The sequence below is a fragment of the Lathyrus oleraceus genome, chromosome 2 (assembly GCF_024323335.1).
Source record: "Lathyrus oleraceus cultivar Zhongwan6 chromosome 2, CAAS_Psat_ZW6_1.0, whole genome shotgun sequence".
NCBI classification, from domain to species: Eukaryota; Viridiplantae; Streptophyta; class Magnoliopsida; order Fabales; family Fabaceae; genus Lathyrus; species Lathyrus oleraceus.
Window position 1 is genome coordinate 336168230 of NC_066580.1, and position 72089 is coordinate 336240318.

A 72089-nucleotide genomic window follows, 5' to 3' on the forward strand; every position below is an offset into this window, starting at 1 on the left:
CTCCTAAAACAAGAATGGATATCAGAGGCCACTCAATGGACTTATACTAATCTCCTTAACAAAGAAAAAGAAAGAAAGTGGATACCGGATGCCAATCTGTCTGGACTTATACCAATCTCCAACAAAGGAAGCAAACACTTGGATGTCAGATGCCAATTTATCTGGGCTTATTCTAACCTCCAACATATGATCATAGGAGTACAAATGCCAAATTACACGGACTTACAATTGTATCCTCACATACAATCAAACAAAGCAACTTATGATCACAGGAAAGCAAATGCCAACTTACAGGGGCTTATAATTGCATCCTCACATACAACCAAACAAATGCATCAAGCAAAGAGATGAGTGGCCAATGAAATGGTCTTACAACTCACTTCCATATCATAGAAACAATGGTCAAAGGAATGGTCTTACAATTGTTCTCAATAGGGAAATCAACAATGATATGATGTCACAAAGACAAATGAGATGATCATGCAATAATGAGCAATTAATGATGATAAATGCATAAAGCATGCAAGCAAACATGTGCATGTGAAGATAAGCAATCAATCAATGAAATCATTCAGCACACACTATAACCAAACAATGAGGCTCATACAAAAGGGTTAGGCATTGAAGCCAACTGGAATAGGGTCAATGGTGCTCTTAACCTTGCCATTGAAGGGCTAAGGTGAAGCAGATGAAAAGATATGAGGGGTGTTCCTCATTGCTCTTATCCCTGGTCAGGGAGAGCATTTGAATATCAGAAGGTGTGGGAGTTCAGAAAGTAGGAACTCTCTCCACAGATAAGACTCTATAGATCTTGGGGTTTGTATCTCAATGCTACAACCATGTAATGGGAGCAAGGAGAAGACTCACAGAATAGTAGGAGATAGGTTGCATATCTCTTGGATTCTACCAATTGCCTTATTTGAAGGACTTTTCCTGCTTGGGACAAATGTAAACACACACAAGCATTGCCTCTTAAGGAGGACTTCAGACAGTTGCCTGGCCAAATAACAGGCCAGGTCTTCCAGACTACATGAAGAAAAGGGATTATACCTCAATGCAAATTGCTATATAGCAAAGCAAAGCAAGTTCTTAAGAACTAAGCAACTAAAGGTACCTGAAATAGTCAAACAGAATCAGTACACAGCTCAGAGTTTAAATCAAAAGGAGATAAGATCAACAATCAACACAATTGATTAAAAGGTGCAATGCACAAGACTCAAAGCTTGTGAACAAAAACAACCTACAAAATCAACAAATTAGTCATGATAAACAATCAAGCTTAATCAAATTTGTATGATCTCCTTGAAGCAATGTTGCTTAACCTGAAAACATGAACTCAAACATAAGCAACAGGACCACTAGGACAAGCCTAGGGTCAAAAAGGAATGAGAAAGTCAAAACAGCAAGTGATATCTAATCAAAATCAAGTTTAAACAATCAAGAAGCAAACTCAATTGGTTTCATGTTCATATCATTCACCATCATGATTTCATAAGCAAAAGAAGTCAAAGCATGGCAAATGAAAGCTCATAGGAGTCAACAGCAAGACTTAACTCAAAACCAATCATAAACAATTCCAAAAATCATCAAATAAATCATGATCAAACATAATCCATAACATGACATGCATATAAAATTTCAGCTCATTTGGATCATGGGAAGATAGTCAATGAAAATCAGAAAGTCAAAAACAATTTCAAACATGCTCAAAGAAGTCAAACAAACATGTATCAACTTCAAAAAATCATAAATCAGTGATAACATATGAGAAATGAATGGGATCAACACCATGGAAAATCTAAAGATGTCCACTAATCACATGTCAAATTTCAAGTTCATTCAATAAAGTATGAGAATTTCACAAATGAAATGGGAACATGTATCATAAAAAGTCAACATATGACCAAACAGGGGAGAAAAATCTCAAACAATTAGGAAATACCACAAACAATTCCAAGAAAAATCACATGTAAATTAGACATACAAGAGTACATTCATGCAAAAATTCAAAGCAATTTGAGTTCAAGAAGCATGGTATTGAAAATCATGAAGTTGCACATCAATGGTGTGACACAAATTGTCACACCCCAATTCAAAAAATCATAACTCACAAACCATAGATGATAAATTCATAAACTCTACACCAAAATCACCATTAATGTGTCTAGTTTAAGCACAAATAATTTCAAGGCCAATGGATAATGCATCATCATTTCACAAATGTTTTGGCAAAAGGTACAAAAAATGGTCACATGTCACAAACCCTAGCATCATTTAAAATCCACTCATCAAAAAAATCAGGAAAAATCATGATTAAATACTAGAGATCCAGATGAACACAATGCAAAAATTCTCATGAAATTTGGATTAAAAATGAAGATGCTATGATTTTTGCAAAATGATGCATCAAAATGAAATAAAAAAAATAAAACAACATGGATTAATAAGACCAAATGGCACGACCGGTGGCAATTTTGTAATAACCTAGCAATATTAGTGAAACGCTGCGTATGATACATGAGAAGGAAATGTTGTGATTGGCCAGGCTAATGTAACAGTGACAAGCGCATGCAAAACACGTGAATACACAATGCAAACAGAATTCTGGGCATCATGAAACTAGGGTTTTATGAACAGTGCATCTTCATCTTCCTCATAAATCGCGAAAAAAATTTGTGCCCAGAAATGAATAACAAACACATCAATCGAAACATCTAAGAACACACATCAACATTCTACCATCAAAATTCATGAACTCGAGCTATCACATGAGAAAATAGTAAAAACAAGTTTGAACATGAAACTTTAAAGCCAGATTACTCACTCAATATGCAACCATTTTGCACGATTCAAGGTTTAAAAGAATCAGCATGCAAGGATCTTCACAAAGCATAGCATAATTTAGCAAATAGAGTGATGCGAATTCTTACTTGATTTTGAAGAAACTGATGAAACAGTGAGGATTTGGTGATGAAAGCTCAAAACAGATGTCCAGTCAAGCTTGAAATGATGGATGAGTGAAGAAGTTTAGCTCAAGAATGCTTGGTTTTGCTCAAATCAAGATCTGCCATGAGAGAGTCCTTGGATGAAACAGTCGTGTGCTTTGGTTACAGTTGGTTTTTGAGGTTTCCAATGAGCTTCACAAGGATGATATATCATATAGCAGCCAAGGCAAGGTCGTGTGCCTTGCAATTTTTCAAGAAAGGTTCCAAATGCAAAAATGTGAAATTGAGAGAACAAGAGTTTTTTTGTTTGTGTAATGAGGCTGCTAGGGTTGGTTTCAGAAAGAATATGAGGTATTTGTATGCTGTTTAGTGGAGCTAAGCAAGATTAAGCAAAGTGGTAATTGGAATCTTGAAAATGACATGTTTTGCTAATTTGACCATTTTTACTTAAGTGGTGAGGTGCAAGAGCCATGGCTGCGAAATTGGGCCTAAAACACATCCCAAATATCATATCTGAACTATTCCAATTGGCCAAAATTGTTAGAAATGCTTAATTTAAAAACTCATTTTTTCACTACACTTGAAATTAATTCATGTAAGTTCAAAAATACCATTTTGATTGGTGATGTTTTGATGAATGATGATGACATTTTTGGAAAGAGGGGATCAAATGTGACTTGTTGCAAAAAACCCCACCCAATTTGGCCAAATGGTTTGAGAGATATGACCTTTTGAAGTTCAAAAATTTGTGAGAATGATTTGATCATAACTTTCCAACCATACATGGGAATTGAGTGTTCTTGGACTTTTTGAAAATGGAAGAACAAGATCTTCAACTTTCATGTTGGGCAAAAATTCATTTGAAGCTTGTATCATGATGTAAGTTTAGGATCAAGAAGTTTCCATTTTTGGCAAATTCCAATTACAAGTCAAGTTTCTATTTTTGGAAATTTCTTGTTTGACTTCAAATTCTTCCATGACGATGTTTGACATGATATACGAGGCTTATGTGGACATGAATGAGCTCCCTCAAACCAATTCCCACCATCAAATCACTGATTAAATCCACAGTTGACCAAAGGTTGACTTTCTAGGGTTTTGCTTGACTGAACCACCTTCTGATGAATTCCAAACCCTAATCATTTGAGATCTTGATTCCAAATGATATCACAACATATATGAACTCTTGATTATTGATCATGGTGCCCAAATTCTGCAAGAATGGCCACCATCCACTATTTAATGGCTGATTTGACTGATTGACTGATGATTGCTTCATCTGCAAGTAACATGGTTAGATGACAATATTTTTGTACTTTTGGCTAGTAGACATATGAAAGGCAATGATATACAAATGCAAAACATGCTTGGTGATCAAGAACCACACTCACAAGGCAAACCACCCACTAGGAGAGAAGCTAGGGCATGCAATGATCCTTGAGGCCATGATATGATATGATATGGGCCATGAGGGATCTTAGGGCCAAAATTGGGGTCTTACAGATGCCCCTATTTAAGGTCATTCTAGCCGGAGAAGTGAAGTTTAGAAATCTTCATCTCGACGCGGTAGAATGGGCTTAAATAACAGTAATGAGACAAATTTTGGTCCCTAAGAGACCTCATGATGCAAATGTATGCATGCAAAAGACACAAACTCTATGGGGAATACGGTTCACACAGAAGAAAAGACGATCCGTCGGAGTAATACACTCACCAGGAACAGAGACTCTAACAAGACTCTAGTTGGGGATAGTAAAAAAAAAAGAAATGCGTGAACAAGACACGACTCTGATTAGGGAATGAAATCTGACTGGAGACCTCACTGGGGACAAGAATTCCAAAGGAAAATAAATTCATTGGAAAGACACAAGCTGACTCCTGAGGAGAAGCAACAGGAAACTTCAATGAGGAAGTACCAAAGAAATGAGATGTTACCGGTATAAGGGTAACAAGCTCAGGAAGAATGAATATCTAAGACCGGTATAAGGGTGAGAGATATCAATCAACCAACATCTGAGAAAGACCTGAAAAAGGTACATAAACTCAGGAAAATCTGACTCCACAAGGGACCGAGGTCATAATAGGGAGCAGAAAGGAAGGAACACCAGGGATACCGAGGTATATAATAGGTGACCGACCGAAACGTGAATTGGTATATATGCCAAAACACTCATCATCCGAAAGGAGGGCTTGAAAAAGCAAATCGACTTACAGGATGGACATTCGAATCCACAACGGGAAAGACGAATCTTACTCAAACTGGGGACACAAACCCAAAGAGTGCATGAGATACAATATCCATTACCGGCAGACCGTGGATAAGAATACTCGCATGAGATATATTATCTATTACCGTCAGAACGTAGATAATAAACTCGCATGGTAAGAAACACTAGAGATACCGGTTACTGGGTATATAATAGGTGATCTACCGAAAACGTGAATTGGTATATATGCCAAAACACTCATCATTCGAAACACGAACTGGTTAAAGGATGGATATTCGATTCTACAAAGAATACGAATCTTGCTCAGCTGGGGAAAATCAATCAAAGGACTCCAACTAAAGAGCGCATGAGACATATTACTCATTACCGGCAGACCGTGAATAATATACTCGAAAGGAAAAGACACCAGAGATACCGAAGTATATAATAGGTGACTAACCAAAAAGAGAGACAATCGATACCAAGCATCCGGGTAAACGAAAGACAACTCAGAGGGATAAATTGCAAGCATCCGGCAATTATCCGACAACAAAGAAATATTCGATTCCACAAAGGGAAATAACGAATCTTACTCAACAAAGAAAATACAAAAGGCTTCGACTGAAGAGTGCATGAGATATATTATTCATTACCGGCAGACCGTGAATAATATACTCGCATGGAAGATTATCCACAACCGGTTACTGGGTTAATAAAGGATAAATCAACCGAAAAGAAAGGCATCGGGATACCAAACTAGGTATATAAAGATGACCAATCAAAAGGAGCAACAGACATTACCAACAAGAGGGTAAATGAAAGGCAATCTGCGGAGGATTCACTGGTGAAAATCAATGATCCAGGGATGAATTGCATAAACAGCAATTATCCACAACAACAGGCTGGGGATTTAATGATGACAATCAACTATCCGGGGAACGCAATCACTGACAAAAGGTGACAGGACCCACTGGGGATAAAATTGCTAGCATACGACAATTATCCACAAAAGATTTGCTGGGGATATAAGTGCTTATCTGAGAAACTTATCCGAGCAAAGGAAACTCAACATCAAGAACTAGATGGAGAGAACCACAAATTTAGGGTTTACATCTACCGAATACGGGGTAGAAAACCAACAAATCCGCGTGGGGATAGAACAAATCACAAATCCGCACGGGAAACCAAAATAGGGTTTATAACAAACCACAAACTGCTGGAGAGCAGGAAAGTAGGATTTATAACTACCGACTGAAGTAGAAAACCAACGAGTTTGGCTGGGGAATAAAAGGTGTATAACCACAAATTCTGCCAAGAAGCCAGGAAAAATAGGATTTATAACTACCGGTATGAGGGTAGAGGCCCGAAAAAATCCGCTGGGGAACAACCCACTGGGAAGCACAAGACTTTTGACAAATAGCCAATTCGGGAGTAATCCGAAAAGACAGACTGAATCAAGACACGTCCTAATGAGGATATAACTCAAATAGGAAAATCCATCCCAATATATGTGTTGGGAGGAAACGGAAGAAACCATCATCCACGAGGACATATCTCAGTGGGGAACTGCAGAAAGAAAGACAGACACATCTTCTGCTTATGGGGCTGACTCTATATGGAGAGATTTTAAACACCCAACATCTGCTTGGGGAGATCTGTAAAGAGATCTATATCACCCGAAAGAAGGGAATAACCAACAAAGGATACATGGCAAGAAATGCAGCATGAATATCTGAATGTTTATGAGTATGCATGAATATGCGTGATTTATGTTTGATGAATGCTGACAAAACAGACAATTCTAACACAAACAGGTCCAGGAATCAAACGCCCGGTATTATACTTCCAGGGGAAAAACCAACTGGAGAGCCAATCTGCGGAGATCTACATGCTGTAAAGCAAAGATCTGCGGGTACTGCTGCAGAAGCAGAGGGTCAGAGATATCAGGAAACAACCCAATCAAGGGTACAGAAAGTCACAACGGGCAGAAGCAGCCACCAAGACAAATCTGTCGGGGAACAAGAGAAAATCCAAGATATCTGCAGGGGATCCCAGTGTCAACTGAGAAACAAAAGGTGCATTGCACAAGCACGAACTGTTGTAGAAGCAAATCCACACAACTCCGCTGGGGAACAACCCACTGGGGGAGAATGATATCATCCAAATAGAATCTAACTGCATAAGCAACTCTACTGGGGAAAACTGTCGGCTACTCTCTTGGGGAACAACCTACTGAGGGAAGACAGATCAAACAAGTAGATTCTGTAACAAACCAACTCTACTTGGGGAGAATCCACATAGCAAACTGATCACAACAGGTAGATTCTGCAATATAAGCCACTCTACTGGGGATCACAAACAATCAGGAAATCAATCCGTTCACTGGAGGCCAAAGCCATCATCCGACCATATTCGGGATTGAAAGGAGTATTCAACAGGCGAAACTGCCACAACAAACACTCTGCAGACTAAGCTGAGGAAAAGATGGATGTAATACGGGGATGTCAACCCAAATCAAACAATGAGTAGGAAAATAAATCCTGCTCTGCTGAAGAGAAAAACTCTGATGGAGAGATAGCGACAATTCCGCAGACGACTTCGCCGGGGAAAAGGTAAAGTACCGGGTCTCAAACCACTGACTTACCAAGTCTTCAAAAAGAAAGCGATCGTGCTGAGGAAACAGACAACTACGCTGACAACTGCACTGGGAAGAGTGACAACAACTCTGCTCGCGAATCCGATGGGGATATCAATAACAGCTCTACTCGCGACTGTGTTGAGGAGACAAATAAAGTCTGGGAATATCAACCCACTGGAGAAAGTAACGGGGCACCAAGATGACAAACCATCAACCGCCGAAACTTCCACAAGAAAAGCATCCATGCTGGGGAAGATTGTTGCTGGAGAAAACGAAATCTTCAACAACACTCTGCTTGCGACTATACTGGGGAACAACCCCAACAATCAAATCTGTTTGAGGAACAACCTCAACGAAGATCTGAAGAAAGAAGATACAACCAAACCAGGAATACGAACAAATGTCTTACTTGTTCGAGATCATGCCACCCTCGGGAGAGCACTGAGAAATTCTTGAGTATCCTTTTCATCTTGTGAATGTTCACTTTATTTAAAACAACAATTTTGAAAAATTTGATTTGTTTAAAACAATGACATTTTATCAATTTAAAACATGCAAAACATTTGTTTAATTGAAACAAATAAGAGTGCAAATAATTGGATAAAAAGTTCAAATTGATTTGATAGAATGGTAGCCTGCAAATGGCAAGACTCCATAGATCTGTACAAATTTGAAATCAGTGATATATATTGGAAGAGGGCTACATTGAACATAATGATCCTTTCTCTACCAATTTGAATCTCGATGTATCCGAAGCTTCAGTTGACGACGAATCGAGAATCTTCTGACGAAATGATGATTGGTGAAACAGAAAGTCTTGTCAGGATGCAGTTACTTGCCGAATCCCTAATTTTTGCCTAGATTGCCCCAGGGTGAGGTACTCAATCTAGCGGGATGCAAATATATTCTTTTTTTCAAGTCTCTAATTTTTGCCTGGATTACCCTTGCGAGTTCTCCACCGAGACGCTCATTTTTGCCTAAGCCGCCCTTTCGGGTTTTCAACTTAGCGAGCAATTCTGTTTTTTTCATTTTTTCATTTGCATATACTTTTTTAGGCAAAGTATCTCTTGACTGCATCTGAATTCACAGGACGAGTGAAATCCTCCCCATCCATTGTTTTAAGCATCAAAGCACCGCCTGAAAAGGCTCTCTTAACAACATATGGACCCTCGTAGTTTGGAGTCCACTTGCCCCTGGAATCGGGCGCGAAAGACATAACTTTCTTGAGCACGAGGTCACCTTCTCGGAACACACGAGGCTTGACCTTCTTATCGAATGCTTTCTTCATTCTCTGCTGATATAACTGACCATGACACATGGCAGTCAATCTCTTCTCTTCGATCAAATCCAGTTGGTCATAACGACTCTGAATCCATTCAGCATCAGTCAACTTGGCTTCCATCAAGACTCGCATTGATGGGATCTCCACCTCTACTGGGAGAACGGCTTCCATGCCATAAACAAGAGAAAAAGGGGTTGCCCCTGTTGAAGTGCGTACAGACGTACGATATCCATGCAAAGCAAATGGCAGCATCTCATGCCAATCATTGTAGGTAACAATCATCTTCTGGATAATCCTCTTGATATTCTTATTAGCAGCTTCAACAGCCCCATTCATCTTAGGTCTGTAGGGAGAGGAATTATGGTGTGCAATCTTGAATTCAGCGCACAACTCATCCATCATCTTGTTATTCAGATTGGATCCATTATCAGTAATGATCCTCTCTGGCACACCATAACGGCAAATCAGCTGGTTCTTGATAAACTTCACAACCACCTGCCTGGTTACATTCGCGTACGAAGCGGCTTCAACCCATTTGGTGAAGTAATCAATTGCTACGAGAATAAACCGATGTCCCCACATATAGAAAGGCCATGATGATGAAATCACATTCAGGAGTGTCGGAGGAATATGAATCTTATCCGCATAAATTTGACACTTGTGACATTTCTTCACATACTTGCAACAGTCAGACTCCATTGTCAGCCAATAGTAGCCTGCTCTCAGCATTTTCTTAGCCATGGCATGTCCATTGGAATGAGTACCAAATGAACCCTCATGGACCTCAGTCATCAACAGGTTTGCTTCGTGTCTATCCACGCATCTGAGCAAAACCATATCGAAATTTCTTTTATACAGCACTTCACCACTGAGGTAGAAACTGCCTGACAACCTTCTCAAAGTTTTCCTATCTTTCACAGATGCCCCGGGCGGGTAGACCTGGTTCTGGAGGAAATTCTTGATATCAAAATACCAAGGCTTGTCATCTTTCACTTCTTCGATTGCAAATATGTGAGCGGGTCTGTCCAAGCGCATCACAGTAATATTGGGAACATCATTCCACCATCTGACTACTATCATGGAAGCAAGCGTAGCAAGGGCATCTGCCATTCGATTGTCCTCTCGAGGAATATGATAAAATTCAACTTCTGTGAAGAATGTTGAAATTCTCCTTGCATAATCTCTATACGGAATGAGACCAGGCTGATTCGTCTCCCATTCGCCCTTGATCTGATTGACAACCAAGGCCGAATCACCATAGACATCAAGATATTTGATTCTCAAGTCAATGCATTCTTCAAGTCCCATAATACAGGCTTCATACTCCGCCATATTATTCGTGCATTTGAAAGTTAGCCTTGCTGTAAACGGAATGTGCGAACCTTGAGGAGTAATGATCACTGCCCCAATTCCATTTCCATATTGATTAACAGCGCCATCAAACACCATCGTCCATCTGGAACCAGGTTCCGGACCTTCATCAAGTGTAGGCTCATCGCAATCTTTCATCTTCAAATACAGAATTTCCTCGTCAGGGAAGTCATACTGAACAGCCTGATGATCTTCAATCGGCTGGTGCGCTAAATGGTCAGCCAAGATACTACCTTTGATAGCTTTTTGAGCTCGATACTCGATATCATACTCAGACAACAACATCTGCCAACGGGAAATCCTCCCAGTTAAAGCAGGCTTCTCAAAGATATACTTAATCGGATCCATTCTGGATATCAACCAAGTTGTATGATTTATCATGTACTGGCGCAAACGCTTAGCAGCCCAAGCCAAAGCACATCAAGTCTTCTCAAGAGTAGAGTACCGAGACTCACAATCAGTAAACTTCTTACTGAGGTAGTAGATAGCAAACTCCTTCTTCCCTGATTCATCTTGTTGACCGAGTACATAACCCATCGAGTCTTCAAGAACTGTCAAATACATAATCAGAGGTCTTCCTTCCACAGGCGGAGACAAAATCGGAGGTTCAGACAGATAATCTTTGATACTGTCGAAAGCTTTCTGGAAATCCTCGGTCCAATCATGAGACTGATCTTTCCACAGGAGCTTGAATATCGGCGCACATGTGGCAGTCATGTGGGATATAAACTTGGAAATGTAGTTCAAGCGGCCAAGAAAACCTCGGACTTGCTTCTCAGTTTTGGGTGCAGGCATCTCTTGTATTGCTTTGACCTTTGCAGGATCAACCTCAATACCTCTTTCACTTACCACAAAACCCAACAATTTGCCGGAACGGACTCCAAATGTACATTTGTTCGGATTCAGGCGAAGTTTGAACTTCCTCAGACGCTGAAAAAGCTTCAACAAATGCTCAACGTGTTCAACTTCCGTTCGGGACTTAGCAATCATATCATCAACATAGACTTCTATCTCCTTGTGCATCATGTCATGAAACAAGGTAGTCATAGCTCGTTGATACGTGGCTCCGGCGTTCTTCAAACCGAAGGGCATCACTCGATAACAGAATGTTCCCCAAGGTGTGATGAATGTTGTCTTCTCCATATCCTCTGGTGCCATCTTAATTTGATTATATCCGGAAAATCCGTCCATAAAGGAAAAGACTTTGAATTTGGCTGTATTGTCTACCAACATGTCAATGTGTGGTAGAGGAAAATCGTCTTTCGGACTAGCTTTATTCAAATCTCTATAGTCAACGCACATACGGACTTTTCCGTCCTTCTTAGGAACAGGCACAATATTGGCCACCCATTGAGGATATGTAGAAGTCACCAGAAACCCCGCATCAATTTGCTTCTGAACTTCCTCTTTGATCTTCACTGCCATATCTGGATGAGTTCTTCTGAGCTTCTGCTTCACAGGCACGCACTCAGGCTTCAAAGGCAGGAAATGTTGCACAATATCTGTATCCAAACCCGGCATGTCTTCATAGGACCAGGCAAAGATATCTGAATATTCTCGTAGCAAGCTGATCAAATCTTTCTTGACAGACCCTTCAAGGAGTGCCCCAATCTTCACCAGGCGCACACAATCCTCAGACCCCAAGTTGACTGTTTCCAAGTCTTCGAGATGCGGCTGAATGATCTTCTCTTCGTGCTCAAGGAGACGGGTGATCTCATCAGGAATCCCTTCAACATCATCTTCCTCTGCCTCAAATACAGGGAATTCAAAATTGGGAGATGGCGTTGGATCATTATGTTCAATGGGTTTTAGGATCAACCTGCATAATGATTTTGGTTAGGGAAAAACTTCAGAATTTAATCAAGCAAATCATTATGCAGATGAAAAATGTTTGCTTTTATTTTTGTTTTTATGGTTTTTTGTGATCACTGATTTCATAACGAAAAGCAAAAAGTGAAAACAAAGGAAAAACAAATGTTTAACAATGTGAAAATTGAATGAAAACATCATTGTATATATGCTTTGCCAACAATGTCATCACTTCTCCTTTTGGCATGGGAGAAGGGTTTTAAACAAAGTGAACAATTTACTCTGATCTATGGATAACTGTAGGAACATCCACAGCGACCCAATTGTGGCAGACACCACCAGGAATAACAAAATTGTTCACATCTTCTGCATCTTCTTCAATGATAGCAGCAGCTTCCTCTTCTTCAGGTTGATCAGCATGGATGAATCCTCCACTTGTGAACAAACCTTGCTCATTGCATGCCCCAGACCAATAGCCAATGCCAGCCCGGGATCTGTTATCTTCAAGTTCAATCACCTTCCCTAATCCAGCAACTGCACCATATTCAATGGCCAGCTTCGCATCACGGTAGGAAGTGAATGAAGGAGACTTCCTCTCGATTGGTTCATCAATAGATAAAGCTTGGAATGGAGTTCCAACTTCATCCTCAGCGTCAATGTACGAGAAAGAAGACAAATGGCTAACCAGGAGAGCCTTTTCTCCCCCTACCACGACCAGTTTCTTGTTTTTGACAAATTTCAGCTTCTGGTGTAGGGTAGATGTCACGGCGCCAGCCTCGTGAATCCATGGTCTGCCTAAGAGACAGCTATACGATGGGTGGATATCCATTACTTGAAAAGTAACTTGGAAATCACTTGGTCCAATTTTGATTGGGAGATCAACTTCTCCAATCACGGTCTTGCGCGACCCATCGAATGCTTTCACAACAACCCCACTCTGCCTCATAGGAGGACCTTGATATGACAGACGAGAGAGTGTGGATTTTGGCAATACATTTAAAGAAGATCCAGTGTCCACCAGCACATTGGACATTGCATCAGATTTGCAATTCATGGAGATATGTAAAGCCATGTTGTGGTCTCTTCCCTCCTCGGGGAGATCAGCGTCACAAAAGCTCAAAGTGTTGCAAGCGATAATGTTTGCAACTATACTATCAAACTGCTCAAGGGTGACGTCATGATCAACGTACGCCAGGTCCAAAACTTTCTGCAGAGACTCCCTATGGGGTTTTGAATTCAGCAGCAGAGAAAGAATAGAAATCTTGGAGGGTGTGTGTAGAAGCTGGTCTACCATGTTGTACTCACTCTTTCTGATGAGCCTCAGCATCTCATCAGATTCTTCATCAACAATGCCACTTGGGCCAACTGAAGAAACAGGAGTCTTTTGTACGGAGGAGGATGGTTTGGCAACATCAAGTGCCTGATCCTGAACTTTGGCAGCTGTCCCCACAGGACGTTCAACAGATTCAGAAACAGCAGGGGCTTAAGCAGGTGCAGAAAATACACGACCACTTCGGGTCAACCCACTGACATCAGCTACATTGGTCACGGAAGTGGAAGGCAAAGGCACTTCGACCCTATCCTGGACAGCAACAGGATTGTACCGGAATGGCACAGCTCGATCAGATGAATAGGGCACAGGGCCGGCAAGTTTAATGATCAAAGACGCGGAAGCCTTCGGTTTGTTGCTATTGTAGCGGATAACAACGGGCTCAGGCAACTTGAACACTGGTGATATGACATTCACTTCAGGCTCAGCTTCATTAACATTGCGATTCTGCAGAATCTCAATGGTACCCTCATTCAACAACTTCTGGAGTTCTCTGCGTACTTGATCGCAACCCAAGCGGTTAACCGAACAGACGCGACACTTGTCGTGGTTATGCTCCAAGTAGCTGTACTGGCATAGCATCCGATGTAATTCAACCAACGACTGCCTGATATGGCTCACATATCTGACCTTGTACTTCCCAAGGCATTCCTGAATCATATTGACAAACTTCCCATGCGAAGGCAATGGGTTCCTGGTGACGTTCGGGTTTGAGTCCTCAAAACTCAGAATTCCACTTCTCATAAGGTCTTGAACCTTAGTCTTCAGTGGGAAGCAGTTTTCCACATTATGGCCCGGAGCACCGGAATGGTAGATACAATGCTGGTCTGGTTTATACCACCATTGTGGATTTGTAGGAATGGCAGGAGGATCCCTGGGAGAAACCAATTTCCTTTCCAACAAGGAAGGATAAAGCTCTGCATATGTCATAGGAATTGGATCGAAGCTGATCTTCTTCCTATCATAATTCACATTAGCTTGATTGGTTGTACTTCCACGAGGCTGGTAAGCCTGTTGTTGTGGACGTTGCTGTTGCTGTTGGTACTGCGGTTGTTGATATTGTTGCTGATGCTGATATTGTTGATGTTGATATTGCTGAGCATTATCTTTGAATACAGGTGCTATATGAGCCACCTGGTGCTGATGACCGGCACGACGTGCAGGCTTCCTCTGAACAAAGGGTCTTCTATGCTTTGGTTGAGACTGCACAACATGTGCTTCCCCTTCTTTCCTCTTAAACGCTCCATATCGTTTAGAGGAAGAGCTATCATCTTTAGCCAACCGTCCTTCACGGACACCTTCTTCGAGACGCATCCCCATGTTCACCATCTCAGTGAAATCAGAGGGAGCGCTTGCTACCATCCTCTCATAATAGAATGAGCCAAGAGTCTTCAGAAAGATCTTGGTCATTTATTTCTCTTCCAGCGGTGGAGTGATCTGAGCTGCCAGCTCTCGCCACCTCTGGGCGTACTCCTTGAACGATTCTTTGTCTTTTTGCGACATGGACCTGAGTTGATCTCGGTCAGGCGCCATATCGACATTGTACTTATATTGCTTGACGAAAGCTTCGCCAAGGTCGTTGAAAGATCGGATATTGGCACTGTCCAGGCTCATGTACCATCTGAGCGCGGCACCGGACAGACTGTCTTGAAAATAATGAATCAAGAGTTGATCATTATCAGTCTGTGTCGACATCTTCCTGGCGTACATGACCAGGTGAGCGAGTGGACAGGTGTTCCCCTTGTATTTGTCAAAGTCCGGGACCTTGAATTTGATCGGTATCTTGACACCGGGAACTAAGCAGAGTTCGGCTGCAGACTTGCCGAATAGGTCTTTGCCTCGAAGAGTCCTCAATTCCTTTCTCAGCTCGAGGAATTGATCGTTCATGGCATCCATCTTCTCATGAACATCCGTGCCCTCAGACGGCTCGGAGTGATAGATGGTGTCGTCTACCCTGGGCATGGTATGCACGACAGGAGGAGCGGGAACAGGGACCGGGCTAGATGCCGGCATATGAGCAAAGGTTGGCGCAGGAATATCTGGCATAAAGCCTGGAGGCATCCCCCAAGGGAACCCGGGTGGCATAGCATTGGGCGCATGGGCGCTGACTGGCACAGTCGAAGTGGCTACTTCTGATATGACCGTCCTTTGAGCAGGAGTTGCGGGAGGCGGAGAAGGTTGATTCTGAGCAGCAAGGAGTTGCTCCATCAAAGCGCCAAGTCTGGCGACCTCTTCCTTCAATTCTCGATTCTCTTGTTCTAATTGCTCCATTACTCTGGATGAGTTGACTCGCGTATAATACCGGTGAGTCAGCTTGTCTTCAAAATAAATGAAGAACAGAGGTTAGGAACAGAAGACCAGAAAAGGAGTACCTGTTTATGCAAGAATGATGCATGAGATGCTTGTGCAAATGCTTTGTTTTTCAAGGAACCCTTAGGGTATTATTTGCAAGATTTTGAATAGTTAAAGCATTTTCAATTTCTGAAAAATATTTCATTCAATATATCAAAACAAAGAAGTACAACATTTTTTAATTATTACAAAGAGAAAAGGTAAATGACATCCTATGGATCCCTAGAAGCTCGGGATGCTGGAAGACGAGAAGTGCATAACTTCTTGATCTCTCTCTCATAGGCCGCTTCCATGTCAGCTTTCTCCTTTGCAAGTTGATCATACCTCCTTTTCCAGAATTTGGAAGACTGAGGAAGCAGAGAAGTCCAAGCGTCATTCGGATCGTCGATCACTCGGTGCTCGAGGAATTCAATCATAGCGTCCTTCTCCTTGAGCTGCTGCAGCAATTCCTCCCTTTCACGGATCCAAGCACGCGAAAGGTCTTCTTCTCTCAACTCCTCTACACGTTGGGTAGGGAGGGTTGAAGGCCCAGCCACATCCAACGGTGTAGGTCTCGGATGATCATACGGCATCAGGTAGGTAGCAGCTCTCTGTCTGACCCAAGAGGTGTAAGGCTCCAAAGCAATGCAGTTCTTTGGACCCAACTCGTTCCTACCCTTCTTGCGAATACTGCGCCAAGCACGGACAAATCTGGCTTTCAGGCCTTGGGGATCTTTACCCTCCAGAAAGAATACACCTTCTAACAGAATGTTATGGGGTTTATCCTTTAGGGGGAACCCAAGCTGACGACGTGCAAGGATGAGATTGTAGCTGATCCCACCACATGTGCCAAGAAGAGGCACATCAGGGAATTCACCACAATAATCGATGATCTGGACGGTATCATACACGCGATCATACCAGGCGATATCATCATTGGTGAGAGACATGAGTCTCTGAGACCACCGTAGACATCCCTTGTTCTCCTTGAAAGCAACTGTCTGCGGCAAGTGCGAAATAAACCACTTGTACAGCAGGGGTAGACAGCAGACAATAACTCCTCCTCCTTTCACATTCCTGGAGTGCAAGGAAACATATGTATCACCCAACAAAGTCGGAACGGGATTAAGAACTGCGAAGATCCTAATAGCGTACATGTCCACGAACTTGTCGAAGTTGGGAAATAACACTAACCCATAGATGAGCAGCACAAATAGAGCCTCAAAGGCATCCTCACTCATGGCCTTCCCATAGAAGGTGGCTTGGGCAATGAGGAACTCAGAAGGAAAACCCTGAATTCCGCCTTTGGTAGTCAGATTAGCTCTAATCAGATCTTCATCTATGTGCAACAAGCTAGCAATCTCTCGAGCAGATGGAATATCCTCTAGGCCACTGAACGACACTTGATCCAGAATCGGAATCCCAATAAGGTGAGAATACTCCTCCAAAGTCGGCAATAGCTGGAAGTCCGGAAATAAGAAGCAATGATGCAACGGATCGTAGAACTGAGCTAGAGTACTCATCAACCCTTCGTCAACTTGAGTAGTGAGCAGAGGTAGAAGCTTTCCACAGCGAGCTTTGAAACCCAAGGGATCTAATACATACGATGTCAGATTCCTTAACTCTTTTACATTGGGCTGTCTAAAGCTGTACTTCTTTGTATGCCTTTTTGGTCTTTCCATGTCTGAAAATTTTGCAAATAAACCCTTTAAGTTCCTTGAAAATTTTCTTTTTTTTTGATGACATGAAGTGCAGATGAATGCATGAATGTATGAATGCAACAAACACACTCAAGGATCAAGCAAAGCACACCAAAAAAAGGTCATGGGAAAGCTCTATGTATCCCTAATATCAATCATCCATTTTGGTGGATTTAGGTTTTCACCTTATCAACACCCAAGTTCCATTGATATTAACGGTACATGAACCGGCTCGAACACCCTTAATATCAACCAGCCGCTTTGGTGGATTTTAGGTTTTACACCTGATACGGGATCCATTGATATTAACGGTGTCTGAACGACTCAACCATGAATCAAGGGTTTGTTGAGAGTCACGAGCATGGAGTCTCGGTTAAAAACCACCCAAAGGGAGTGTACTAGGGTTTAAACCTGCCAGACATGTTCTATCAGAGGTTCCCATAATCATCGTTCCATCTTTCGAATATTATCGGAGGAACGAATACTCGTATTCCAAGAATATTCTCAAGAGAAACTCTTATGAGTGTAGTATCGCGTGACAATCGTATCAGAACTGACATCTGAACGACCTCCGCACTACGGTCCTAAAAATAGGCCAAGATGGGTTTGGTAAACTAAGGTCCTTGGCTTCTGCGGAACATGATTGAAAGAATAATGCCTAACCACAAATAACTTGTGTGACATTATTAGTCCAACATGACCTCCACCAAGTGAATGGGCTCGCAAGTCAACTGGCTAAGGAATACTCCACACCAGTCAACAAGACTATGCCATTCTCCTATCCTAGAGTGCACTCGAGTTCGGGTATAGAACTCATCTCACAGATCACCAAAGCAAACAGCAATTGTATATCAAGCAATTCAAACATTACAATCAATACAGTTATCCCAAATCGTACAAAAATATGTCATATAACAGATAACAATATAGCACAACAAGGGTGAAAAGTAGGCAATACCACCAAGGATCCTTAATCTCCCCAGCAGAGTCGCCACTTTTCTGTAGCGGTGTATTCGTCGCTATATGATTTATTGGTTAAACCATAAGCAAAGCATACAATGATTTTCGAGTCGCCACCGCACTTTTATTTATCCAAAGGACTGGCTAAAAAGCGAACAAAAGCCTAAGAAGTTTTACACGTAGAAAACTAATAAAAAGATCAGAGAGTCTGGGTAAGGGGTAAATTACGCAATGGGAAGGTGTTAGGCACCCACTACGTCCTAGGTACTCCTAGGGAGCCCTTTTCACACTTGTTGTATAAAATTGTTATTTGTTATGACATAAATATTGTGCAAACATGATTGGGATGATGAGAAAAGAATATACAATTTTATTATTGGGTTTGAACGGATGAACCCGTTGCCTACGTACCTTCCATCAAAGGTAAGGATCAAAATGCCGTAGTTCGGCTAAAAAATTTCCAAAAAAGTTAGTGGATTCAATTTTAAACACAAGCCCTGAGGTCTTACGTTATCCACGGGAGAAAACTCAACCTTATACAAACAACAAGTCCACCATGTGAGAACAGCTTCAACTTGCTAGTGAGGGGTTAACCCTATAATAAGCAAGGAAGACTTACAATTCAATCAACTAAGGACAAATAGGCGAGATTGACATCAACCAACTAAGATAAATCAAACCTATAACTCATGTATGAAAACTTAGCAAGAATGGACAAAGCCACAAAACAATTGAATGGGTGAAGTTAATTGATTATGATTATGAAAGTAGGGTCAAAGTATGATTAAGATTAATTCAAAAAAAGTATTATGAAATGGAGTTTGAAAAAAGTCAAGGACTTGGGTCCAGGTTTTCAGTTTGAAAAAGCATGAAGATGTTTGCACAATATCTATCTCAAGTTTGAAAGTAATGTGTGAAAAGGTTTAGGACATAACGGGGATGAATGGATGAAGATGGATTGTAAAACTTCTTAGAAAGTTCACCTCTTGAAATCATATAAAAGATGATTCAAGTGTGTCCTTTGGAGTGGGCAATAAGCAATAACAAAATAAACAAACAAATGATACCGGATGCCACTCAATGGTCTTACTCCAATCTCACAGACAAAAAGCGGATACCGGATACCAATAGATGGATTTACACCAGTCTCCTAAAATAGGAATGGATATCAGAGGCCACTCAATGGACTTATACTAATCTCCTTAACAAAGAAAAAGAAAGAAAGTGGATACCGGATGCCAATCTGTCTGGACTTATACCAATCTCCAACAAAGGAAGCAAACACTTGGATGTCAGATGCCAATTTATCTGGGCTTATTCTAACCTCCAACATATGATCATAGGAGTACAAATGCCAAATTACACGGACTTACAATTGTATCCTCACATACAATCAAACAAAGCAACTTATGATCACAGGAAAGCAAATGCCAACTTACAGGGGCTTATAATTGCATCCTCACATACAATCAAACAAATGCATCAAGCAAAGAGATGAGTGGCCAATGAAATGGTCTTACAACTCACTTCCATATCATAGAAACAATGGCCAAAGGAATGGTCTTACAATTGTTCTCAATAGGGAAATCAACAATGATATGATGTCACAAAGACAAATGAGATGATCATGCAATAATGAGCAATTAATGATGATAAATGCATAAAGCATGCAAGCAAACATGTGCATATGAAAATAAGCAATCAATCAATGAAATCATTCAGCACACACTATAACCAAACAATGAGGCTCATACAAAAGGGTTAGGCATTGAAGCCAACTGGAATAGGGTCAATGGTGCTCTTAACCTTGCCATTGAAGGGCTAAGGTGAAGCAGATGAAAGGATATGAGGGGTGTGCCTCATTGCTCTTATCCCTGGTCAGGGAGAGCATTTGAATATCAGAAGGTGTGGGAGTTCAGAAAGTAGGAACTCTCTCCACAGATAAGACTCTATAGATCTTGGGGTTTGTATCTCAATGCTACAACCATGTAATGGGAGCAAGGAGAAGACTCATAGAACAGTAGGAGATAAGTTGCATATCTCTTGGATTCTACCAATTGCCTTATTTGAAGGACTTTTCCTGCTTGGGACAAATGTAAACACACACAAGCATTGCCTCTTAAGGAGGACTTCAGACAGTTGCCTGGCCAAATAACAGGCCAGGTCTTCCAGACTACATGAAGAAAAGGGATTATACCTCAATGCAAATTGCTATATAGCAAAGCAAAGCAAGTTCTTAAGAACTAAGCAACTAAAGGTACCTGAAATAGTCAAACAGAATCAGTACACAGCTCAGAGTTTAAATCAAAAGGAGATAAGATCAACAATCAACACAATTGATTAAAAGGTGCAATGCACAAGACTCAAAGCTTGTGAACCAAAACAACCTACAAAAACAACAAATTAGTCATGATAAATAATCAAGCTTAATCAAATTTGTATGATCTCCTTGAAGAAATGTTGCTTAACCTGAAAACATGAACTCAAACATAAGCAACAGGACCACTAGGACAAGCCTAGGGTCAAAAAGGAATGAGAAAGTCAAAACAGCAAGTGATATCCAATCAAAATCAAGTTTAAACAATCAAGAAGCAAACTCAATTGGTTTCATGTTCATATCATTCACCATCATGATTTCATAAGCAAAAGAAGTCAAAGCATGGCAAATGAAAGCTCATAGGAGTCAACAACAAGACTTAACTCAAAACCAATCATAAACAATTCCAAAAATCATCAAATAAATCATGATCAAACATAATCCAAAACATGACATGCATATAAAATTTCAGCTCATTTGGATCATGGGAAGATAGTCAATGAAAATCAGAAAGTCAAAAACAATTTCAAACATGCTCAAAGAAGTCAAACAAACATGTATCAACTTCAAAAAATCATAAATCAGTGATAACATATGAGAAATGAATGGGATCAACACCATGGCAAATATTAAGATGTCCACTAATCACATGTCAAATTTCAAGTTCATTCAAGAAAGTATGAGAATTTCACAAATGAAATGGGAACATGTATCATAAAAAGTCAACATATGACCAAACAGGGGAGAAAAATCTCAAACAATTAGGAAATACCACAAACAATTCCAAGAAAAATCACATGTAAATTAGACATACAAGAGTACATTCATGCAAAAATTCAAAGCAATTTGAGTTCAAGAAGCATGGTATTGAAAATCATGAAGTTGCACATCAATGGTGTGACACAAATTGTCACACCCCAATTCAAGAAATCATAACTCACAAACCAGAGATGATAAATTCATAAACTCTACACCAAAATCACCATGAATGTGTCTAGTTTAAGCACAAAAAATTTCAAGGCCAATGGATAATGCATCATCATTTCACAAATGTTTTGGCTAAAGGTACAAAAAATGGTCACATGTCACAAACCCTAGAATCATTTAAAATCCACTCATCAAAAAAATCAGGAAAAATCATGATTAAATACTAGAGATCCAGATGAAATTTGGATTACAAATGAAGATGCTATGAAGATGCTATGATTTTTGCAAAATGATGCATCAAAATGAAATAAAAAAAATAAAACAACATGGATTAATAAGACCAAATGGCACGACCGGTGGCAATTTTGTAATAACCTAGCAATATTAGTGAAACGCTGCGTATGATACATGAGAAGGAAATGTTGTGATTGGCCAGGCTAATGTAACAGTGACAAGCGCATGCAAAACACGTGAATACACAATGCAAACAGAATTCTGGGCATCATGAAACTAGGGTTTTATGAACAGTACATCTTCATCTTCCTCATCAAATCGTGAAAAAAATTTGTGCCTAGAAATGAATAACAAACACATCAATCGAAATATCTAAGAACACACATCAACATTCTACCATCAAAATTCATGAACTCGAGCTATCACATGAGAAAATAGTAAAAACAAGTTTGAACATGAATCTTTAAAGCCAGATTACTCACTCAATATGCAACCATTTTGCACGATTCAAGGTTTAAAAGAATCAGCATGCAAGGATCTTCACAAAGCATAGCATAATTTAGCAAATAGAGTGATGCGAATTCTTACTTGATTTTGAAGAAACTGATGAAACAGTGAGGATTTGGTGATGAAAGCTCAAAACAGATGTCCAGTCAAGCTTGAAATGATGGATGAGTGAAGAAGTTTAGCTCAAGAATGCTTGGTTTTGCTCAAATCAAGATCTGCCATGAGAGAGTCCTTGGATGAAACAGTCGTGTGCTTTGCTTACAGTTGGTTTTTGAGGTTTCCAATGAGCTTCACAAGGATGATATATCATATAGCAGCCAAGGCAAGGTCGTGTGCTTTGCAATTTTTCAAGAAAGGTTCCAAATGCAAAAATGTGAAATTGAGAGAACAAGAGTTTTTTTGTTTGTGTAATGAGGCTGCTAGGGTTGGTTTCAGAAAGAATATGAGGTATTTGTATGCTGTTTAGTGGAGCTAAGCAAGATTAAGCAAAGTGGTAATTGGAATCTTGAAAATGACATGTTTTGCTAATTTGACCATTTTTACTTAAGTGGTGAGGTGCAAGAGCCATGGCTGCGAAATTGGGCCTAAAACACATCCCAAATATCATATCTGAACTATTCCAATTGGCTAAAATTGTTAGAAATGCTTAATTTAAAAACTCATTTTTTCACTACACTTGAAATTAATTCATGTAAGTTCAAAAATTCCATTTTGATTGGTGATGTTTTGATGAATGATGATGACATTTTTGGAAAGAGGGGATCAAATGTGACTTGTTGCAAAAAACCCCACCCAATTTGGCCAAATGGTTTGAGAGATATGGCCTTTTGAAGTTCAAAAATTTGTGAGAATGATTTGATCATAACTTGCCAACCATACATGGGAATTGAGTGTTCTTGGACTTTTTGAAAATGGGAGAACAAGATCTTCAACTTTCATGTTGGGCAAAAATTCATTTGAAGCTTGTATCATGATGTAACTTTAGGATCAAGAAGTTTCCATTTTTGGCAAATTCCAATTATAGGTCAAGTTTCTATTTTTGGAAATTTCTTGTTTGACTTCAAATTCTTCCATGACGATGTTTGACATGATATATGAGGCTTATGTGGACATGAATGAGCTCCCTCAAACCAATTCCCACCATCAAATCACTGATTAAATCCACAGTTGACCAAAGGTTGACTTTCTAGGGTTTTGCTTGACTGAACCACCTTCTGATGAATTCCAAACCCTAATCATTTGAGATCTTGATTCCAAATGATATCACAACATATATGAACTCTTGATTATTGATCATGGTGCCCAAATTCTGCAAGAATGGCCACCATCCACTATTTAATGGCTGATTTGACTGATTGATTGATGATTGCTTCATCTGCAAGTAACATGGTTAGATGACAATATTTTTGTACTTTTGGCTAGTAGACATATGAAAGGCAATGATATACAAATGCAAAACATGCTTGGTGATCAAGAACCACACTCACAAGACAAACCACCCACTAGGAGGGAAGCTAGGGCATGCAATGATCCTTGAGGCCATGATATGATATGATATGATATGGGCCATGAGGGATCTTAGGGCCAAAATTGGGGTCTTACAGTTATCCCCGACATGTTTAAAACGGTGCTTCCCCAGCAGCCAGGCCTGGAGGTTGCTATTCCCCGAGTGGAGCGGGTTTCAATAAAATATATCTCCAGTAGTGTATCCTATGTATGGATTAGATGGGTCGTCCCCAGCAGAGTAGCATTCGTTTCCCCTAGCAGGGTCGGGATCGTTATCCCCAGCAGGTGTCAGATTGATGCTTCCCCAGTCGCCAGGTCTGGAGGTTGTTGTTTTCCCAGCAGAGCTATCTATGAGCATTTCCCCAGTGAAGTTGCCAGGTATCTGTGAGGGTTTCCCGAAGCAGAGTTGGGATTGATATCCCCGGCAAATCAAAAAACTGTTGTATCCCCACAGAGTGTTGGTGGTTCTTATCCCCAGCAGTTTCCCGAGCGGATTGGGTGCAAAGAAAGTTCCCCAGTAAGGGTTACCTTTTCCCAGCAGCAGTGTTATTCCCCATCAGGGTGGAATCGGAGTATTGACGAGTTCCTCAACGGAGTGTCTCGAGCTCCTCAAAAGAATCCCTCTAAGGGGATGCCTTTTATGCATTCATCATGAAAAAATAAGCTTAGCATGTTGCATAGAAAAATAATAAATCGCGTAGCATTTCCATAATTATGGAGCATTACGCAGAAAAATCACTCATGCATCATATTGCAAGTATAAGCTAGTCTCAAACCGTGGTTACTGTTTGAGAGGTGACTTTATCCAAAAGGTGAAGGTGTTGCTCCGAGGAGTCTAGCATCATGATTTAATCAAAAGTATTCCCCAGTAGTGCGATACTGGAGGAGACATTTTTCCGTCGGACAGAGATGGAAAGGTTATGCAATCAGTGCAATTCAAGCCGTGGTTACCGCTTGAAGTTTTGGTTTCGTCAGATAGTGAAGATGTTACTCTGAGGAGTTTAGCATCATGATGTCAGGTCAGCAATGTTCTCCGGTAGTGCGATACTGGATGACTTTTTCCGTCGGACGGAGATGGAAATGAAATCAAGGATGTTACGCGATCAGCGCGAATTTCTGGGGTTCAAACGGAGAGAAGGAAATGCTAAGGCATTTTCTGGGGTTCATATGGAGATTGGAGTTGAAGATTGTATCCGGGATAAGGTCCTCAGGATTATCTTCTGTTCATGTGTCACCTTAGACTTTGGCGGATGCCAACAGAAGTCGTTAGGGGTGTCTTCGGATGAAGAGATGCACATGTTACCTTCCTTTTGTGAAGGTGTACCCTTTGATATGTCGCCCTCAGAGTGGTGTTTGGTGTTATTTCCGTCGTTGCCAGCGGAATTATCACGAGAGATGGGAGAATGGGGTTCAAATGGAGAAAGGGAAATGTTGCGATATTTTCTGGAGAACGGTGTTCAAACGGAGAAAGGGAGGTGTTGAGGCATTTTCTGGAGAGCGGGGTCCAAATGGAGAAAAGGAGACACGAGGTGTTTTCTGGAGAGTGGGGTTCACATTGGCGATCATGAGTTATCGTCAGGCGACTGGGGTTCAAACTGGAGAATGGGGTTCGTTATTTTGGCAAACAGGAGAACGAGGTTCAAATACAGTGATCAGAGATCATTTGTATAAAATTTTCGGGGTTCAAGAAAATAAAAATAAAGAAAAATTTCGGGGTTCAAGAAAGGCATAAGAAAAGAGATAATAAAAATCCCCAGCGGATGTGGTGTTCAGGCCATGGTTATCCCTGTGTTACCATTTATTTTGGTACCCAGGTCGACGTTGCTGTTTCGGTGATCAGGCCGACTTTCTCCGTACCAGACAGATTTTTTTTCTTTTCGAGATTGTTTCTTCGCCGATTCTGACAGGTGTTGTTAATTATTTTCCCATCAGAGTGCAAATTGTTCGTTTGTTCTTGGTATTCAATCACTCTTTATCCTGATCATCTGAAAGCCGAGGCTATTCATATCGACAGGTTCACAGTGGATTGAATAGGGGCAGCTGTAACACCTCAAAATTTTCCCTCCTCTCTTGGGACTAGCTTAACATATTGCATATCATTTTGTAGGATATTAGACATTGCATATTGCATATCATGTGGTTACATTGTGCAAATCATCCTCCTAAGTCTTGGTCAGAAGATAAGAGGTTATGATGCAAGCCTAGGGTTTCATTGACTGATCATTAGCCATCTGAGGATTGGGCTATGAATTAGGGTTTTGGTTCTCAAGGAGATTGGTCTTGATCTTGGTTGAAATGGTACATCATCATCATCATGGTTTTGTTGTCATCCAAGAGGTTCAAGTGTTGATCAGATTCCTTGAGATTAGGGTTTTGACCACTGGTCAACCCTAATCAGTTGCATTGGGTCAATCAGGGCATGGCAAGGAGATGGGGTCTACAATGGATATGGGGGTCATCACATGATTGTATTGAGATTATTGAGGCTAGGGTTTCACCATTGAGCCATTTCATCAGAGGATTGGGGCTCAACTTGATCAGTGCATTGCCAAATTCATCTATCAGTTGAAAAAGTCAATTGTGGTCAACTGTGCTTGATTTAATGGATTTGGAGGTGGGAGAGGGTTGGATACACTTCATTCATGTTGAAACAAGTTTCATTTGACATGTCAAAGCTCAAGAATGAAGAAAATAAAATCAGACAAAAAGTTTCCAAAAATGGAAAGTGACTTGTAATGGAAGTTTCCAAAAATGGAAAGTTTTTCACCACAAAATTACATGTCCAAAAAATCTTCAAATGAAAATTTGCCCAACATGAAAGTTGTAGATCTTCCTCTCACCTTTCCAAAAAGTCCAAGAACTTGAAATTTCCATGTATGGTTGACAAGTTATGGTCCATTCATTTTCCAAAAATGCCTATAATCAAAGTGGCATAACTTTCACATGGAATGTCCAATTTGAGTGATCTTTTTGTGAGCAAACCCCATTTCACATGTACTTTCATGGTGTATGGTCCAAATTCATCAAAAATACTCATAGCAAAAAGTCAAATTTCAAGTGGATTTAAGTGCATTTTTGGTGTGAACATGTGATTTTGAGAAATGCTTGGAATTTGAACATGAGACCACTTCTAACACACTCCAAATACCATTTAGAAGTTGTGTGAACTGTCATGAGCTGTCATGGTGCATAATTTGGCAAGGTCATTTTTGGACTTTCACATAAAATGCAATTATGCTAATCACTTGATTTTTGGTAATTATGATTAACAAAGTGATTAAGGAGATGGTATAAGTTTCTAATCCTAACAGAATTGTAATCACAATCACACTTCTCAAGACCCATAACTGTTTTTCCCTCCAAAATTGCCAAATTCTCCAAAACTTCATCAAGCATTTTTGATCAAAACTTCATCAATTCTTCATCATTTTTGCTGATTCTTCTTTGGTTCATCTTCACCATTGCTCGAATTAAGCTAGGGTTTAGAAAGATTTTTGATCATAGAACATCATGATGCTTTTGGTTTGTGGATTGATTGAGTATTGAATGTGTAATCGTGAATTGAAGTTTTGTGTTCATTTCTTTTTTGGATCGATCCCGTCGCTACAGTGAGAATTAGGCTAAGCTAATTACATATCCTTAATCTACGTGGAGAGACGTTTCTTTTGATTATAAGTTTGTTGATTTTGGTTGAGATTTGTGTATTTTCGATTTTTCTGGAAATGTTGTTGTTGATGGACGATGAGAACAGGTAGAATAGCGCGTTTGATCTTTAGTTCTCTTGCCTGGCTTTCAAAAAGTGTTTCCCGCGTCCCGTAGCCTATCAGCGCTTGCCAACGCTTCTAATTGAAGCGGCGTCGTTTTGGCCAGACGCTTTAATATTACAACTGTGCCATTGTCCTATTTAATTACTATATTATTTCTATTTTCTTTTCCTTATTTCATTTCATTTTGTTACATGAACTTAGAAAATTCGTAGAGACTTCATTTTTCATCCAATTTGAGTGAGATTTTTTGCATGATATTCCTTGTGATGTGTAGAATTTAATCATGATTTTTGTAAATTTTTTGCATGTGTAGAAAATTAAAATGTCTAGGGATTGATTGTATGTGTCACATTTGTGTATGTCTTGCCATATCCTTCATGAAATGATGATACTTTCAAATAAATGGATGAAATTTTTTGTGCTTGTTTGGGACTCATTGATGGTGATTTTCATGTAGAGTTTGCTAATTTTTGGATACTTGGTTGAAGAGATATGAATTTTTGAATAGAGGTGTGACAAATTGTGTCACACCAAGCTAGGTCAACTTCATGATTTTATTTAAAATGCTTAGGGATGTTGATTTTAGCTGAACTTTTGCATGGTTGAACATATGAATGTTGAGATCACATGTGATTTTTTCTGGAATTTGTGATATCATTTTCTATTTGATTGATAATTTTCTTCTTTGTGTGGTCATTTGGTGACATTGTGTGACACATGTTGGCATGTTGCTTGTGAAATTCTCATAGTGTATTGTATGAATGTGAAATTTGACATGAGAATTGTAGACACATTATAGGTCATTGTGATTTTGATCCCATTCATTTCTTAATTGTTGTCAGTGTTTTATGATTTTTGGAAGTTGATGATTGTTTGGATACCTTGTGTTGGCTTGTTTGAACTTGTCTGAATTTCTTGGTTTTCATTGACCTACTTCCTTTTGTCCAATTGAGCTGAAATTTGACATGCTATCCATTGAATGTGTCCTGTTTAGGTGTGAATTTTTGTGGAATTAATTGAATTTTTTTGGTATGCTTTTGATTGAGATCTTTCTGTTTGGTCATTTGAGGTTGCAAATTGCATGTTTGATACTAAATTGTGCATAAAATGATAATGGTGATTGATATGAGCATGGGACCAATTGCATTTGCTTTTAATTTGGTTGAATGTGACTTTGGATAATTTTCACTTGCTATTTTGGATTTTTTATCTCTTTTGGACCCTAGGCTTGGCCTAGTGGTCTTGTTTCTCACTTTTGAATTGTGTTTCAGGAAGAAATGCAAAAGGCTTAAGGAGAACAATGCAAGCTGATTAAATTGAGTTTGTTTGATGATGTAAACTAACATTGACTTTGTGTTGTAGGGTTTGATGCTTGAGTTTAAGCTCATGGCTTGCACTTGTGTGCATTAACTTGTGTTTGACTGTGCAGATTAACTGATTAACATTTGCTGTTTACTATTGATTTGTCTAAGTACTGATGATACTTGATTGATTTCAGGTACATTTAGTTGCTTACAGTTCCTTGAGAACTTGCTTGCTGTTGCTTGGTTTTTAAACCAATTGAGGTAGAATTTCTATTCTCCATGTAGTCTGGAAGACCTGGCCTGTTACTTGGCCAGGCAACTGTCTGAAGTCCTCCTTAAGAGGCGATGTTTGTGATTGTTTAACTTTGTCCCCAAGCAGGTAAAGACCTTGATTAAGGCAATTGGTGGATCATAGAGATATGCAATCTATCTCCCACTATTCTGTTGAGTCGTCCCTCTGCTCACACCACTGTGTTGATGCATTGGGACACAAACCCAAGATCTTGTACTTTGTACAGTTGTGTCAGAGTCTTGAGTGTAGAAGGGTTCCTCCTTTCTGAACCCACACTCCTTTGTCTGAAGCTCTCCCTGGACAGGGATAAGAGCTGTGAAGTCTAATCTTCACTCACCTTTCATCTGGCTTCACCTTAGCCCCTCAATGGCAAGGTTAAGAGCTAACACTACCCTTGTACAGATGACTTGCCGTGGCAGTCGAACCCTTTGTTTGAGCCCACTTTTGACTGGATATAGTGTGTGCTATCTGAAATGTGAATGTTTGTTTTGTTTATGCTTGCATGCTTGCTTTCTTCCTGGATAGGGTTAGCTTGCTGTTGTGCAAGTAGGTAGAAACCATAACATAGGGCAATGATGCATGATAACACTAGGCTCGAGTACAGCTCCCTGGTAGTGTGTCTTCCCTTTGTGTCTGGCTAGTCTTTCTCCCCCGTTGGGGGGAACTACATCGCCCTGATCCTCGTTCCAGACGAGGTATGTAGGCAGGAGGTCGTGCGAGACCTCTCCGGGCACTTTTTTTCTTTTTTGTATGTTTGTCTGACAATTGCTAGGCTCGAGTTCCCGACTCCTTAGCAATTTGTTGTTTGTTTGTTCTTGTTGTCTGCTTGGAAGCCGGTGTAAGTCCATCAAGTGGCATCTGGGTTCCAGTGTGTGTCTGTTTTGGTTCGGATGCTGATGTAAGCCCAGTGATTGGCATTCAGGCTCCATGTTTGCCCGTTTGTGTGTTTGTGTTGTTTGGCGTGCGTGAGCCGAACTACGGCAGCTCCAATTCTCGTTCCAGACGAGATACGTAGGCATAGGATGTGACATCCTAGCGAGCCCTCTCCTCCTTTCCCCCACCTGTGTTGTCTTCGGTGTGTGTGTGTGATGTTTGTTTTAGCAACCTTTTTCTATCTTTTGAGCGTGGATCCCGTCGAGTACGACGGACGTGAGGGGTGCTAATACCTTCCCCTTGCGTAACCGACTCCCGTACCCTTTCTCTTTGGTCGCGAGACCATGCTTTTTCCAGGTTTACTCTGAGCGTTTCCTTTCCCTCTTTGGGATAAATAACACACGGTGGCGGCTCTGTGTTGTTTTTGTTTCAGCCCGCCGGTTGTTTTTTCGCGGATGCGACACCTAAGTCGCCTTTTCAGGTTTTCGACTTACCGGGTGTACATATTTTATTCTTTCTTTATCCCTAACTTTTGCCCGAACCTTTTTCTTTTTTTCTTGGTTCGCCGGGATGCCCTTTTTTGCCTGGACTCTTTTATTCTTTTCATCCAGCGGGTCAATTTATGCGAAGTATTTTTTGACTACATCTGAGTTAACAGGGGACGGAAAATCTTCACCATCCATAGTTGTAAGCATCAAGGCTCCACCAGAGAAAACCTTCTTAACAACATATGGAACTTCATAATTCGGAGTCCACTTGCCCCTGTTATCTGTACCGGGAGGAAGGATCCTCTTCAAAACCAAATCACCTGTCTGATAGCTTCGAGGACGCACTTTCTGATCAAAGGCCTTCTTCATCCTTCTCTGATACAGCTGCTCGTGGCACACGGCTTCCAGACGCTTCTCTTCGATAAGGCTCAACTCATTAAACCTTGTCCGAATCCATTCAGCTTCGTCTAACTTGACATCCAACAGGACTCTTAGAGAAGGAATCTCCACTTCAATAGGTAGGACTGCTTCCATACCATACACAAGGGAATAAGGGGTTTCCTCGATCGACGTACGTACTGAGGTACGATACCCATGCAAAGCGAAAGGCAACATCTCATGCCAATTCTTGTACGTAACGACCATCTTTTGCGCAATCTTCTTGATGTTCTTGTTTGCCGCCTCTACAGCACCATTCATCTTTGGTCTGTAAGGAGAAGAATTGTGGTGTTCGATCTTGAAATCTCTGCAAAGCTCCTTCATCATCTTGTTATTGAGATTCGAACCATTATTAGTGATGATTCTCTCAGGAACCCCATAACGACAGATAATTTCCTTCTTAAGGAATCGGGCAACCACTTGCTTGGTAACATTGGCATATGAAGCTGCCTCCACCCACTTGGTGAAGTAATCAATCGCAACCAGGATGAAACGATGCCCATTAGAAGCAGTAGGCTCAATCTTCCCAATCATATCGATGCCCCACATCGCGAATGGCCAAGGAGAATTCATAACATTCAGAGGGTTTGGTGGTACATCCACTTTATCTGCATAGATCTGATATTTATGGCACTTTCGAGCGTATTTGAAACAGTCGGATTCCATGGTTATCCAGTAATAACCGGCTCTCAACAATTTCTTGGACATTGCATGACCACCAGCATGGGTACCGAAAGACCCCTCGTGTACTTCTTGCATTAACATGTCTGCTTCATGTCTATCCACGCATCTGAGCAGAACCATGTCAAAGTTCCTCTTGTACAACACATCATCTTGATTAAAATAAAAGCTTCCAGCTAGCCTTCTCAGGGTCTTCTTGTCATTCTTTGACGCTCCTTCAGGATACTCCACACTTTTGAGGAAATTCTTAATATCAAAGAACCACGGCTTCTCATCAACAACAGACTCGGCTGCAAACACATACGCAGGCCTCTCGAGTCGATTCACAGCAATGTGGGGCATGTGATTATGCCAATGGACTTTAATCATGAAAGACAAAGTGGCTAAGCCATCAGCCATTTGATTTTCATCTCGGGGTACATGATACAACTTCACTGTCTTGAAGAAAGTCAGGATCCTTCTGGTGTAGTCTCTGTAAGGAATCAAATGCGGCTGATGAGTATTCCAGTCTCCATTGACTTGGTTAATCACTAGAGCGGAATCTCCATAGATGTCCAGAGTTTTGATCCTTAGATCGATGGCTTCTTCAATCCCCATGATACAGGCCTCGTACTCAGCCTCATTGTTGGTTACCTCAAAAGTCAACCTGGCAGAAAAAGGTAAGTGTGCACCTTTAGGATTGATAAGTACTGCCCCAACACCATTTCCATTCACATATACCGCCACATCAAACATCAGTGTCCACTTGTCATCAGGATCCGGTCCTTCCTCGACAAGAGGCTCTTCACAATCTTTCATCTTTAAGTACATGATGTCTTCATCGGGGAATTTGAACATCATCGGCTGATAATCATCAATCGGTTGCTTGGCAAGGTAATCAGACAGAATACTACCCTTGATGGCTTTTTGCGATGCGTACTGGATATCATACTCTGTTAAAATCATCTACCAACGAGCCACTCGTCCGGTGAGAGCCGGCTTTTCAAAGATGTACTTCACTGGATCCATCTTAGAAATCAACAAGGTAGTATGGTTCAACATATACTGTCTTAGTCGGCGAGCAGCCCATGCCAAAGCGCAACAAGTTTTCTCGAGCAGTGAATATCTTGTTTCATAGTCGGTAAACGTTTTTCTAAGGTAGTTTATTGCATGCTCTTTTCGACCAGACTGGTCATGCTGTCCCAATACACACCCCATCGAATTCTCTGTTACTGACAGGTACATTATCAGAGGCCTCCCAGGAACTGGAGGTATAAGAATTGGAGGTTTCTGCAGGTATTCTTTTATCTTATCAAAAGCTTTTTGACAATCATTGTTCCACCTGATTGCTTGATCTTTTCGTAGCAATTTGAATATCGGTTCGCACATGCCTGTTAGGTGAGATACGAACCGTGTAATGTAGTTCAATCTCCCTAAAAACCCACGAACCTGCTTTTCCGTTCTTGGTTCAGGCATTTCTTGAATAACTTTTACTTTCGCCGGATCAACCTCAATCCCCTTCTCACTGACAATGAAACCCAACAGCTTTCCAGATCTCACTCCAAACGTACACTTGTTTGGATTCAGCCTCAGTTTGAACTTTCTCAGCCTTTCAAACAACTTCTGCAAGTTTACCAAGTGCCCCTCTTCTGTCTGAGACTTCACAATCATGTCATCCACGTACACTTCAATTTCTGTGTGCATCATGTCATGAAAGAGAGTCGTCATAGCCCTCTGATAGGTAGCATCGGTATTCTTTAGCCCAAATGGCATCACTTTATAGCAGAACGTGCCCCAAGGTGTAATGAATGTCGTCTTTTCCATGTCTTCTAGCGCCATCTTGATCTGATTATAGCCAGAAAATCCATCCATGAAAGAGAAAACCGAGGACTGAGCAGTGTTATCAACCAATACATCAATATGAGGTAACGGGAAGTCATCTTTCGGACTGGCTCTGTTTAAATCTCGATAGTCGACACACATCCTGACTTTACCATCCTTCTTCGGCACGGGTACGATGTTGGCCACCCACGGAGGATAATTGGTAACTGCCAGAAAACCCGCATCCAACTGCTTCTGAACTTCCTCCTTGATCTTGACAGCCAAATCAGGACTAGTTCTGCGAAGCTTCTGCTTTACCGAAGGACAATCTTCTCTGAGAGGTAGCCTGTGCACCACAATGTTTGTATCCAAACCAGGCATATCTTGATACGACCATGCGAATATCTCCACATACTCCCGCAGCATTTCGATCAACCCTCTCTTGACTTTTTCCTCTGAGGGAGCCCCTATCTTGATCTCTCTCCTGGCGTCCTCAGTACCAAGGTTAATGATTTCCGACTCTTCCTGATGAGGTTGGATGAGCCTTTCCTCCTGTTTCAATAGTCTGACCAATTCTTTGGGGAGTTCACAATCTTCCTCACTCTCCTCTTCCGCTTGGTAAATGGGATTATCGAAATCATACTGAGCCATAACAGAACTGTTTTTTATGGAATCCGCGAGATCAATTCTGCACAAATGATGTTTAATGCTTTATTTCAGAAAAGAGTTCAAGAAAGTCACAAAAACAAAAAACATTGCCATTTTATTGTTTTGAAAATGAAAGTAAAAACTGAAAGACAGTGAGCACAAGTTTGATTGAAAAACGTCCTTTATTAATGATAATCATTGAAAGTTCAAAGCATGATGTGGCCCTACAATGAACCACTACGCCCCGGGCAAAGCATAGGGTTTTTGTGCAAAATGAAAAACAAAAGAAAATTACTCTGTCTGAAGAGTAACTCGGACTATTTCTTCGACATTCCAATTGTTGACCCTCTCCCCTGGAGCACACGGGTGCACCCAGTTGTCCAAATCACAGTCACTGTCACCGTCTCCACTTCCTGCTGCAAAGACATCACCAGGATTCATCAACCCAGCGCTGGTGAAGGTACACGACCCTTTCGAATTCTGAACACCCTGCTCTGCCTAAAGAGGCTGATAACCAATGCCGAATTTGTCTTCTTTCACGGGCATATCGATCATCTTTCCCCAGCCTTCCGCATTACCTGAGTTAACGACCTCCAGAGTTTGCTTATATGACCTAATCGAGGCACCTGGCTTCTTCTGCTTGACAAAAGCCACCTTCTCAATATCGACGGTCTCAAAAGCTTGGCACAGAGTTTCATGGATTTCGCCATCCATCTCCATATATTTGAAGGAGGATAGATGACTCACAAGAATGTCCTCTTCGCCGCATACGGTTATAACCTGACCGTTCCACACGTATTTCAGCTTTTGATGGAGAGTTGACGAAACTGCTTCAGCCCCATGTATCCAGGGACGCCCCAACAGACAACTATATGCTGGTTGAATATCCATCACATAGAAGATAATATCAAACACTTTTGGGCCGATCTTTACAGGCAACGTGACTTCGCTGAAAACAGATCGCTTGGATCCATCGAAAGCACGGACCACCAGATCACTTGGGGTGAGGACAACCCCTTCAACATCCAGTTTAATCAGAGCCTTCTTGGGCAACACATTCAAGGAAGAATCGGTATCAACCAACACATGTGACAGCACCGCGCCTTTGCATTCCATCGTGATATGCAAAGTTGTATTGTGATTACGTGCTTCAGGTGTCAAGTCTGAATCTGTGAACCCCAAACTATGTCTCGTGTTAACATTTGCGATAACACCTTCGAGCTGGTTAACCGAAATCTCTTGAGGCACGTAAGCCATATTCAACATTTTCAGCAAGGCATTACGGTGTGCCTCTGAACACATTAACAGGGAGAGAATAAAGATTTTTGACGACGTCTGGTTCAGCTGATCCACGATCTTATAATCACTTTTCTTGATGATTTTCATGAATTCCTCTACATCTTTCTCAAAAGACCCCTCGGGCGCTTCCTTTTGCACTGGTCCTTCTTCAACCACAACTTGCTTTCCTTTAGCTTTAGCAAGAGCCTCAGCATTGCTATTCTTTAGAATCTGTGGTGCAAACAGACGACCACTTCTGGTAAACCCTCCGGGTCCTCCCACATTATCCACAGTCGGACCAACTATTACGGGAGTTTTCTTTGACAAATCAATGGTCACTGGAGCCTGATTTATCGGTCTGATCTGACTCTCTGGCCTTCTGTTACTGCGGAAAGCATTGTCATACTTCCAAGGAACTGCTCTACTGTTCTCGACAAGTCTTCCACCAGAAGCAGCAATGGTGGTAGGAGTACCAACAGTCACCGGAGCGGATATGGTCACAGGAGTACCAATAGTTACCAGCGCATTAACAGTTCTCGGAGCAAGTCCGGGACCTTCTGACGGTTTGAAGTAAATGGTAACAGTTGATACCTCTCCACGGTCTTTCACCACCCGACCAAACTGTAGGCAACCCTCATCCATCAGTCCCTGAATACCTCTTTTTAGCTTCACACAACCATTCTCTTGATCATCACAATCTGAACACGTCTCATCACAACCCGAGAACATTCCCCCTTTCAGCAGACGTTCCTTCACCACAAGCAGCGAAGTCTGAACATCATCAACATCAACTACCAAATCCGCAACTTCCTCATCTTCCACGCTGTTCACTCTAGGCCCACCGTGTTGAGGCATAGGATTATTCACTACATTCGAGACAGGAGCAAAGTTAATCGCTTTGGCATCGATCTAATCCTGGACCTTATGGTGGAAAGCCCGACAATTCTCAATGTGATGCCCCGGTGCACCGGAATGAAAATCACAACGGGCATTAGCAACATACCCAGCAGGCATCCTCGTTAACGGAGCCATAGTACGAAGCTCAACAAATTTCAACCTGAGCAGTTCAGGAAGCAATTCAGCATAGGTCATTGGTAACGGATCAAAACGACGATCCGACATTCTCTGTCTTGGCTGAAACTGGCGTTGTGGTTGTTGTGGTTGTTGTGTCGGTCCTCTTTGTTGTTGTTGTTGTTGGGGTGCTGGAATAGTCACAGCAGCAACTTGATGATATTGTCCTCTGATTGTATTCCTCCGATGATGTACAACATTTGTTTCACCTTCTCTCCTTCTGGGCGCCCCAGAAAATGGCTTCTTAGAACTCGAAGAACTGGAGGAACTAGGGTCTTGAATCTTCCCTACTTTGATAAGACTTTCGGTCCTCTCTCCACAGATAACAACATCAGAAAAGCTACCAAACGGACAACATCCCATACGATCTATAAACATACCCTGCAGGGTCCCAATGAACATGTCAGACAGTTCTCTCTCCAACATCGGAGGTTGCACTCTTGCAGCTAATTCACGCCACCTCTGGGCGTACTCCTTGAAGCTTTCACCAGTCTTCTGAAACAAGCTCTGCAGTTGGGTTCTGCTCAGAGCCATGTCCATGTTGTGCTTATATTGTCTCAGAAAGGCTTCACCCAAGTCTCTCCAGATTCTAACAGATTCTCTCTTCAAGTCCATGTACCAGTCCAAAGACGCTCCAGACAAGCTGTCTTGGAAAAAGTACATCCACATCTTCTCATCATCAGTGTATGTGGATATCTTTCTGTAGTAAGCCTGCACATGAGTGCGAGGACAAGAAGTACCATTGTATTTGTCAAAAGATGGAGCCTTGAATTTGTAAGGGATCCTCAACCCATCAACCAAGCCCATATTCGTAACATCAAAGCCCAGCGAATTCTGACATTCCATGGCACGTATCTTTTCAGCAAGGGCATCCACTTTTCTATCCCTCTCTTCTGTCCTTCCCACTTCATCATCGTCACTGAGGAGCGTGAACATATCTTCCTGTCTGTCAACCAACTGAGCTGGATGGCGAACTGGAGCTCGGGCCACTCGAGCATTTGTAGTCTCTGCAGCGATAGGTTCTCCGTTGATTCTGATACCCCTCAATTCATCACCCACAACATAGTTATTGACAGGAATAGCGGCAGCAACGGTGTCATTAACAGGGACTCCTTCCGGCGAATTACGGTTGACAGGTGGAATCACAGCTTCTTGTCTCTAGGCCAAGGCTTGGAGTTCCTCTTGCCCTTGCACAACCCCTTGCATCATATTCATGAATTGAGCCATGTTGGCCCTCATTTCTGCCAATTCAGCCTGAACTTGATCCATGCTTCTCTGTTGATTCAGTCTTGTCGCGTAGCGGTGCGGACGATGATCAGCAATCCTGCCTAAAACAGGAACCAGAATGAGAAACCTCTTCAAGAACACCTGTAATGCAAGAATGATATGTGTATGATGCGTATGATGTATATGCTGTTTTATCATGAATGATCCTGAAAAAGGATATGCATATGCGGGTTAACTTTTTTTTTTCTTTTTTTGTATGCATTACTTTTTTGAAATAAACATGCTATGATGCAAAATGATGAAGCCATGGAAGGTTGGTTAGGTATCACATGGCACAGGATCAGAACTTCGATATCAGAACCCACGATCACTAACGGAGCAAGTCATCATCTGAGCAAGTACCCTTAAGTTCAACCCGAGGATCTGAAATAAACGGAACCCGCTGATAAATACAACTGACAAACCTCCGGCGTCTCAGAAATAAATATCCATAAGTCCGACTGAACCAAGGTCACTATCACAGCATCACTGGCAGAAACTGTACTTGTAGGAATCAAACCCCTCCCCTCACAGGTGAATTCTAACAAGGTCATCCTAAGGCGGATAATGGTCTCGACAATCGGGCAAGATACTCAACGGGTTTTCCCTTTCGGGTGAGCCGTTGTAGCTCTCATAAGATCATCTAAACCAAAGATCCGGGAAAGAACGGTCACCGAAGTCAACAACTCAAAAGAGATAACCCAACCTGAGTGGAATACTCCAAACGGAAGGACTCTCTCAAATGAACCTCGTCCGGCTGTGGTATCACGTCTCCGCATCATGTCATACAACATGTGAGGAACCATGAGACCACGCTAATCTTAGGTGTATACTCGGGCTTGGGTTTTAGCCCCACTCAGAACACCCACCCCAAATCAGAGGAACCAACCTGTACAGAAGTCAGCACAATGATGATATGATGCATGCAAACATATATACAGATATATACAGTCACGATACAACAATCATAAATGCAATAAATAAAGCAGTAAAAGCAACCAAAACTATCCTAAAGAGCGCTAGGATTGACTCACTTAGGGAAAATTCCCTAGCAGAGTCGCCAGCTATCGCATCCGCGAAAAACAACCGGCGGGAAAAGACACAGAGCCGCCACCGTGCGTTATTTATCCCAAAGGAGGGAAAGGAAACGCTCGAAGTAAACCTGAAAAAGGGAAAGGAATGGTCTTACGACCAGAGATTGCTAGGTACGGGAGTCGGTTACACAAGGGGAAGGTATTAGCACCCCTCACGTACGTCGTACTCGACGGGATCCACGCTTAAAAGAATAGGATAAGGTTGCTAATAAACTGCTCAAAGAATGCACACACACTGGGATAAACAAACAGGTGAAGGAAGACGGATAAAGCGGACTCGGTAGGATGTCGCATCCTAGGCCTACATAGTTTGTCAGAAACAAACATCAGAGTCAACGTAGTTCGGGGAAATGGGAAACGTGCTTGCTAGGACATCGCATCCTATGCATACGTATCTTCTCTAACCAGAGTAAGAATCAGAGCACTCGTAGCTCGGCTAACGCACGCCGAAACAAAACACTGAAAGGAGACGCTAAGACGTCAAACAGAACACACAACTGGAAACGGAATGCCAATCAATGGACTTACATCCAACTCCTAACAACAAACACAACATTAAACAGACTGCCAATAAATGGACTTATGTCTGACTCCGAACAAACAAACACAACCAAGGAAACGGAATGCCAATAGCTGGTCTTACATCAGACTCCAAACCAACAAACGCAAACAGGAAACCGAATGCCAATGGATGGACTTACATTAGACTCCAAACAGACACACAAACAAATAGGAAACCGAATGCCAACGGCTGGACTTAGATCAGACTCCAAACCAACAAACGCAAATAGGAAACCGAATGCCAATGGATGGACTTACATCAGACTCCAAACAGACACACAAGCAAATAGGAAACCGAATGCCAACGGCTGGACTTTCATCAGACTCCAAACACACACATAAGAGGGTGGAAAAGAAAAGAGTGCCCAAAGAGATCAGCTCAATCTCCTGCCTACGTATCTCCTCTGGTATGAGAATCAGGGCGACGTAGTTCCCCTTAACAGGGAAAAAACTTTCCTAACCAGAGACTAGGGAGATAATGAACTAATAGGGAGACTACGACTCGAGCCTAAAAGTTGTCATGCAAACGATCCCTAAGTTGAGGTCTCTAATCAGAACCTAACTCGCACAGGAAGCAAGCTAGCCTAAACAGCAAGTAAACAAGCACAGGAATCACACGCTATATGCAAACAAGCGGCTCATACAAGGCAGGGCTTTAGTCAAGGGGTCATATCAACCTCGACAAACAAGCCAACATTGTAGGGGTATGATGAAGCTGTTAACCACTGACATTGACCGTCAGGGTGAGCAGATGAAAGGTAATGAGGATAAGACCTCATAGCTCTTAACCCGGGCCTGGGTGAGCTTGAATCAATGAAGACGTGGGGATCCAGAATGAGGGAACCTACTCCACTTGACTGACTCTATATACAAGGATCTTGGGTTAGGTTCAAGAGCATCAGCACGTAGTACGAGCATAATGAACGACTCAACGAATAACATGGGATTGATTGCAAATCCCTTCTATCTGTCAATTGCCTCTTCACTTAGGAGGACTTAACAAGTAACATGCCTCAACAAGGAGGTCTTTGGCACAAATATAAACAATCACAAACATTGCCTCTTAAGGAGGACTTCAGCCAAATGCCTGCCAAAAGAAACGATAGGGCTTCCAGACTACATGGAGTTAGAGAGTGATTACCTAGGTGGTATACCAACCACAAGCAAAGCAAAGCTCAAGTAAGCGCTAAAAGCGACTAATGTACTTGTACAAAAGTCAAACAAGTCAATATTGTATTCAGAAAACCAAACAGACAATCAACAGTGGGACATTTCCAATATGTGCACAATACAAGTCCTGTGTGTAAACAACTCAAGTGAGTTCATCACCAATGGACCTACAACACAACAAAAGTTAGTGGACAAGGTAATTTGCATCTCAAGTAATGAGATCACATCATAAATTCATGTGTTCAAAACAGAAATGGAAAATGATAAAAATGCCAAACCAATTCTCAAAAATCAGGCAACATGTTAGGATCAAGCATTTTAAATTTCAAGGTAATTGGATCAATTATGAGCATTTAACAAAACAATTCGTACAACATGTCACATTTGCATCATGTTCAACAAGCAAGCATATTCCAAAATCCAGCAATGCAAAAATTATGAAATAAATGCTCAAAAAAACTAGACATTCAAATGAACATGTGAGAAAACATTTGAATTAAATTGGATTAGTATGCTATTTTTAGTGATATTTGCAAATTGATGAAAATAAAATGGAAATAATGAAAATAAATGTGAAAACATTGAAATGAATGAAATAGAAATTGCAATAGGTGAGGATTGAACCCATGACACTAAGGTTAACAAAACGCTGGGAAATAATATTCACAATTGTCACAGCCAGGTTTCGAACACAGGATGAAATGGTCAGAAAGGCGCTGAAAAGAAAAATAGAAAAGTGCCAAAGCAAGGCTCGAACCCTAGCACAACAGGTCATAGGCGGCGCTTCACAAAACAATGAAATAAAAATGAGAAAAAAGCCATGCCAGGGAATCAAACTGGAGACGCTATGGTTGGATGCGCGTTCAATCAAAACGCTGCGTTCCACTTAATGAAGTGGCACGCCAGTCAGCAAGTCAAATGTCACTAGGCTAGGTCAATGGAACGAGAGCCAATGGTTACGCCAACAGGCGCATGCGTGGCGCCAGCTAGGAACAAACCCTAAGCAATAATTGCAGACGGCGGCTGGTGGAGGTTTCCACCGTCTTCTCCGGCCAGCCAGGCGGAGAAGATCTAAATTTTTTTGCAGAATTTAAAACCATGCACATCATTGGAAAGCTCTCGTCATGTAGATCAAGAAAATCACATTAGCTAAGCCTAGTTCTCAAGGAATCGTGCGAATTGAACAGAAACTTATTGATCCATAAAACTTCAACTCAACATATCTCATTCAATACTCCACCAAATTAAAATCTAAAGGCATCAGTATCATCAGCATTGAAAGTTCTGCACGATTATGGCAATAAAATGAAGAATTATGATGATCGAAATCCAACCTTCTTGGAGAGGAGAATGATGAAACAGCGTGTTCAAGGCCTAGCAATGTCCAGATCTTCTGCTTCACTTGTGTATTAAAGCTTTAGGCACGAATGGATGCTTGAAATGGCTTGGATCTAGCTCAAATTGCAACTTTCATCTTCATGTTCAAGCTTTGATTATGCACGATTCTGCACCACATTCACCATTCCAATGCTTGATTCCTACTCCATTTGACCCAATGAACACAATTATGCAGTAAAATCAATGGATTAGGTGAAGAAATTTGAAGTTTGAGATGAGAGCAAAAATGGAGGGAAGTGAAAAATCTAGATCTAGAATGTGATTGATTGAGCAATTCTGTTACAATTAAGCTTTTATATGTTGTGTTAATCACTTTGCTAATCCAAATTTGCAATGATTAATGGAAAGTTAATGAAATATGGAGTGTAATGCAAAATTGGTAATTGCACCTTATGCATGGCAAAATGGACGTGAACAGTGCCATGTGAATGTGTAAGATCACTTAAAATCATTTCATGAACACAATTGGATTAGAATTAAGCATGTATGATGCACCAAATTTAAATTAGGCATATTCCCTCCAAAATGTTCATGCATGGCCAAATGATCATGTGATATTATTTCATCCAATGCAATGATGGATTTGGAAAATATTGGTCATGAGAAGCAATATGCAAAAAGGGTGACTCAAATTGGAGTTTTGGCTCAAAATTTATGGCACTTTGAAGTTCCATGTACACTTTGCAATCATTGGATCATAACTCCTCAACCATTTATCAGATGATTATGATCTTGGACTTTTTGAAAATTGGAGAGAAAGACCTTCAACTTTCATGTTGACCAAAATTTCATTTGAAGCTTCTTTGATGTTGGAAAGTCAAGTTGAATGTGGTCCAAAAACTTTCCATTTTTGGAAACTTGAAATTACAGGTCACTTTCCATTTTTGGAAACTTTTGATTTGACTTCAAAATTTTAAGGCAGATGTTTGACATGATGAATAAACCTCTTTTGGACATGAATGAAGTGTCTCAAACCATTTCTCCACCTCCTAGCCCTCAGTTGACTTTCAGTTGACTTTTATGGGCCTCAAATGACCTGGGAATACACTGATGAATTTGGGCCTCTACCACTTGGTAAAGTTGCTTCAAAATGAACCTTGGCCCATGTAAGCTCTATATAATGATCATGTGGCCTTCATCTCAAGGAAGAACTTGCCCTTTTGCACTGATGATTCCTGTTGATGCCAGTTCTTGTTGATACGATGCAATGCCATATGTAATGTTAACGACCTAAAAAAATGAAATGAATGCATGAATGGGGGGTGCAAATTTGAGGTGCTACACCTTGTTACTTCAAGTTCAAGATGCACTGAAGAATTGGATTGGATCAAGCTCACACAAGCTGCACTTCAAAGGTTTATCTCATAACTGTTTTCCTTTGAATCTCTCTTATTATTGTGCATTACTTGGTTTGGTTGGCATCTCTGAAGTCCTCATGTGAGTGGCAATTGATTTGTGGTTTTAATTTTGAGAATTGGACAAGTTCAGATTGAACACCTCATATTTCAATCTCAGATTTCTTCATCCTTAGGAATCCTGAGAAGAAACTAAGGTCACAGGGGTGATGTACATCACCCCAGCTTTCGAATGATATATGGATCGCGCGCTATGGTTGAGGTTTGAAAACCTGCAACTGGTGGCTGGAACTAGCCTTCTCACCAAAGAAGACGGTGGTTTCCACCACCGTCCCCACGCATCCAAATCTTGGCCTTTGGATAAAGCTTACCAGATCTAATCTTGACCATTGCGTGTTATGACTTTTTTTAATTCAGCATGTGACGCATTGACTAATGCCTATGGTACGCGCGTGCTTCTAATCCATTGGATGTTGCCACGTCAATTAATGAAGTCATCCAGCGCTCCAGATTTTTTCCCTTTTATTAATTTTTGTTTTAATTTCTTTTTATTCCATTTTATTTTAAAAATTCATAACTTCTTTATTTGGAATCACAAAAATATGGGACCAATTGCAATTTTTTCTCTTAAATTCTAGTTTCTAAAAATTATTTTTTATTATTTTTGTGATTCCATTTAATATTTTTTGTGAATTATTTATTTTCTGATTGTTTTTAGTTCATTTAAAATACTTTTTGATATTCAAAAATGCCAAAAATATTTTCTTAACATCTTTGGATGATGATGAATCTATGAAAAATATTCTCATCTATTTCTTAATTAATTTGAGAATTATTTGAGATTTTAGTCCAATTATGTTATTTTTCTCCATTTTTAATTGTTTAAAATTAGTTTCTATTTTCAAAAAATGTTGAGAATTTTTGTCAAACCTTGTTTGACCATGTTAGACTTATGATGATCCAATTGGACTTTTCCAAGTTGATTTGAATTCGATTTGAAGTTTGACCTTTATTTGTTCATTTTATTTCAAGTATTATTTTAATTCCAAAAAATACCAAAAATATGTTTGACCTTTCTTGACTTCTAAGTTTCATTTCACTTCTGTTTACTATTGATTGATGATAATTCCATTCATGTTTGATCAATCTGTGTTGGGTATGTTATTTGACTTTTAATGTTGTACATTCCATTTCCATCTTCTTTTTCTTATTTTTCTTTTTGACCAATGAGTTAATGATTGGTGGTTAGCCTTGACATATGAGAGGCTTAACCTTCTTTGATCCAAATCAAATTCATCTTGATCAAAGATCAAGTGAATTGCTTTGTGTCCAAGATAGGTTGCTTCTTGGTCAAGCAAAAAACCTAAATCCATACAAGGTCCTTCTTCTTTTCTTTTGGCATGGCAAGTTGTAGGAGCTTGGCTTACTAGTCATGGTCTCTAACTTGTGTTTAATTGCCTATAGTTTTATTGACCGACTTTAGATAGGCGTGACTACTATATTAGTCCACTTACGATTGCTTAACATAGCGCTAAATTGCCTTATGGCACATTAACACTAACTACTAATTACTAACTTTTAATTCAAGCATTTAATTCTTTCAATTTACTTTAATGAAATTTAATTTCTTACCCCTTTATTCATATTATCTTTTTCCTTTGCTCACTTGAGCTCATGTTTATGTTTATGCAATTTGCCTTTTGCTCACTTGAGCACATGATTGTGTATATACTATTGTCTTGTTTCTGTTTTATTTTTCTTTATGTGAACCCAATGTAAATGGAGAAATGACTTAGATTTAGGACCTTACCTATGCTAAATGGAGTTTCAAGAGCAACTAGGCCTCATGCCTTTAGAATGCTAAATATGTTGAAGAGCAACTAGGCATCATGCCTTTAGAATGCTTAATCTTGAAGATGACTTGAAAGGACCTCCTATTCTAAACTCCCTCTTGTCCATTCTCTATATTGCATTGTGGAACTTTTTGATTTGTGTATTCTTGTGTGATAGGGATACCAAACTTAAGCTAAATAGGAGGACCATTGTCATGAGCATCCAAGATAAGAGAGACAAATACAAATTAGAAGATCCTAGGAGCTTGATTGAACACTTACTTGATTGTTTGAGTTAATTGCTTATTGCTTGCTAAGTCCAAAGGAAAGGAGTAACTTGGATCATCTTTATGATCTTAAGAAGGGAACTCCAAGTGGTTTTATTCTCTTCTCTCATCTTTCCATGTTTAGGACCTAGCCCTTTTATTCTTCTCTTCACTCTAACCCAAGCCAAACTTATTTTGTGCAAGCATTGACATTGTTTTAAAATTTAGAAACCTAGGCACTATGCCTTTGATTTTTCAAACTCTTTTCCTAATACTTATTTTGAATTGAAATTTAAGTCAACTTTGACCTTATTTTGTGAATACTTTTAATTTGTAAATACAACTCACTCAATTGTTTTTGTGGTTCCAATGGCCACCTTTGCCAAAGCTTTTCATAAACATTAGCTATTAGGTTTGAGTTATCATAGTGGTTGATATAAACCTCACTTGTATCCTTAGTGACCGGACTATAAGTCTTCCATACTTATTATAGGGTGGATCCCTCACTAGTATGTTGAAGCTCTCCTCACATGGTGGATTTGTGGTTTAGGTTGGGTTTTCTCCTTTTGATAACAAAAGATCTTAAGGCTTTTGGACCAATCAATTCACCAACTTATTTTGAGTTTTTTATTCCGAACTACGAGGTTTTAATCCTACCTTTGTGATGGTACGTAGGCAATGGGTTTATCCATTCAAACACAAAAATTATAAATAATTTGTATATTCTTTTCTCATCTCCCCAATCATGTTTGCACCAATATTTTCACAAATACCAACCTACCATACAACATTTGTAAAAAGGGCTCCCTTAGAGTACTAAGGATGTTTTGGATGCTTAAAACCTTCCCATTGCATAACCAACCCCCTTACCCAGATCTCTGACATTTTTATTAGTTTTTGATTTGATAAAACTTCTCGGCTTTTGTTCTCTTTCTAACCTTTCCTTTGGATAAATAGAAGTACGGTGGCGACTCGAACTGTATGATTTACTTTTGATTTAGTCAATAAATCTAAAGGTAACGAATACCCTGCTACAGGAAAGTGGCGACTCTGCTGGGGAAAAATGCCTTACTTCCTAGTGGGCCTTGCCTAATTTTTTCCTTTGTTGTATTGTATGTTTATATTACTTGTGACATATTTTTATGCAAATTTGGGATGACTGTATTGTTTGTAATGTATGAATTGCTTGATATATTAATTGCTTGTGTGCTTGGTGGTCTCTTGTGAGATGAGTTCTATACCCGAACTCGAGTGCACTTATTATAGGAGAATGGCATAGTCTTGTTGACTTGTGTGGAGTTATTCCTAAGCAAGTTGACTTGCAAGCCCATTCACTTGGTGGAGGTTATGCTGGGATCAATAATGTCACATGAGTTGTCGTGGTTAGGCATTACTCTTTCCAATATATGCCTTAGAAGCCAAGGACCTTAGATTACCTAGCCCATCTTGGCCTATTTTAGGACGTAGTGCGAAGGTCGTTCAAGTGTAAGATTTGATACGATTGTTACGCGATACTACACTCATAAGAGTCTCTCTTGAGAATATTTTTGGAATACGAGTAGTCGTTTATCCGATAATATCCGAAAGATGGGATGATGACTATGGGAACCTCTTGTAGAACATGATCGTCAGGTTTAACCATAGTACACTCCCTATGGGTGGTTCTTAACCGAGACTTCATGCTCGTGACTTGCAACAAACCCTTGATTTGCGGTTGATCCGTTCTCGTATATCCTTAATATCAATGGAACTTGGGTGTTGATAAGGTGTATACCATAATCCACCAAAATGGATGGTGGATATTAAGGATGACTTGATCCATCCCGGGACCTTTGTGTGGCGTGATTTGCTTGATCCTTGAGTATGATTGTTGCATCCATGCATTCATGCATTCATACACATCCATATCATCAACAATGAGAAATTTTTTCAAGGAACTTAAGAGGTCTATTTGCAAATTTTTAGACATGGATAAGCAAAGAAGGAATACGAAGAAGTACAGTTTCAGACAACCCGACTTGAAAGAGTTAAGAAGTTTGACATCCTATGTATTAGATCCCTTGGAGTTCAAGGCTCGCCATGGGAAGCTTCTGTCTATTCTTGCTACTCAGGTGGATGAAGGTCTGATGAGCGTGTTGGTATAGTTCTATGATCCCTTGTACCGTTGCTTCACTTTTCCGGATTTCCAGCTTTTTCCTACGCTTGAGAAGTATGCCTATCTTGTGGGTATACCTATCCTAGATCAGTTGTCGTTAAGTGGCTTGGAGAGAGTTCCTTCTTCCTAAGAGATTGCTGATTTGTTGCATATAGATGAATCTATTATTGGTGCTCATATGACTACCAAAGATGGAATTCAAGGTCTCCCATCTGATTTCCTCATTGCTCAAGCTACTACGTTTGGGAAGGCCATGAGTGAGGATGCCTTTGAGGCCATATTTGTACTTCTCATCTATGGGCTAGTGTTATTTCCCAACATCGACAACTTTGTGGATGTGAATGCTATTAGGATTTTCTCTACTCTTAATCACGTTCCTACCTTGTTGGGTGACACTTATTTCTCTTTGCATGTGAGGAATGCAAAGGGTGGTGGTACCATTGTGTGTTGTTTGCCTCTGTTGTACAAGTGGTTTATTTCGCACTTGCCACAGACGCTCACCTTCTAGGAGAACAAAGGATGTCTACGGTGGTCCACAAGACTTATGTCTCTCACTAATGATGATATATTTTGGTATAATCGTGTATATGATGGTATGCAGATTATTGACTCTTGTGGTGAATTCTCCAATGTGCCTCTTCTTGGTACGTGTGGTGGGATTTACTACAACCCTGTTCTAGCACGTCGTCAGCTTGGGTTCCCCTTAGAGGATAAACCTAATAAAATTTTGTTAGAAGGTGTGTTCTTTCAAGAGGGTAAAGATCCCTAGAACTTGAAGAGCAGGATGGTCCGCGCTTGGCGCAAGATTCATAGGAAGGGAAGGAAAGAGCTTGGTCTGAAGAATTGTATTGCTTTGGAACCCTATACCTCGTGGGTGAGGAAGAGAGCTTCTGAGTACCGTATGCCCTATGTCTACCCGAGACCTACACCTATGGTTATGGTTGGGCCTTCAACCCTCCCTAACCAAGGAGTAAAGGAATTGAGAGATGAAGACCGTTCACGTGCTTGGGTCCGTGAGCGAGAGGAGCTGCTTCAGCAACTCAGAGATAAGGATGCTTTGATAGAATTTCTGGAGGATTAGGTTATCGACGAGCCTGATGATGTGGTGACTTCTCTTCTTCCTCAGTCTTCCAGGTTTTGGAAGAGGAAGTACGACCGACTCTCTAAGGAGAAGGCAGATATGGAGGCAGCCTATGAGAGAGAGGTGAAGAGGCTTCGTGTAGCTTATCTTCTGGTCTCAAGAGCTTTGGACGATTGTTTCTAGGATTCCATAGGATATTCATTTTCCTTCTCTCTTGTATTGTATTGTTATCAAGATTGTACTTCTTTGGTGTAAAATTTTTCCAGATATTATTGATATGAATATTCCATTATATGTCTAAATGATTTAATATTTTCCAAATATTTACAAATAGATCTCTAAAAGTTCCTCTGATTAAAAATAAAATCATATGCATAAGCATTGCATGCATCATATGCATAAGCAGGTTTTGTTCAAGGCTTCAAATAACTCTGTGTTCTTCATTTATTTGAAGATAATCTGACGCACCGGTACTACACCAGAGCCAACTCTTCAAAGCTAATGGATCACTTCGAGCAAGAAAACAGGGAACTCAAGAAGGAAGTGGCAAGATTGACTGCCCTAATGGAGTCATTCTTGGCCACCGAAAGCCAACCTTCTCCGATGCCTTCAACTCCTCCCCAGAGGACAGTCATTTTAGAGGTTGCTTCCTCTACCGTGCCTGCTGCCAGTGCTCATTTTGCTCCGTCTGCTATGCCAACCGGGTTTCCTTGGGGGATGCCCGCGAATTTTGCTCCAGAGGGTCTCGCCCCTACACTTGCTTCTCTGCTGGCATCTAGCCCGGTCCTTGTTGTGCCACCTCCAGTTGTGCATACTTTGCCGAGAGTTGATGACATGATTTATCACTCTGAGCCGTTTGAGGGCCCAGATGTGTACGACAAAATCATTGCTATGAATGATCAATTCCATGAGCTGCACAAGGAACTGAAAACTCTAAGAGGTAAGGACCTCTTTGGAAAATCTGCTGCTGAGTTGTGCCTCATGCCAAACGTCAAGATTCCTATCAAGTTCAAAGTTCCTGACTTTGAAAATTACAAAGGAAACACTTGCCCGCTCAGCCATCTTGTGATGTACGCACATAAGATGTCAACTCAGACTGACAACAATCAACTCCTCATCCACTACTTCCAGGGCCGCCTGTCCGGTGCCGCATTGAGATGGTAGATGGGTCTGGATAGTGTGAATATGCTCTCCTTCAACAACCTTGGCGAAGCCTTCGTCAAGCAGTACCAGTACAACGTTGATATGGCTCCCGATAGGGACCAACTGAGGGCTATTTCCCAGAAGGAGAAAGAAACATTGAAGGAGTACGCCCAGAGGTGGCGTGAATTGGCTGCATAGAATGTGCCCACGCTCGAAGAGAAAGAAATCACAAAGATCTTTCTCAAGACTTTAAGCTCTTTCTACTACGAGCGGATGATTGCTAGCCCTTCTAGTGATTTCACCGAGATGGTAAACATGGGGATGCAACTAGAAGAAGGAGTCAGGGAAGGACACCTGACCAGAGAAGAAGGCTCTTCTGCCAAACGTTATAGGGCGTTTGCCAAGAAGAAAGATGGAGAGGCACAAGTTGTGTCCTCCCATGTCAAACAAAGAAGACCCTCTGTGAAGAGGAAGACTGTGCGCTCGGCCAGTACTTAGCACCGGGTGGCTCATATAGCACCTGCCTTCAGGGAAAACCAACACTATCAGCATCAGAACCAGCGACAGTAACATCAGCAATATCAAAAATAACAGCATCGTCCGCAATAGCAGGCATATCAGCCTCAAAACAACAATAATACCAGCACTAGCTATGATAGGAAGAGGGTCACTTTTGTTCCTATTCCAATGATTTATGCAGAGCTATATCCTTCATTGATTGAAAGGAAGATGATTACTCCGCGTGACCCACCTGCTGTACCGACCAACCCTCAGTGGTGATACAAGCCTGAGCTTCATTATGTTTATCTTTCTGGTGCTCTCAGACACGATGTGGAGACGGTTACCCTCTCAAGACCAAGTTTCAAGACCTTGTTAGAAGCAGTATTTTGTTTTTCGAGGACGTAGGTCCTAATGTTAAGAAGAACCCATTGCCCGAGCATGGGAAGGCTGCAGTTAACATGGTTCAGGGTTGCCCTGGAAAGTACAAGGTCAGATATGTCAACCATATCAGACAATCTTTGGTCGAGATGCATAGACTGTTATGTGAATACAGTCATTACGAGCATGACCATGACAACTGCTGTGTATGCACTGTCAACGAGAGAGGATGACGCCAAGTTAGGAAAGACATCCAAGAGATGCTGGATCAGGGTGTGATCGAGATACTTCAGAATCGTGATGAGGATGATGTTAATGTTATATCACCTGTATTCAGAATTCCCAAACCTCTTGTTGTCAGATATAATGGTAGCAAGAAGATGGCTTCCCCTACTCTCGTTATTAAGCCAACTAGCCCTGTTCCATACTCTTCAGACAAGGTTGTTCCCTATAGATATAATGCGGTTGCATTAGAATATGGGAAGGAGGTTCCTTTACCCTCCACTTCTGTTACACGCATATCTGACGTCAGTGGTTTGACCTGAAGTGGTCGTGTTTTTTCGGCGCCGCCGAAACCCCATGAAGACGTGTTGAGGAGAAGAACTATTGTTCATAATTCTGCCAGCCCTGTGGAGACTTCTTCTACTTCTGCGAATTCGGCACTTGTTGTTAACAAACCTGCCATTGCTGTTAAAGCTCTTGTCCCTGCTGGCCAGAAGGGCATATTGAAAGAGGATTGTGATGAGATGCTGAGGCTCATCAAGAGGAGCGAGTATAATGTTGTAGATCAACTGCTTCAAACTCCTTCAAAGATATCTGTATTGTCTTTGTTGATGACCTCCGAGCCACACTTCGAGGCTTTGCAGAGGGTGTTGGACGTGGCATATATGGATCATGATGTCACAATAGAACAGTTTGATAGCATTGTTGCAAACATTACTTCTTGTAACAACTTGAGCTTTTGCAATGCTGATCTTCCCGAGGAGGGAAAAGACCATAATTTGGCACTACACATTTCCATGAATTGCAAGGATGGTGCCTTGTCTAATGTGCTGGTAGACACAGGATCATCGCTGAATGTGTTGCCAAAATCCACTCTGGCCAAACTTTCATACCAGGGGCCTCCCATGAGGCAGAGTGGAGTGGTTGTGAAAGCTTTTGATGGATCCAGGAAAACTGTGATTGGCGATGTTGAGCTCCCAATCAAAATTGGACCTAGTGATTTCCAGATCACTTTCCAGGTCATGGATATCCAGCCATCATATAGATGCTTACTTGGCAGACCATGGATTCATGAGGCAGGCGCCGTGACATCCACCCTACACCGAAAGTTAAATTTCGTCAAGAACAAGAAGTTGGTGGTGGTAGGGGGAGAGAAGGCTCTCTTGGTAAGCCATTTGTCTTCCTTTTATTATACTGATGCTAAGGATGAGGTTGGGACGCCGTTCCGAGCCTTGTCTATTGCTGAGCCTTCTAAGAAAGGAACTTCTTCATTTGCCTCCTACAATGATGTGAAGTTGGACACTGAGCATGGCGCAACTATTGGTTTAGGACAAATGATTAAGCTGGAAGACAATAAATCTTGGGCTGGCATAAGGTACTCTTCAGGCACTTTCAACGAGCGCGGTTTGCTTCAGAGTGGTGGTTTCATCCACACGGTCGAAGACCGGGAGGCTGCTGCTATAGTGGAAGATGATGTAGAGGAAGATTCTGGCAACTTTGTCATCCTTGGAGGAATCTGCAATAATTGGGTCGCTGTTGATGTTCCAACAATTGTCCATAAGTCCACGTAATATGTTCATTTTGTTTAAAAACCCTTCTCCCATGCCAAAAGGAGACGTGATAACATTGTTGGCGCATTAATACAATGATATTCATTCAATAATTACATGTTAAATGTTTGTTTTTCCAAATTATTTTCACTTTTTTCTTTTTTGCATGAAATTGGTGATCACCAAAAAACCCTAAAAAAGGAGTAAAATCAATCTTTTCATCTGCATAATAATTTGCCTTGTTTGAATTCTAAAATCTCTTTTATATCCAAAATCATTATGCTGGTTGATCAAACCCATTGAACATAATGATCCAACACCATCTCCCAACTTTGAGTTCCATGTATTTGAGGCCGAAGAAGATGATGTTGAAGAGTATCCTGATGAGATTACCCATCTGCTTGAGCACGAAGAGAAGATCATTCAGCCGCATCTTGAGAATCTGGAAACAGTCAACTTGGGGTCCGAGGATTGTGTTCGTGAGGTGAAGATTGGGGCACTCCTTGAAGAGTCTGTCAAAAAGGGGTTGATTGAGTTTCTACGAGAATATGTCGACGAATTTTCCTGGTCATATGAAGATATGCCTGGTCTGGATACTGATATCGTGCAACATTTCTTGCCTTTGAAGCCTGAGTGTGTGCATGTGAAGTAGAAGCTTAGAAGAACTCATCCGGATATGGCATTGAAGATTAAAGAAGAAGTTCAGAAGCAAATTGATGCGGGGTTTCTAGTGACTTTTACATGTCCTTAATGGGTTCCCAATATTGTGCTTGTGCCTAAGTGTAGCGGGGTATTCGTTACCTTTAGATTTATTGACTAAATCAAAAGTAAATCATACAATTTGAGTCTCCACCGCACTTCTATTTATCCAAAGGAAAGTATAGAAAGCGAACAAAAACCGAGAAGTTTTATCAAATCAAAAACTAATAAAAATTTCAAAGATCGGGGTAAGGGGGTTGGTTATGCAATGGGAAGGTTTTAAGCACCCAAAACATCCTAGGTACTCCTAGGAGGCCCTTTTCACAATTGTTGTAAGTTAGGTTGGTATTTGTGAAAGAATTGTTTGTGCAAACATGATTGGGGAGATGAGAGAAGAAATGTACAAATTATTTACAATTTTGTGTTTGAATGGATAAACCCACTGCCTACGTACCATCTTAAAAAGATTAGGATCAAAACCTCGTAGTTTAGGGTAAAAATCTCAAAAAAAGTTGGTGAATTGATTGGTCCAAAAGCCTTAAGGTCTTTTATTATCAAAGGGAGAAAACTCAACCTAAACCCACAAATTCACCATGTGAGGAGAGCTTCAACATGCTAGTGAGGGATTTAACCCTATAATAAGCATGGAAGACTTAATGTCCATCTCTAAGGATACAGGTGAGTATTATATCAACCTCAAGGATAACTCAAACCTGATAGCTAATGTTTATGAAAAGCTTTGGCAAGGAGTGGCCATTGAAACCATAAAAACAATTGAGTGAGTTGTATTTACCATATGAAAAGTATTTACAAAAAGGTCAAAGTTTACTTAGAATTCAATTCAAAATAAATGTTATGAGAAGAAGTTTGAAAATCAAAAGCATAGTGCTTAGGTTTCTAATTTGAAAACAAATGTTAATGTTTGCACAAAAGTTTTGGCTTAGGTTAGAGTGGAGGGAAGAAGAAGAATGGCTAAGTCCTAAACATACAAAGATGAAGGAGGAGAAAATAAACCACAATGGAGTTCCCTTCTTGAGATCATAGTGATGATCCAAGTAGCTCTCATCCTTTGGAATAAGCAAGCAAATAAGCAAATACTCAAGCAATGAAGCACACAATCAATGGCTTTTTTATCTCTCACTTTAGATGCTCATGACAATGGTTCCTCTACTTGGCTCAATGTTTGGGATCCCTAGCACAAGAACACACAAATCAAAAAGTTCCACAAAACAAATAAAGAATGGACAAGAGTGAGTTTAGAAATTGGGATCCTTTCAATGTTCATCTTCAAGATTAAGCATTCTAAAGGCATGAGGCCTAGTTGCTCTTTGACATTTTTCTTCTTTTATAGCATTCTAAAGGCATGAGGCCTAGTTGCTCTTTGACTCCATTTTTGCATATGGAATTTCCTAAAGTCTGAGTCCTTTTGTCCATTTGCATTTGGTTCACAACAATCAAAACGAAACACAAGCATAATAGTATATACACAATAATTTGCTCAAGTGAGCAAAAGGAAAATTGCATTAACATAAACATGAGCTCCATTGAGCAAAGGGAAAAATCAAATGAATTAATGAACAAGATATTAAATTGCATAAAAGTAAATTGCAAGAATTAAATGACTTGAATTAAAAGTTAATAGTCAATAGTTAGTGTTAGTGTGCCATAAGGCAATTTAGCGCTATGTTAAGCAATAGTAAGTGGACTAATGTAGTAGTCACACCTATCTGAGGTCGGTCAATAAAAATATAGGTAACAAACACAAGTTAGAGACCTTAACTAGTAAGCCAAGCTCCTACAACTTGCCATGCCAAAAGAAAAGAAGAATGAACTAGTTAGGTTTTTTGCGTGACCAAGAAGCAACCTATCCTTAATGCAAAGCCATTCACTTGATCTTTGATCAAGATGAATTAGATCTGAATCAAGGAAGGTTAAGCCTCCCATATGTCAAGGCTAACCACCAATCTTTAACTCATTGATCCAAAAGAAAAAGAAGAAGAAGAAGATGAATAAGAATGTACATGAATTGAACTTCAAATGAAATAAGCAAAGCACATTGACCAAAGATGAATGGAATCAAGGTCAAACAATAGTAAACAAAAGCAAAATGAAACTTAGAAGTCAAGAAACAAATAAAATATTTTTGGTATTTTTCAAAATTAAAACAATACTTGAATTAAAATAAACAATTAAAGGTCAAACTTCAAATCCATTTCAAATCAACTTTGAAAAGTCCAAATGGATCATCCTAAGTTCAACAAGGTCAAACAAAGTTGAAATTCTGGTGTAGTCAGAATTCAGATGTTCTACTCCAAGTCATGACATCTGATCTAACATTGTAACTAATACAGCAAGACCGTTATTAACCACTGTACTAATATGCACACGTTCACAGATGTCACGACATCTCATTCTATGTCACCCTAGAATGGATGAACACCTGGTTCTGTGCAACAGGAAGAAAGACTCAACAGAGATCAATCCTAGCATTCACTTCTGTTGTTTTCTTCCACAGTTATCAGCATGATGTCTTACTGTTGGTTTTGGACATCTTTTGTTACATTGTTCCAATGTGTTTGTCTTTTACTTGTCTTTCCTGAATTAAAGGTTGAACACGTCAATCTAATTTCCACTTATTAGATTGCTAACAACTAGGCTATTTGTTAGGTTCATTAATTGTAGGTTAGTAGTTGGTTTCCTGGATTTTAGCTCAGTTGTTGAATCCCTGAAGAATAGCCTGAGAAAAATCCTGTAACAGAAAAACTAATCATCCTACACTTTAGCACATGCTGTCAGGAATGAATGTCACAACATTTAGTTTGACAGCCAGAACATACACAGCATGCTGATTCTGTTATGTTCCTAAACAAATCAGACTGTGCTAAATTTACTGTACTGTAAAAGACAAACCAGTCTCTAATTCAGTATCAGCACACAGGAACAACTGTCTAGACATCCAGTTTGACAGTTTCACAATGATCCTTTGGCCAGGTCTGTTTTCCACTTGGAAACCAGACTTACATATATACTGAACTGAAGCATAAAAGCCAACTTGCCTATTATTCAGTATATGCTGTCAATGATGAATGTCAAGACATTCTGATTAACATTCAACCAGAAGGCTATTTACCAGGTCTGTTATCATCTGGAATACTAGCTATGTTATGGCAGAAGGATTATAACATACAGAAGGAAAACAAACACAGGAAATTGTTAACCCAATTCAGTCCAACACGACCTACATCTGGGGGCTACCAAGCCAGGAAGAAGATCCACTATCAGCAGTATTAATTCAGAGTTAAACTCCCCCGTTTACAACTCTTCACTTAATCCCTACCCAATGCAATCTATACCTAGGAACTCCTAGATAGAAACCTCTAGTTTCCATTCCTATCACTACAAATACAATGTAATGTTAACACACCTTGAACTTGCTTCACAACTTCATTCAAGAACAAAATCACTCTTGCCTACAGGCTTTGAGTTACAAATACTCTCAGCTTTTACCACTGAGAAACATATGGTAACCTTCCCACAGGTTGGGAGGTTTACCTCACACACACCCCTAAATTTTCATTCTAAGAGGCTTACAAAAACTAGATTACAATCAGCTATTTATAACCTAATCACCCAACTGGATTTGGGCCTTCAGAAGTTGCAGCAGACTTGTTCTTTGCTGTTACAACTTCAGCAGAAAAATTCTGCTACAAACAAGGTCTTCAAGTTCCTAAACTCTCTCCATATATATCTCCATATTTAGAGCCTATATATATTCTGATTGAGTCTTCAAGACCTCCACAAGGGAGTTAGGATATTCACCAGATATCCTTGCTGATCCCAGAATATATACTGAATTAATTAATTCAGTTTTCTACACATGTGCGATGTCACAGACCTGATGTCGTGACATCGTACATGACATGTTGGTCCAGATGTTGAATTTCTTCAACCCAACATATTAAAACAACAGAGATGATTACATTATTTGTTTTACAAAATTAATGCCAATCCTAAGGAATTAACAATCTCTCCCTTTGGCAAATTTTAGCTAAAACAAATAAACTATACACTGGACAAAACATCCCATTATGGGTATGCTCTTCATCTCTGTCATTGTCTCCACCACCACAAACACCAATGTTGGTGTACATGGGGAAGAAGAGGAACAAGATTCAGTTGTACCAGAACCCTTCCCCTCAACCGGAGAGCTTCCTGAAGAATATGTAATGCTGAGTACATAGACAATGTAACTCAGATCACAAGGCACAACTGTCTTCTTAACTCAGATCACAAGACACAAGTGGTAAACCCAGTTGGTGGATTTTGTGCCTGACGCCAACTTCTGTTTGCTACGACACCCACAGTTGGCTTGCTTCTGGTACATTTTCAACCCCAGGACTATATTTCTCTCCCCCTTTTTAGCTAAACATTTGTAAAGGCACCCCTCACAAAACCAGATCCAGGCGCAGCTTGCCCAAACCTTAACATACCCCATGATTCTGAGGGAATGGAGTGTTTTTCTTGTGAGAAGAAGAGGGCTATTACATCCTTTAAATAGTCCAGCCCGTGCTTAGGAATTTACGGTAGGAATTAATGCTTGGTCAAGATTCATTAATTTTTGCTGAGAAACAGTCAGAGAATCACCAACAAAATCTCAGACTATCTTTGAATACCTTTTATAGCTCTTGACTGTTTCTTTTCCAAAACAGCAGTTCCAGTGCATGGAGACTATTCCATATATGCAGTCAGACACGTTGCACGCGATGTCTTAACCTTCCACGCGGCATTTTCCTGCATACTGCCAGTATTCAACAATTCCCAAGGTTCCTGTCATACCTCCAGTAGAGACTTGACATCTGGCACTGCTACAGTCAAATTCCCACACTTCAGCAGCTGGTTACTCCCCCTGTACCACACAGTTGTAGCCATCAGGCTTATTCTGATTTATCAGAATTTGACACAACACCCTTATACTTCCTAATGACTTTAAGACTCAGAAGGAATTTATAGCATTTTCCAGGGCAATGTCATGACATCCGGTCAGACATTCTTCTGCTCACTCAGCCTTGACATACATCACAGCATCCTGATAACTGACAAGGTGCCATACCTAGTTATCTGAGTACACATAGACCACAAGCTTGATGATTGCTTGCAGCTTCAAGGACAGAACTCCCCCTGTCATGGACGCCCTACTCTCCTCTTGAAACTTGGAGGTCACACATGAGCATATCCAACACCCCAAAGTTGGACCTTCACATACTTTCTGATTCAAAGAGAATCCAGACCACTTGATGAATGGAAAACATAAGACGCATCTTCATGTCTTCAAGAGCACACCCTCTGTTCAACCCTCTTAGCTGAACACATTCACACTCTGTGTCAATCTCTCTTCTAACAAGAACAGAAGACCACTTCACAAGATGTTCTAACATCAGCTGGGACATCCTTCACAACATAACAAGGAACACCATCTGATAGTCTGAGTCACCAGCTTGTTCAAGAAGAACCTAGACACACATTGGGACATATACATTTTCATCCCAATACAAGAGATAATCTTCCATAGATAGCTCAGAACTCCTACCACAAGCTCCAAGGGATGAATAGAAAACACCTTCTTTAGTCTTCAACTTACTACTTTTCTGCTCAAAAGTAATTTGTCTCAGACTTTCCTCAAGAATAATCAGCTGCCATATGGATTATCTTGATTCTTCGAACTCACTTCTGAGATAGACCAAATGCCACTGGTTGATTACCTCCTTCATGAATCCTCATATAAAAAAGGTCAAATGCTGCTTTTTGACCTCCCCAAGTTTATCAGACTTCTCCCAGAGATATTCTGACCTTCCAAGTGAGACTTGAACTTCAAGCTACATGTTGAACAAAACTTAGCTTTTCTAAGATATGAACATGTACCATCCTTTCTATCCAGCAACTCCAAGGAACTGCAACGAGGACGACCTTTTTGAAGCATGCAATCTACAACCCTGTAGACCCTTCTATCCCAAGTTGATATGCCACTTCACCAACTAGGAGTCTGATGTTGAACCAAATGTCACAACATTGTGTTTTGACATCTAGCTGTTGAATTCAGCTCCTTCTTCTTCCACTTGAAAGAGCTTCCTCCATTCACAGAACAAGAGTTCAATGTTCTCATAGACTTGATTGTGGAACCAAGTTTGAGTAAACAACCTCCATCCTGTAGGTTTGCAGTTAAGTCATCCAAGCTCACACCTTGATGAATTCCTGCTTCTTCTCCAAAGACATCAGACGCTCTGATGCATGAGTCTTCAGAAGGATCAGTTAGACCCTAACCCTTCAGCTATACCAAGGATTCCACTTCCTAAGGCAAGGCTGTTTCCATGATGTCAAGACTGCTGCCACTTGTTCTTGACTCCACAGTGTGCATAAGCTAATGCACTTCCTTACCTAGATCAGAAATAAACTGATCCAAGTAACCACCATCAAGACTATGATGTCTTCTTCTTGTACATACCAAGGTTGAATCATGTTTCTTGCCAGGAAACCTTTTCAGAGATCGTATGCTTTTGCTGCCACCAAAGATATAGATCATAACCAATGTACTATCCTTCCTGTGATTCTGCACAGGATCTTGAAGAAGAGATGTTCCAACATCTTTAAGAACATCAATTATCTTGAGTTCCAAGGATAATCAATTATATACTTGTACTTGGCACAAGTTGACATTGATCTTAAATCCTTTCCCAATATTCCTTTCAGATACTTCCACCATAAGACTACTTTGAAAATACTCTTCTAGTGTCAACATCTTCTGCTTGCAAGCACTTCAACAGTTTTGAAACTCTTCTCAGATTAAATTCACCCTTAGGAAAGAGAGAGGTGAATTCTTCCTTGCAAATGTGTCACACGACCACCAGAGCCCATGTGACACAGGTCAACAGCCAACCAGACCCTAGGCTGACCAAATATGAGGAGGTTAACCAAAACTCCCCCTCAAATTAACAATCATGGAAACTTCACACCAATATCCATGCATTGTACAAACATGTTTCAACATGACACACACCATCCCTACCAGTGGCACCTAACTCTATGAGTTATACCTAGACATACTCCAATCACACCAATCAGACTCCAGCTGACCATAAGTGAAAGACAACAACACTAGTCCATAGTAGATATGCATTGCCAGAGCATACTACCTCAACCAACCTCTGAATCTTCATATTCTCACTCCTTGAAAGAACTGCCACTTCTGATCGTGGTGTTTGAATAACAAGATTCATGGTCCCAATCCTCTTAAATGGAATAGCGGTCAGGTTACCCTATTATTGACTTCTATCATCCAGGGGACTTGTCTTCCAGTACACCATAGTACTTCAGAAACCAACTATCCAACCCTGATCAATCTACAGGGATACGGCACACAACGGGGATTGCACAGTGTCACATTTTAACCAGCTCCACTTCTAGAGATCAGACTTCTAAAAGTGACCTTCTTGAGCACACACAGTTGACCCTACCCTTGTCAACTTCGCACACACAGATGTCTCCTCTTCCAGGTCAGGAGTAGGTTCCAAACAAGAGTATCCCTTTGTTTGACACCTAGAAACATCTGCTCTTCAACCAGTAGCTGCATACTTGTTGAACAACATGTTCTAACATCACATAGAACATTAGTTTAACCTCCTTGAAGCAGGCCCTCCTTGAAAGTCTTCAAGGTCTTCATATCCACTGACCAGGAGAGTACAAGAATCAGTGATCAGGTGATTCTTACCAAGAAGAGTGGACTTGATGAGACTCAAGTATCTTTGACATCTTCACTCGAGTATGATGTAATCTTGAATTCAGCATTCTTTCATCCACTTGAGGGAAAACTACATCAGAGTTTGAGTTTTACCAGGTATTATGCAGCGGAAATCATAATACAACTCAACCTAAGAACACACTTTTCACCAGATCAGCCTCCAAGTCCATACCAAGTTTGAATGTGATTCAATACTGGCACAGATGTCCCATCCAAAAGCCAATTGCCAACCTCCAGATACAGGTACACATCATTCCTGTCATGAACAGTCCATCCACCTACTTCAAGGGACCATTCAGGGAAATTACAGAACCTTCCACTGGTTCCAACATAACTTCTTGCAAGATACCAGAAAGTATCACCCATGGATCTCATCCAGAAGCAGAACAGGATGCCTGCTCTGATACCAATTGAAATTCTAGTGTAGTCAGAATTCAGATGTTCTACTCCAAGTCATGACATCTGACCTAACATTGTAACTAATACAGCAAGACAGTTATTAACCACTGTACTAATATGCACACGTTCACAGATGTCACGACATCTCATTCTATGTCACCCTAGAATGGATGAACACCTGGTTCTGTGCAACAGGAAGAAAGACTCAACAGAGATCAATCATAGCATTCACTTCTGTTGTTTTCTTCCACAGTTATCAACATGATGTCTTACTGTTGGTTTTGGACATCTTTTGTTACATTGTTCCAGTGTGTTTGTCTTTTACTTGTCTTTCCTGAATTAAAGGTTGAACACGTCAATCTAATTTCCACTTATTAGATTGCTAACAACTAGGCTATTTGTTAGGTTCATTAATTGTAGGTTAGTAGTTGGTTTCCTGAATTTTAGCTCAGCTGTTGAATCCCTGAAGAATAGCCTGAAAAAAATCCTGTAACAGAAAAACTAATCATCCTACACTTTAGCACATGCTGTCAGGAATGAATGTCACAACATTCAGTTTGACAGTCAGAACATATACAACATGCTGATTCTGTTATGTTTCTAAACAAATCAGACTGTGCTAAATTTACTGTACTGTAAAAGACCAACCAGTCTCTAATTCAGTATCAGCACACAGGAACAACTGTCTAGATATCCAGTTTGACAGTTTCACAATGATCCTTTGGCCAGGTCTGTTTTCCACTTGAAAACAAGACTTACATATATACTGAACTGAAGCATAAAAGCCAACTTGCCTATTATTCGGTATATGCTATCAATGATGATTGTCAAGACATTCTGATTGACATTCAACCAGAAGGCTATTTACCAGGTCTGTTATCATCTGGAATACTAGCTATGTTATGGCAGAAGGATTATAACATACAGAAGGAAAACAAACACAGGAAATTGTTAACCCAGTTCATTCCAACACGACCTACATCTGGGGGCTACCAAGCCAGGAAGAAGATCCACTATCAGCAATACTAATTAAGAGTTAAACTCCCCCGTTTACAACTCTTCACTTAATCCCTACCCAATGCAATCTATACCTAGGAACTCCTAGATAAAAACCTCCAGTTTCCATTCCTATCACTACAAATACAATGTAATGTTAACACACCTTGAACTTGCTTCACAGCTTCATTCAAGAACAAAATCACTCTTGCCTACAGGCTTTGAGTTACAAATACTCTCAGCTTTTACCACTGAGAAACATATGGTAACCTTCCCACAGGTTGGGAGGTTTACCTCACACACACCCCTAAATTTTCATTCTAAGAGGCTTACAAAAACTAGATTACAATCAGCTATTTATAACCTAATCACCCAACTGGATTTGGGCCTTCAGAAGTCGCAGCAGACTTGTTCTTTGTTGTTACAACTTCAGCAGAAAAATTCTGCTACAAAAAGGTCTTCAAGTTCCTAAACTCTCTCCATATATATCTCCATATTTAGAGCCTATATATATTCTGATTGAGTCTTCAAGACCTCCACAAGGGAGTTAGGATATTCACCAGATATCCTTGCTGATCCCAGAATATATACTGAATTAATTAATTCAGTTTTCTACACATGTGCGATGTCACAGACCTGATGTCGTGACATCGTACATGACATGTTGGTCCAGATGTTGAATTTCTCCAACCCAACATATTAAAACAACAGAGATGATTACATTATTTGTTTTACAAAATTAATGCCAATCCTAAGGAATTAACAAAAGTTTGACAAAATATTTCAGCATTTTTAGAAACCAGAAACTATTTTTAATCAATTAAAAATGAATAAAAAATTAGGTAATTGAATCAGAATCTCAAATAAATCTCAAATCAATTAATAAATTAATGAGAATATTTTTCATAGATCCATCATCATTCAAAGAGGTTAGGAAAATATTTTTGTATTTTTTGAATATTGGAAACTATTTAAAATGAATTAAAAATAACCAAAAAAGAGAAAATTCACAAAAAATATCAAATGACAAAATAAAAATTATTAAATATCATTTTCAGAAACTAGAATTAAAAAGGGAAATAATGCAATTGGTCCCATATTTTTTGGAATTAAAATGAAATAAGAAAATAAAATGGATAAATCAGAAAATAGGAAAAAATCAGGCGCGTTGGATCTCCTTTCATTAAATGACGTGGAGGATCTGAGGGCAATGGTGGGCGCGCGCATCATAAGTCTTAGTCAAGTGAGACACATATTGAATTAAAAAAAGTCATAACAAGGAAATGTTGAGATTAGATATGGAGACTTCATCACACGGCCTAGATTTAATCTAGCAATGAGACGGTGGTGTATACCACCGTGTTCTTCGGCGAGCTCAAGGATTCCGGCCAGAGTTGCAGGTCAAAAAACTCAACCAAATGAAGTGATCCTCATATCATTGGAAAGCTGGGGTGATGTACATCACCCATGTGCCATTGGTTTTCACTCTAGATCCTCATAGGAAGAGAAATCAGAGGTGGAAAATAATGGAGTTCAATCTGAACTTAATGGATTTGCAAAATTAAGAACACAATTCAAATTCCTCTTATGAGAGGACTTCATTCAAGCCAATAAATACAAGAAATGAGTTATAATCAGTGAGTTTTGATTGAAAAAAGTTTGAGCATCCACCTTGAAAATGCAGATCTGTGATGCACGATTCCTTTCAACTCTTGATGGAGCAAGGCTAAGGAATTTAAGTCCAATAATCACCAATGAAGTTGAAAATTGGATCTGAAAAATGAAAGTGAAATTGCACAATTCCTTTAGAGTGAGGTTTGGATGGAGTTCTGCAGCATCTAAGGCGCCTTGAGGTTGGGAAATGATGAAGGTATGCAGCTCTATTTATAGCAAAAGGCAAGGCAAGTCATGAGAATTTCATGTGCATGAGTGATGAGGGCCTCCATGCATGGGCCTGTACAGGCGAATGGAGGGCCCAAATCCAATTGCTTTGGCATGCTGAAGTCATAACAAGATGAAATGGACGTGCAAATGCAATTGATTTGGAGTGTGCATGAAGTTTTCAAATGGTTTCTAAAAATGTTCATGAATCTTCTCCTCTTTGAAACTACCTCTTACCAAAATGAAACATGGCCTTGTGGGTAATGGTTGGAAAGGTCTTGACATGAGGATCAATTGTTATGTTGAACAAAAATCCATTTGGAGTTGGGAAATTATTGAAACTTGGTCATAAAGTTCAAGGTGCAAAACATGTGCATGAGAATTTTGTCAAAATGGACCAACTTCAAGCCCTTTTGTTTCAATGATGCAAGCTCCAAATGACAAAACCTTCAATATCGACATTGTATATCGTTTCAAGAAAATAAATTTGGACTTAAATTTTGCATCATTTGGATTTTTGATGAGAAAGTTATGGGCACTTGAAGTTGGACTTTTTCACATTTCAATGCCTTTGGTCAAAATGACCTATAATATTTTGAAATGGATGATGACCTTCCAAGCTTCAAATTAATGTTTTATGAACATGAAAGTTGTTCATAGGGTTCTTAATAACATTTTTTCTCTTGGGGTCATCTTCATTTTATAATCACATTAAACGTTGTGTCTCATTGGTGCTCAGCTTAGTCAGATGACTTGACTGGTCAACTTTTCAAGGCCAAACTTCCAATCTTGATGAATTGATGATTGAGGACACTTAAATAAGCTCAAATATGAAAGAACTTATCTTGATTTTATTTGATCATGGGTTGAGGTTGCTTCATGAGCAAGGCACAATTCCTGCACAGTTGAATTAGGGTTTTCTTGGGAAACAATCCTCAAGCCCTTTGGTTTGCTTTGATCAAAATAACAAATTGAGATACTTGGGAGGCATATATGATGAATGAGAGCTTTGTGACCCATTGTCATGCTTGATGAATGAGGCATATAATCAATGAGCGTAGGGGCCTTCTAGGAGCCTCAGATCTTATGATTGCTCAAACTACAAAACAAAAGATGTTAGTGACATATTTTTGTGCTTTCGATTGGTAAACAAAATAAGAAAAGCAATAATATACAATTCAATCATGCTTGGTGGTCTCAAACCAACTTGCACAAGTTCCCACCCAAAGGTAAGGAGCCAAGATGCTATGATCCTTGAGGCAAATGAAAAATGCAATGATATGATGCCATGAGGGATCTTAGGGTAAAAATTAGGGTCTTACAGATGCCCCTATTTAAGGTTATTCTAGCCGGAGATATGAAGGTTAAAATCTTCGTCTCGACGAGGTAGAATGGGCTTAAATAATAACAAAGAGACAAATTTTGGTCCTTAAGAGACCTCATGATGCAGATGTATGCATGCAAAAGTTAATGCTCTGTGGGGATACGTGTCCACAAAGGAAAAAGAAATCAGGAGAAACTGAAAATCCATACGAGTAATACACTCATAAATGGGACAGAGACTCTGGAATTTTACTGGGGAATATAGGGGAATAAAATGTGTGAGCAGGTCACGACTTAAAACTTGCTAAGAGACACGAATAGATTTCATCAAAATAAATCAATGGAAAGGCTCGAGCTGACGCAAAGATGCATGTATTGGGGAATATGTCAATACAGCAAGACTATCCATAATGGATACTTCATGTAAAAATCCAGACTCGGATGGGGAAAACCCACTACGGGACTCAGGCTGGGAAGATCCACAAAGGACTCAGCTGAGGGAGAAGCAAAATGAGGTATTACCGGTTACTGGGTAATAAGCTCAAGGAGACATGTGATCAAAACACCGGTATAAGAGTGAGAGAACAACACCCTCAGGGAGAATGAATATCTAAGACTGGTATAAGGGTGAGAGATATCAATCATCCACAACATCTGAGGAAGACCTAAAAAAGTATATTTCACCTCAGGAAAATCTGATTCCACAGGGGACAAAAAGTCATAATAGGGAGCAGAAGGAAGGAACACCAGGGATATCGGTTACTAGGCATATAATAAGTGACCAACCAGACGTGTATTGGGGAATATTTCCAAAACACTCATCATCCGAAAGGAGGGCTGAAAAAGAAAAACTCAATTACAGGATGGACATTCGATTCCGTAAGGAAATCCGAATCTTACTTGACTGGGGAAGACAAAAGACTTCGACTGAAGAGTGCATGAGATATATTATCTATTACGGTCAAAACGTTGATAACATAGTCGCATGGAAGATTAGCCACAACCGGTTACTTGGTTAATAAAGGATAAATCGACCGAAAAGAAAGGATATCGGGATACCGGATACTCCGTATAAAATGATGACCAATCGGGGGGAGGAACAATCATTACCAAACAAGGGTAAATGAAAGATGACTCGCTGGGCATAAATTGCTTTATCAGAGCAATTAACCAAGAGATATATCACCGGTTATTGGGAGATATACTCAAAAAGTGAAGGAATATCAATACCGAATATTGGATAAAGATAACCAACAAATAGGGGATTACATCTACCGGTTACTGGGTATAAAACCACAGAAGAGAATAACCGTCATCGGTTAAGATGAACAAAATCAAGGGTTAACTCTGCAAGGGGATAAAATGGGGTTTACAAGTACCGGTTACTGGGTAGAAAACCACAGAAAAAAGGACTTACAACTACCGGTTATTGGGTAGAAGGCCACAGACTCCGCCGGGAAAGATGGACAATTACTGGTTACTTAGCAATCATTCATCTAAACTGTGGGGAAGTGCAAGGGGAAAATAACAAGAGGAGTCAATCTAGGAACAAGCTAGAGAGACACAGTGAACAAGACTCAAACCAATGAGGGTATAACTTAGGGGAGAAATTCCATCCCAATACATATTTTGGGAGGAAACAGAAATAACAATCATCCACGAGGACATAACTAAGTGGGTAGTATGGAAGAAAGGATAGACACTTTCTGCCTATGGGGATGACTCTATATGGACAGATCAAACACCAACATCTGCTTGGGGAAATATATATCACCAAATAACAGGAGACAACAAACAAAGATATATGGCAAGGAATGCAAACATGAATATCTGAATGTTAAAAATTATGCATGTATATGCATGGTTTATGTATGATTGATGCTGACAAACAGACATATCTAACACAACCAAGTCTAGGAAACAATGGACAAACATCCGGTACTACATCTTAAAAGAGAAAGCCCGACCCACTGGGAAACTCCAAATCTGGTGGGGGCAAGAGATACCAAGAAAAACCAATCTCTGCAGGGGATCAAGGCCAATGCTGAGAATCGGACGAAGTCGCTGCCAGGGACAAAGATCACTGCTAGAGGAACAAAACAGGATCAATGGGAATCAGAGACTGATGTTGGGAATAAGCAAGGGATCACAATCACCAAAGCTGGGGTTCTTCCAACAGAACGTAGAGACCAGGATAAGATCAGTCAGAGGAGAAACTACTGGGGATCTTATCAGGAAGTGATATAGGATTCTGTGGGGAACAACCACAAAACAGAAGCATATACCACAAATCACTTATACTCACGGAAGGAAATATCTCCGCTAAAGTGGAAGGAGAACCAGTCACTCCGCTGGGGAAGGAATCAACACATCTTCCTCAGAAGTTCCGACGCCAAACTGAAATCAGGAAATGTTTTAGTTGGGAAGCTAAGCACGGATAATATCCGTCGTAGAAGCAACTCTACTAGGGAAATTATCAAGGGGATAAATGAAACTCTGTGGGGAGAAACCACCAAACAAAAGTTCCAAAACCAACATATTTCCTCGAACTGCTGGAGAACTCATCTCTGCCGAGGAGCAGCGAAGCACCACTCCGCTGGGGATAGAAAATAAACATTTTCATCACCCGCTATGCTCAGGAGGAATCAACAAACAGGCTCTGATCAGACAACTCCAATGGGGAAACACTGCTGATGACTGAACCGGGAACAACCTGTAGGCAATCAGCTGGAGATAACCTGTTGGTGAACGTACTGGGGATTTTGATGGGATCGACCCTGATGAGGATGATCAAAAGGAAAATCTGCTGGAGATCCATGTAGACAAATCCATAAAAAATAGGGGATAAGCTACAAACCAACTTGTTGAGAATTCCATTCATCTTGGGAATCTCCTGCTCACTCTGCGGGAGAATTCCAATATGAATGAGGGAAGACCAACTTCCTGAAAAGGATAGCATATCAATTTATCAATTTATAAGGGATTTTAGGTCAATCCACACAAGGGATGACAACCATATAATTGATAACACAGATGCTAGACCCAACCTCACTGGGGAGTAAGAAGATTAAGACCAAACTCCAGATTCTCTGGGGATTTGGTGGGATGTTAGAGATATATTCTTCTGAACAAAATAGGACCAAAGCTCCAGACTCCCTGGGGAATTTGGTAATGCTTAGCCTTCTTCTGCGCTCGCGGAGGAGACCAACCTGAAAGATAATGAAGAGGATACAAGTATGCCAGGAATATGAAGAAGTGTCTTACCCTTTTGGAGATTATACTATCCTTGGGAGAGCCTTGAAGATGTCCCAATTATCCTTTTTGTTATTGTGAATGTTCACTTTGTTTAAAAACATTTATGAAAATTTTATTTATTTAAAACAATGATATTTATCAATTAAAACATGCAAATATTTGTTGAACAGAAACAAATAAGAGTGCAAAGAATTGGATAAGGGCTCAAAATTATTTGATAGAATGGTTGTCTGCAAATGGCAAGACTCCATGGATCTTTACAAATTTGAATTTGGTGATATATATTGGAAAAGGGCTACATTGAACATAATGACCATTTCTCCACCAACTCTGAATCCGATGTATTTGAAGCTTCAGTTGACGATGACTGAGCGAAATTCTGACAGAAGACAGCTGAAGAACAAAGTCTTATCAGGATGTAGTTACTTGCCAAATCCCTAATTTTTGCCTAGATTGCCCCAAGGTGAGGTACTCAATCTAGCGGGATATATATTCATTTTTCATGTCTCTAACTTTTGCCTGGACCGCCTATTCGGGTTTTCAATCCACCGAGACGCTCTTTTTTTCCTAAGCCGCTCTTTCGGGTTTTCAACTTAGCGAGCTATTCTATTTTTATTTTTAGGCGAAGTATTTCTTGACTGCATCTGAATTCACAGGACGAGTGAAATCCTCCCCATCCATAGTTGTAAGTATCAAAGCACCGCCTGAAAAGGCTCTCTTAATAACATATAGACCTTCATAGTTTGGAGTCCACTTGCCCCTGGAATTGGGAGCAAACGACAAGACTTTCTTGAGCACAAGGTCACCTTCTCAAAACACACGAGGTTTGACCTTCTTATCAAAGGCTTTCTTCATCCTTTGCTGATACAACTGACCATGACACATGCCAGTCAATCTCTTCTCTTTAATTAGATTCAGTTTGTCATAACGACTTTGAACCCATTCAGCCTCAGTCAACTTGACTTCCATCAAGACTCTCATTGATGGGATCTCCACCTCTACTGGGAGTATGGCCTCCATGCCATAAACAAGAGAGAAAGGCGTTGCCCCTGTTGAAGTGCAGACAGATGTACGATATCCATGCAAAGCAAATGGCAGCATCTCATGCCAATCTTTGTACGTAACAACCATCTTTTGGATAATCTTCTTAATATTCTTATTAGCAGCTTCAACAGCCCCATTCATATTGGGTCTATAAGGAGAAGAATTATGATGTGCAATCTTGAACTCGCTACCCAGCTCTTTCATCATCTTGTTGTTCAAGTTAGATCCATTATCAGTAATGATGTTGTCTGGCACACCATAGCGGCATATGAGTTGATTCTTGATAAAATTCACAACTACCTGTCTAGTCATGTTCGCATATGACGCCGCTTCATCCCACTTGGTGAAGTAATCAATTTCTACGAAAATAAACCTGTGACCGTTGGACGCTCTCTGCTCTATCATACCAATCATGTCAATTCCCCACATAGAGAAAGGCCATGGTGATGAAATCACATTCAGAAGTGTCGGGGGAATATGAATGTTATCCGCATAAATCTGACACTTATGGCATTTCTTCACATACTTGCAGCAGTTAAACTCCATTGTCAGTCAATAGTAGCTTGCTCTCAACATCTTCTTAGCCATGGCATGTTCATTGGAATGAGTACCAAATGAACCCTCATGGACTTCAGTCATCAACAGGTCTGCTTTGTGTCTATCCACGCATCTGAGCAGAACCATGTCAAAGTTTCTCTTATAAAGCACCTCGCCATTGAGGTAGAAACTGTCGGATAATCTCCTCAAAGTCTTCTTATCTTTAATAGATGCCCAGGCGGGTAGATCTGACTTTGAAGAAAACACTTGATATCAAAATACTATGGCTCATCATCTTTCACTTCTTCTACTGCAAATACGTGAGCTGGTCTATCAAAGCGCATCACAGTAGTATTGGGGACTTCATTCCAGAATTTCACCATAATCATCGAAGCAAGTGTAGCAAGAGCATTTGCCATCCGAGTATCATCTCGAGGAATATGATGGAAGTCAACTTCATCCTCGCATAATCTCTATATGGGATGAGGCCAGGATGATTCGTCTCCCATTCCCCTTAATCTAATTAACAACAAGGGTCGAATCACCATAAACATCAAGATGCTTGATCCTACGATCAATACACTCTTTAAATCCCATAATACATGCCTCATACTCCGCCATATTATTCATGGATTTGAAAGTGAACCTTGCTGTAAAAGGCAAATGTGTTCCCTAAGGAGTAATAATCACTGCCGTAATACCATTTCCATATTAATTTACAGCGCCATCAAACACCATGCTCCATCGGGAACCAAGCTCCGGCCCTTCATCAAGCGTAGGCTCGTCGCAATCTTTCATCTTCAAATACAAAATCTCCTCATCAGGGAAGTCGTACTGAACTGACTGATAATCCTCAATTGGTTGATGTGCCAAGTGGTCAACGAAGATACTACCTTTAATAGCTTTCTGAGCTCGATACTCAATATCATACTCAGACAACAGCATCTGCCAACGGGCAATCCTCCCAGTTAAAGCAGGCTTCTCAAAGATATACTTGATTGGATCCATTTTGGATATCAACCAAGTCGTATGATTCAACATATACTGGCGTAAGTGCTTAGCAGCCCAAGCCAAAGCACAACATGTTTTCTCAAGCATTGAGTATCGAGACTCATAATCAATGAACTTCTTAATCAGGTAGTAGATATCATATTCTTTCTTCCCTAATTCGTTCTACTGACCAAGGACGCAACCCATAGAGTCTTCAAGAACTGTCAGATACATAATCAAGGGTCTTCCTTCCACTGGTGGAGATAGAATCGGAGGCTCGGACAGATACTCTTTAATACTGTCAAAGGCCTTTTGGCAATCCTCGGTCCAATCATGACGCTGATCTTTCCGGAGGAGCTTGAATATTGGCGCACATGTGGCAGTCATGTGAGATATAAATATGGAAATATAATTCAAGCGGCCAAGAAAACCTCGGACTTGCTTCTCAGTTTTGGGCGCAGGCATCTCTTGTATTGCTTTGACCTTGGCAGGATCAA